The sequence below is a fragment of the Capsicum annuum genome, chromosome 5 (genome assembly GCF_002878395.1).
Source record: "Capsicum annuum cultivar UCD-10X-F1 chromosome 5, UCD10Xv1.1, whole genome shotgun sequence".
Lineage (NCBI taxonomy): Eukaryota > Viridiplantae > Streptophyta > Magnoliopsida > Solanales > Solanaceae > Capsicum > Capsicum annuum.
Genome location: NC_061115.1, coordinates 204,746,775 through 204,808,367, shown reverse-complemented (window position 1 = coordinate 204,808,367; position 61,593 = coordinate 204,746,775). Strand labels below are relative to the sequence as shown.

Sequence of the window (61,593 nt, the reverse complement as noted above, 5' to 3'; positions counted from 1 at the left end):
CAATAAAAGTCTACAAAGTTATAAACATACTATCTTACAGATCCAAGACCCTCATCTAATTTTCCAAGACATCAATAATCAAGGCTAAGATATCTTACTCATAATTAATCCCAACATTCATTTCCACACACAATACATATCATACATCATTTATGAAGAAAAGTGGACAGGGGCCTACCTCAAGGCCAAACCGCAAAATCACACTTTAAGCACCACATGCTCGTCTTCACTTCACAATTCCCAAAATGCCACCACACTATAAAAAACATAATCCATTCATTAATACAAGTCTAGCGATGCCCATATTGCACTATTGTGCTTCGGGTCCAAAAATGATACCAAAAACCCCAAGTGGATTTCACGTACGAAAATTGTATTTTTGAGGTCAACCCAATGCTCATACATCACCAAAGAATCATAACCCTCAATTAATGGGTGCAAACAAAACAAATTTCGAACTAAATTAAGCCCTGAGCTAAATTGGTATTTTGGGTCAAGAATTAAGAAATTCACCAATAAAGTGATGAAATCTTACCTTAATCCGGATAATAATCACGATAAAGATGTTTACCAAGCTCCCTAGACACCCACAAGACTCAATTTTGAATATTATACCAATTTAGGGTTTTAGGCTCTCAAAAATAAGAGAAATTTCTCAAATTCGCGGTCTTGGGGTCTATCGGCGAACAGATGCGGCATCCCCGTGACAGCAAAGTCAAAAACTTATTTTTGACCCTCAGAACTCATTCGAAACTCAAATAATATTATTCAATAGTAAAATTTGAGTGTAAACCACATTTCAAATTCATTAGAATCATCAAATCATTCATCCAAGATAGTTTCGGATTTTAAATTCACGTTAGGAACGCGATGGAGAAGTCGAATTTTAAATTCGAGGTTGTTTCGACCAAATATGGATCCCACACTCATATTTCAATTTTCAAACCTTTTTACCAATAGGTCGAAATGAGCTCGGGTGCATTGAAACCAGAACGAAAGGTCTACCTAGACTAAAATTTATATTTTTTATATGCTGGAACAATCAAAATTGGAGTACGAGATTATTTCATTGAAGTTTTTGCCCGATAACTGTTTGGAACCAACGAAGAGTTCAAAATAAGGAATTGCCTCTAAAAATCAAATGAAACTTCCTGATAACTGAACCGTCGGTCCCACCAAGTCATAAATGACTTGGAAATAATGCCAAAGATAAGCGAAAACATGAAAAATGATCGGAAGAGTCATTACAACTTCCCAGATAACCTTTACGAAGAGAGAACACTTCCAAGGAATTTTGCCACAGGTATTCCTTTTTCAACTAGCTCTCTCACTTCACTTCCAAACAGCCAAAACTCAACCTCAACCACCAACTGGGTCGTGACAGATATCGACCATGTACACCTATTCCCTTCAGACCCTACTTTTTGAGATTATACCGACTATGTTACAATAATAGTAGTTATTTTTTTGATGGGTGTTGTAAGTCAAATCTGACAAATAAAAGTAAACGAAGGAATTATAATTTGAGGGAAAAAATATTTTTATATTTATTTTATGTCTAATAACACTTGTTCAATTTGAAAAAAATCACAATAATTAATTTAATTGGGGTTTTTAATCTGTATTATTAAATATTGTTCATTCTTGAATATATTTTTCAAAATGATAAAATTAATAATATTCAAGGAGTGATACAGTAAAAATTATTTTTACTATTTATTGTTTTATATATGTATGTCAAGTTAATAGTGCACAAATATTATTGGATAAAATAAAATATTTTTTTAAAAAAAGAAAAAAATAGAAATCATAGTCGACTCGGTATAAGTATCTCGGCAAGAATGAATACTGTGCTCACTAATCACTAACAGAAAAGCATACTCTCTGATTCTCTCTAATGAATGCAGAACAACAGGTGGCGCCCGCCGCTCCAAATGCAGCTCACCCTCACACCTGCTACCACTATCGCCATCGTCCATTTGTTGCTTGTCACACCGTGTTTTGATATAGCCACTCACCGAGAAGAAACTGGGTACTGAAATTGATTCCTAATCATGACTTTATCTTCTATGTTAATCTAGGATTGGAAATCTCATCTATGTTTTCATCTAGGACAAGAAAATCCCATCTATGTTTTCATCTAGGACATGGAAATCTCATCTATGTTTTCATCCACAATAAGTAATCTTCATTATTTATGATTGTAGTATTTGAATATTCCCTCTTATTTCATTGATTTTGTATACAGCTACTGATGTTTCGTGATTGTTGATTTCTCTTACTTGAATATTCTCTCTTATTTCATAGATTTTGCATCAAGCTATTGATGTTTCATTGTTGTTGATTTTTTGTTATGCATAATACGGTTTTATTTTATTTCAATAACATTTTTACTTAGTTTAACCAGTTATTGCAATTTGGATTGGTCGGAATCGAGTTGTAAGTTCTACAAGCATTTTAATATTGAAAAGTTTTCAAGTTGCATGGCAGTACAAGAATCCGTGCAATCGTTCATAAGACAATACTAGCTATAAATAAATTATTGTACATCTCACAACATCACAAGTGTTTAGATCTTAGGTAGATTTTTATTGATGTTAGTTGAAAATTTTTAAATTGAGTCAATGTTACATAAGTTATAAAAATATCGATTAATTTGTAGAAACATTTTCAAATTGAATTAAGACTTCACTTGATTGATATGCCGACTAATTAGACTATCATTTTCCTACTTGTATAATACCTTGCATTACTTTTAACTAAAAAAAATATATCTAAATTATCAATATCATAGTAATTGTTATACTTTAGAAGACATTCAAAATTAAGATTGAGTCTTTTCAAATTTAACCATTTGATAATCTAATTAGTTTGAACTTGAAAGGTCTAAAAAGACATTTATGAGTTGAAGAAATTCTTGCAAAATCAATCCTAGGAACACGATCGGTTGGAATTGAAGTGAATCAAATTAAAAATAAGAAGTAGAAAGTAACTGCAAATTTACTTGCCTATAACTTTCAATCATAATGACATCAATAACATTTTTAATAAGTAATACTCTCATCGTTCTATTTTATGTATCACTTTTTGACAGGACACAAAATTTAAGAAATAAGTAAAGACTTTATAATGTTTAATAAATTATCTTTTTTAAAAGGGTAAAAAAAAGTAATTAATCTGTAAAATTAAATGAGATCAATAAGAGTAAAAGAGAAATTATGGCTTTAAACAGTTACTCGGTTCATTTCAAAATGGGTGACCTGTTTTGACTTTGCGTGAAGTTTAAGATTCTAAAGAAGAATTTTAAAATTTGTGGCCTAAAATTAAAGTTATGTTGAATGTACCAAAACTGCCACATGACTTCTCATTAGCTTGCCGCTTGGCTTTTTCTAGTGCTTCTACTTTTACTTTTATAAATACTAGTTTAACCGCATGTGTCTCGTACATGTAATGTTTGATTATTTAAAATTAAATATTTTTATTTATTTAATGAAGGGCAAAAGCTCCAAACTGTCGGAATTTATGTTGTTTGTCCTATATATATATATATATATATATATTATCACCAGAAGTTTCAATTGATTGAGGGATCATCATTTTTGCATTTGTCATATAATACCTCTTTTCCTTAGTGTTAGAGGCTAAGAGAGACTCATCAATTTGAACCATATTTGTGCTACTATTATTTTCCTTTTTTTATACTTAAAATTTTACCTTATTTTTAAAGTCAAATTTTTACAAAATCATTGATTACATTTTTGTTACGTACTTAAAACTTTTAAAAAATCGATATTTCTTAATTTTTTTTTATTCTAACATTTTTATATTTATTTCTAGATTTTTTAAATTTTTTTAAAACCAACTTAGTTGATTTAAAATTGTTGAAGTAATGGAAAAAATATTAGTTGTCATTAATTCTTATTGCTTCTAAAAAAGAAAGGTTTTACCATAAGTATATTTAATTGATTTTCAACTCTTAAATACAAAATATTAGGAAAATAGTGAAAAGATGATTTTTTCTAAATCAAAAACTTTTAATGAAGAAAAAAAATTCAGACAATATTTCTAAGGTCCTTCATGCTGTTAATATAGTGTGTATGTGTTTATATATATATATATATATATATATATATGTATGTATGTATTTATGTATGTATGTATATAATAAATGATTGTGTGTATGTATGTAATTGATAATGGTATTCGGACAGCTACCTTATCTACATTGTGATTGTGGGGGTGCTTATTTTAAGAAGATAGACGATATATGTTTATCCTATTTTATTTTTTTTGCATAATAAATACAATAGTCAATAAATTACGAAAGCTTTTATTATAACAACAGAGAATACACTTAGTCTGAGAGGTATCTAGGTGGAGGTCATCGGATTCACTACATTCATATTTCTCTTTCTAAATCATATATAGTAGTGTTGTATTTTTCTAAAAGAGTTAATACATAAAAATGATCCTAAACTTGACATCAAATTATAATTTTGACTTTAAACTTTGACAGTGCACAAATATAACCTTTAACTATTCAAAACTGCATAAATATGACTTCCAATCCTACGTGGTAAAATGCGTGTTCAACACGCAAAACTGGGCGCGTCCAGCTTAAAATCTAAGGGCATAATACATAAATATGACCTTAAACTTTGACAGTGCACAAATATAACCTTTAACTATTCAAAACCGCACAAATATGACCTTTAAATGACTCTTCACTATTATTTTTCATTATTTTCTGCTCAAAAATGAAAATGACATTTAATTTCTTTTGTCATTGCGGAAAAAGAGCAATATTGAAGATTTATTAATTAGGCGGGTCAGCCTCATACGAAAAAATTGAGCGGGTATGTATATATATTATAAAGCAGAGGACGAATTTAAGTTATATAATATATCTAAATATTATTTATTTAAATATTAAATTAAAGATGAAACTATACTAATAATAAAAAAAATTATAGTTTTAATAAAATGTTATTAAATTAATGTTATTAAAGATAGTAGTAGTATATTAAATTAACGTAGTCAAATTAACGTAATTAAAATGTTATTAAATTAATGTTATTAAAAAATTATTAAATTAACGAGGGACAGACCTACGTGGTTGTCATGGGGTTCACCCGTACCCCCTCAGTAAAAAAAATTACGTTGTATATATATAAGATAGAAAATGTATATTTATGTACGTATATTAATGTTGAACTACATGAAACAAGGCACTTGGATAACCCAATGGTGTTATTTGCTCTTCTTGGGCGCTTGCTTCAGCCTATTGTGCGGGTTCGATCCCTGCTAGTGGCTGTTTTTTTTTTAATTAAAAAAAAAAACTAAGTGCTGCTGCTATAGAAATAAATAAAATAATAACAATAATAATAATTTTTTTAAATTAAAAAAAAGTTAGGTGCTGCTACTATAGAAATATATAAAATAATAATAATAAAAATAACAACAACAACAACAACAACAACAACAACAATAATAATAATAATAATAATAATAAAAAAAAAAACGACGTCATTTTAACACAAAAAGTAAAACTTTGACAGTGCACAAATATGACCTTTAACTATTCAAAACTGTACAAATATGACATCTCTCCAAGTCAGCCCTTTTAATGATGTGGCACCGTGTGATTGGATTACCTTTCCACGTAGGCGTGAGTGAGACTTATGCATGGGGTTGCGAAATTGGAGGTCATATTTGTTCAGGTTTTGAATAGTTAAAGGTCCTATTTATGCACTATCAAAGTGTAAGTTAAAGTTATAATTTAGTGTCAAGTTTAGGGTTATTTTTATGTATTAACTCTTTCTAAAAATATTTAAATATATTTGTTTAAATGAATGTTCAAAACAGTGATTTGTTTCAAGTATAAGGGCGGATATAGTTTGGGAAACGCAAAATTTGATTTTTAAAATTTTTGGGTTTCATCTTTATTTTTAAGATTTATGGACGAAGGTGGGAGCGGTTTAGTGGGAGACAAAATGCGGAAAGTGAGGTGGAGATGGTTCGGACATGTGATGAGGAAGTACACCGCGGCTATGGATGGCTTCAAGCGAGGTAGAAGTAGGGAGAAGAAACTTTTGAGGGAGGTGATTAGACATGACATGGAGCAGTTATAAACTGAGGACATGACCCAACATATGGATGACACGAATTAGGGTAGAAGGTTAGTGGGTAGGAGTGTGTTCTTGCTAGTAGGAAGAAATGTGTCACGACCCAAAAATCGATAGGTCATGATGGCACTTGTCGTATTGAACCTTGACAAGTAATTAAGCCTCCCACCCAAACTGATATACATGAAAAAAAAATAGAAATGCCCCCAAGGTAAGACTTTTAGAACGAAGTCAAACTGCATATATATAATAAAAACGGAAAAAATAAAATCAGCATATGAAACCATAACTCCCAAATGCTGGTGTCAAAGGTATAAGAACTATTAATACTATCCAGGAGTCAAATACATCAGTAAAATAACCACAAAAGAATAATATATGTCTCCAAATACTAATAAATACATAACTAATACAGAAAGATAGAGGTGAACTCCGGACGTATGAATGTTTAACTGCTACCTTGAGTAATTTGAAGGCGCCCAAAATCAATCAGTCTGAGGCGCACCCAAACCCGAAGCTGCACTAAAAGGATGAAGTAAGAGTGAGTGCGGTCCACTTGTACTCGGTAGGTATCATAGGCCGACCGAGCAAAGTAGAAAATAAAGCATACAAAATACACATTAAGGGTATGTCACCTACAATAAAAAAACATCCCACAACGGTAGCCCACACCACTTGCTCTAACAATTCTAATATATCACATATATTACAACAACACGCCAGGATAGAACACACTTATATCACATATAAGTAGAACAGGGGAGAACATGTAGATGTAAGATTATCAAATACAAGTAAATGAAGGTAAGAGAAATATATAGATGACAAGTCAATATGACAATACAACACAACACAAACACAATAAAGTAAGGGCAATGTATATGATGATGATGATGCATGAGGTCGTTGCACAACCTCCTGGATCGTCGCATAATCTTCGTATACACCTACGAAGTAAAAGCTTTCCGACATAGGACACATGAGGGGTTCGTCAACCCGTATACAATCTGCATATCTCATATCTCCTTCCCGACACATCCCTCGAAAAAGGTTTTATAAGGTGTTACAATATCTCATACCCGGCACATCCCTCGAGGAGGGTTTTAAAAAGGTGTTGCCAGTGGTTATCAGATGTTGCCACGGTGGTACCAATGCTTCATGAATGAGTATGATATAAGGGTGTAATGCTCACAACCAATCACAATGAGTATTTTCACAACCAACCACATGATATATTTTCACGACTAACCACATGATATATTTTCACAACCAACTACAATGATATATTTTTACAACCATATGAACCAATATCCACTTATTATTTTAGTTTCATCCATGAATTTTCACATGTCTCATATGCCAATAAAGTATGAATATAATCACAATACACCAGTAGTATCATATTAAACATCTTAACAACACAATACAATTGTTCATATGTATTCAAGGCTATCAATATCACATAGGACTTCACATGGTCACACATATCACATAATAACTCTTTTTCGATAATTACATCACACATAGGCCCCCACACTGACACACCACATAAATAGATATTTTTCATGATTAGCTCTCACCCTTAATATTCATTTTGTACCATCATTTACTACTCAGCCCACTCTAAAAGATTTAAGTCATAATCTACCTCAAAAGCTGAAATCGGTCTGCTACATTTCGAACCCACGACCTTACTTTCCACGAATTATTCGTAACTCATCTAAAGCCATCAAATATAAAATCTACGAGTCAAAACAAAACCAATGACACCTATATTGACCACTTTTGGTTCGGGGTCAAAATGGACCCCCGAAATGAGTTTCAAACAAGAATGACAAAATTATAAATTTAATTCAAATATGTGTTTCCCATATTTTTAGGAACCTACGGCTAAAAACCTAAGTCAAATTGAGTAAAAATTAAGGTTTAAATCAAAGAAAAATTATTTTTAAGATTTACCGAGTAAAATCTTTGAAATTTGGGTTAAATCAAGAATCGGAGTTTTTTTGAAGGTTAAATTGATGAAAAACTAGTAATTATAAGATAAAAGTATTATTCATGTAAAAAGGACGGAAATTGAGGTTTAAAATCAAGCCCTAAGATTTTTGAAGTTTTGAGAAATTAATCAAGGAATTAGAGTAGAAAAAGATGAAATCTTACCTTAAATCCATAATAGAATCAAGAAATAGGTGTTAATCTACCTTCCGTAAGCTCCCACAAGTTCATTTTTAAGCTCCCAGACTATTTTAGAATTTAACTCTCAAGAATTACGATGAAAAATAAGCAAAATAGGCCAAAAGCTGCTATTTATTATTGCAGATTTTTCTGCACAGCTATTGCTAAAAAGTTGAATTTTTTAAAAGTCAATACGAACGTCGATGGGGTGTCAGGGATTCATTCGGAGTTCGATAGACGCAAATAAACTATGTAACAACACTAAATTCGATACTCCAGACTCAATGGCGATATCAGATTTTTTTAAAAAAATATTATTTCACAAAGTTGATCTCCGAAACTCGAAATCACAATTTTTCAAATCGAGGATTGAAATGATATTTAAAAGCCATAAAATTACACCAAACATGTTACCACTCTAAAATCAATATTTCAAATCTGCTGGCGAAAGATTTTCCATCCTAGGTCGTTTCGAACAAATGTGGGTCCCGCACCCATATTTTTTATTTTCTTACTTTTTGATCAATAGGTCGAAATGAGCTCGGGCGTACCGGGAACCGAACCAAAGGTCTATCTAGCCTGAAATCGATATTTCGAAGTTGCTGACACAGTCTGCTCAGTCATCCGTCGCACGGATCAAAAGATATCCACATAAGTTCAAAATAAGGCTCTCGAAGCCATCAAAAACCACAATATCGCATAAATGATATCAAAATGCATCAGGAACCATACCAATCACCCCCTACACCCCATAAATACCATAATGCAACCATAGGGAGGGATAAAACAGTCAAATCACAAATTTCATATATTTCATCAAATTTTTAGATCGTTACAAAATGCTTTGTTTGTAATTGTTCCTCCCGTCGTAGTGTTAAGCTTGTGAGTTGCAGTTTTTTATTTGTGGTATTTTAATGATATTTGTGGTTTTCAAATATATTGTATATAGTATTGCTTTGTGGGTGTCTTGTTTCTTTTATCATTTATTGATGTGTTATTCATTTTATTTGTTATTTTTATGTTTTTTATATTGTTATTTGTCTTGAGCTGGAGGTCTATCTATGAGATAGTGATATGAATTGTGTATATTTTACCTTCCGTAACTCTATTTTGTAGGAATGTAATAAATATGTTGTTGTTATGAAGTACCGATTAAATATTGAATTTATTACTTTGAATTTTTGAATATTCAAAATTCCACTAAATTCCGTATCCAACTACAACAACAACAACAACAAATTCAGTGTATTCCCACCTAGTGGGGTCTGGGGGGTAAGATGTACGCAGTCCATACCTTTACCTCTGATGAAGTAGAAAGGCTGTTTCCGCTAGACCCCCGGCTCAAGGCACGAGATACCACACAAATACATAGTAAAACACAGAAGCAGATTAAAATGTAGGAAAAGAAAGACTAAAATGTAGGAAAATTTGGTTTGATATTACAACTGATAAAAACAAGGAGCAAGACAATAGGAAAAGTTTGTTTGCGTTTAATCTGTATCCAACTAAAATCTAGGGATTATTATTTGAAAGTTGCTGTATGTGTTAATATTTAGTTTCCGTGAAATGATAACTGCTTAATAAGGCTATTGTTAATTGTGAAAACTGATTATTATTGTTAACGGCATAAATACCAAAAGATTATTATCGTTGTGCACCACGAACAAACAAGACTAGCTTGTTTTTTTACCCATTTCTTGAGGGTTATGATTTCTTGACCTCAAGACTCCCACAATAAATTCTTTCACGTGTTTTCATTGCGGAAGTTCTGTAACGTGAACGATAAATATGAACAATCACAACTCTTATGGCGTTTGCAACTTGGTATTCCGCTACACATCAGAGTATTGCACAACTTTTTATTAGAGATAATTAAACAACAGTATACATGATAAATTTGCTCTATGTTTCCACTTCAAAAAATGGATCAAATTGCAGGAATTAATTTTAAGCCAAAACCCTCGCAAATTGTGATCCCGACAGTTTTTAAAACCCCTATAATACGAATCGTCACTATCAATTTGCAACACTTTTTTTTCGATCCCCATAATTAATTTGCGAGAATTATTTTGCGACGGTCGAGACCTCCATTACTCTAAACTTAATTCTTTTTATAATCAATTTTTATTTAAAAATTGCGGCAGTTTAAAACCTCTACAATTTTATTTTTTAAAAAATTTTAGTTGGACCCATCAATTTTCAATAACAAATTATAAACTCTAATTTTAGCTCAAATTTAATTATTCCTTTAGGCATAATCCACAATCCAATATTTATTTAATTCATATATCATTGACACAACATGACTAATTAAATATTGTAATTCATAATCATCTCAAAAATACATTGAACATTAAACTTCAAAATTAAATTTTCAACATTAACATTTTCAAACTCTAAATTTTCAATATTAACTAGTATCTTCGAATTCCAAAATCAAATTTAAACACAAAACCTTCAATATTCTAAGATTCGCCCCAACCACACAATTACATCATCATAAATGAATTTTCAAGACAATTTGCAACGAAATTAATGACTGTCATTAGGATCACTATCATCACGTGGTCTTCTTGCATCCATGGACGAAATGAGTCCACTAGCCCATCACTTGGCTACATAAAATGCAAAGTATAAAAATCAATCAGATAAACTTTCAATCCTTATTATATTTATATCTATGTACAACTAAAAAACATTATGATAAATATAAATAGATCAATCACAAGTTCACATTTTCAAGTCACTACACTTAATAATTTTCAAATAACTTAATAATTTTCAAATAACTTATTCACTAACACACATTTAAAGTCACTACACTCAAACCATTTTCAAATAACTAATTGACATTTCAAGTCACTGTACTTAACCATTTTGAAGTAACTACACTTAACCATTTTCAAGTCACTAGTACACATTTCAAGTCACTACACTTAACCATTTTTAAATAACTAGTAGACATTTCAAGTCACAACACTTAACCATTTTCAAATAACTAATTCACATTGCAAGTCACTACACTTAACCATTTTCAAATAACTAATTCACTTTGCAAGTCACTACACTTAACTATTTTCAAATAATTAATTCACATTTCAAGTCACTATGCTTAACCATTTTTAAGTAACTACTTCACATTTCAAATAACTATACTTAATCATTTTCAAGTCACTACACTTAATCATTCATTTCAAGTCACTATACTTAACCACTTTCAAGTACCTAATTCACATTTAAAGTAACTACACTTAACTATTTTCAAGTCACTAGCTCACTATTTCAAGTAACTACACATAACTGTTTTCAAGTCACAAGTTTGCAATTTCAAGTAACTATACTTAATCATTTTAAAGTCTGTACACTTAATAATTTTCAAATAACTTATTCACATTTCAAGTCACTACACTCAAACCATGTTCAAATAGCTAATTAACATTTAAAGTCACTACACTCAAACCATGTTCAAATAGCTAATTAACATTTCAAATCACTATACTTAACCATTTTCAAAACACTACACTTAACCATTTTCAACTCTGTAATTCACATTTCAAGTGACTAAACCTAACCATGTTCAAGTCATGAATCCACATTTCAAGTGTCAACACCAAATCAATTTCAAGTCATGAATTCACATTTTCAAGTGATTACACTTTACTAATTTTAAAACACAAGTTCACCTTTCAAGTCGCTAATCCACTTCTCAAGTGACTACACTTGATCATTTTAAAGTCACTAGTACACATTTCAAAACACTATACTTGACCATTTTCAACTCTCTAATTCACATTTCAAGTGACTAAACTTAATCATTGTTATGGCTACTTGACCCCAGATTTAAGACTCAAAAACTGGACAAGAGCAACTCCAAGCAAAGAAGATTGAAGTTCTTTTATCTAGCATGGTATATGTCCAAAGACTGCATCTTTACAACATATACATGATAATCAGTTGAACCTTTGATTAATCAACTTCTTTTTTCTTTCTTTATTGACTGACCTCCTCCTTTCTTGCTCCATGTTACTTCCAAAGTTGTAGAAGTACTCAATTTCCTTTAATACCCTTAAATATTAAATTTTATTAACATAATTCTGCCAATATCTTTGAACCTGCAATTTTCTTAACAAAATTCTTCCGTACAAGAAACAAATCGAAAATTGCTTAGACTGTTGAACTGCACTAAAACATACACATCACCCAGGCAATTGACACATGCAATCCCATGTTTTGGAAACTGATAACCCAAGTACTATGTAAAAGGGATAATCATCATCACACGATGAAGTCCATTCAACTCTAACACACATTTGTTACAAATTTGGAAATACCTGAGTATGAGATCGTTTCAAAGTGTAAGACATACCACTAGCTTACGGCATGCTAATTCTCTATAATTGGCAATTATGATCTAAATTAACAGAAAACCTGCTCGTCCCCCTTGTTTAAGTTAGAAATTACAGAAAATTAACCAACAATTTTTCATGAAATCAAAATCCGAATCTCCCAACGGGAAAAAAGTACACAACTTTAGGAATAATCAGATCCCAAACAATCCATAGCTAAATTTTACTACCAACAAGTTTTTTGCTTACTTATAAAACAAAACAGTACCAATTAAATTTAATTAATTTAAAAAATTGCCAAACGAACTAACCAAGGTGAAATTGATATCCACATTGAAGCTTAGCCCAGGATCAATCCCCATTATTGGTTACATCTTTAAGACAAATCGAACACGAAACCACCGATGCCTTATCTTCTCCACCAACACCATCTCCTTCTCCATCGCCATCATCCGTAAGATACACATCGCGGTGGTAGTTGAACAGCTGTTCACGATGGTGGTCCCGTCGGTGACAAACGGCAGCGATATTTGATTGTCCGCTATCGGCGGTCAGTTTATGTGTGTGTGGGGGGGGGGGGGGGGGGTGGGGGAAGGGTCGAAAAAGGGGGGGGTGTAGAGAGAGTGTAGTGAAGGATCGACCGATTCTTTTGCCAAAAGTAAGGGATTAGGATTTTCTTCTTGGTTTAAAAGGAAAGAGGGATAGAGTTTCATCCAGCCGTTAGATTAATTGATCAATGATTGAGATCTAAAGATTAAAAATTTGGTCTAAATTTGAATGAAAATTGAAATTGAGTCCAATTAAATATAGTTTGACCTAGAATTATAATAAATTGGATTAAAATAGGCTAAAATTATTATAAATTGACAAAATCAGGTTAGGAAATAAATAGATTAAAAAAATTAACTATACTTGATATCAAAATAATACGTAAAAAATATTAATGTTAAAAATTATTAAATTTTAATAAAATAGCAGTCTTAAAAGAGTATCGAGAGGTCAAAATTGGATATCAATGATCAAAATGAGCACACACTGTACAATTATTGTTGTCCAGTGTTAAGAGTTCACTTAAGAGCTTTATACGTATAAACTGCTACTTCATGAACTTAATACCAAGGGTAGTATGAGAAAATATAAAAAATACCTTACAAATATATCAAGGCTACTATTTAAATATAATAATAAATTCCTAGTAATGATAAATTAAAAAATATTATAAAATTATTATTCTTGCTAATAAATTACGTATGTCACATAGAAAATATTATATAAAAATTATAAATAAATTGAGCATAATAATAATAATCAATCAATCAATCAAGGTGACATCTTTTGATTGTTTTCTCTATGAGATTTCGAGAAAATAAATACAAACAACTAATCTGATTTAGTCTCACAAATTGGGATCTGTAGAGGGTACAGTGTACGCATACCTTACTGTTAAGGTAATAGGTTGTTTTCAATAGACCCACGGTTAAAAAAAAATAGTCTGGACCTGTCCAATTTCAAGAAAAAAAATAGTGAAAATTGATTTAATATTGATCGTTGATCAAATATGATGAACGGTTGAGACTAGAACTGAGGAGATGAGTTAAATTGAAATTAGAAATTGGGTTTATAAAGATTGAAATGGGATTTTGATTGAGTCAAATTAAACTCAATTGACACAAATTGAGTATAAAATGGCTAGAGTTTAAATAAATTAGAAAAATTGAATTGAATTAGGTTGATATTTAATAAATATAGTAACTATATAAAATAATATTAAAAATAAATAAAATTATTATTTTTAAATTAATTATAAATAAATTATGTAAATAAAATTAATGATGTCAATCACATAATAATGTCTATGCATTTCGTATACTACAAACAATTTTTGATTAATTAATTTTTGAACACGATATTATATATATAGTAATACAACGTATTAATCTGATGAATTATTGGTTAATTAGCTTCATTATTATAACTTCAATAGTGTATTAATACCTCGATCATACGATATGTTAACGTATTATTCAAAATATTTGGATATATAGATTCACTACATGAGAGATACGTATATATACATACAATCATACACACACACATATATATATTTGATTGACCAATGTATTCAATATATAATTGAATACATTTAATTTTTTTAAATATAAAAATTATTTATCTAATAGTAAATTGAAAATATCAAATATCGACGAACAACGTCATATTTATAACGTTAATTTTTATTTATTTTTAACAAAAGCGACACTGTCCGTCACTTTTTATAAAAATACATAAAAATAAAAATAATTAAAAATTACAACGGATAGCGTCGCTTTTCTAAATTAATATTTTAAAAATTAAAAATTATAGGGATGTTGTCCGTCGATTTTAATAAAAATAAAAATTAAATTTAAAATAGACGGACAACGTCACTTTTTAAAAAATTATTAGTATTATTTTTAAATAAATAACGACGCTATCCGTCGCATTTATTAAAAAAATATAAATTATTTGTCAATTAGTTGGCACAATAATCCGCAAAAAAGCAACGAATATTAAGACGTTGGCCGTCGATTTAAATAAAAAATAAATAAAAATTAAAATTAAACTAAAAAAAGCATCAGACAGCGTCGCTTTTGTCGTTGCTTTTTAAAAGCGACACAATTCGTCGCATTTTTATGCGTCGATTTTTGGCTTTTTTTTAGTAGTGGTTCTGGGGAAAAATAGCGAGGCATATTTTGGGGGCAAAAAATATTAAATATTTTTTTAAGTAAAAAGGAGCCAAGTTTAGGTGCTTTTTTTTTCAAAGGATAGAAGGGGTTTATAATCCCGCAAATATATTCGATGATTATCAGGGTTAAAAACCCTCGCAAATTTATAAATTTTAGCTGCTAAATTTTTAACCTTTGCAATTTATATAATTTTACGGGGGTTAAAATAACCTCGCAAAAAATATCCGCAATTAAACACGTTTTTTATAGTGTTAATGATTGTAATAGAATAGGTGGTCCAAGGTCAAAATTTTAAAAATGCTGGTGTTAAGTTTATTTAATAAATTCTTATTATATTTTATTTGATATGTATTTTCATGGTCTATTCCAATATAAGGTCGTCAATTATATTTTGATAATTATTTTTCCCCCTTTTTCCAATCGAAATTTTAAAGTATGAATCGGTATATATAAATTATTGTAGGTCACACACCTTCACAAATGTGTAGATTTTAGTAAGTTTTTATTGATATTAATTTTTGAAAACTTTTTTCAATTTAGCCAATTGTTACATAAGCTATTAAATTGTAAAAGTAGTAAATATTTTAAAATTCAATCAAGACCCCACTTAATTAAATGTAAACGCCTAATTTCTTTTGATCAAACAAAGATTTTGCGCCGTTTAGGTGTTTATATATTTCTTTCAAATCTAAATTAAATATTTTGATTTTATCCTATTTTTAATAAATTTATTATAAAAGATTTGGAAACTATAATAACTGATTTTGTGTGATCGCATCGTTATTTTTTTTTTTTGCTTATTATTTAATAATCATATTCTTATCCTTTATCATTTTTTTTAGTAAGTTTTCTGCTCCATATTATACTCTTTTTTTTATAGGTTTATCATTCAAATTGTTGATTTGTGACATTATATAACAATGAAAACGATAGAGTATTACACTATATAACACAATATGATACATTATGAAATAATATGTAAGAATTTCTAAGGATAAAAAAGCTTTGTGAATAAAAGTTCATTCCAAGTATCTTGAAGGCCAGGCAAACACCAATGAACACAATCAGCATAGCTAAATGGATTTGCTAGTTGCTCTTGTGTTAATTTAGTCCATTGCTTCTTGTAAATTGTTGTATGTGCATCTTTTCTATAACTTGATAGTTGTGTAATGTTGAGAAATGTAATTGGCTCTTTTGATTTTCCAAATTCTTTTGCAATAACTTGCATTATACTTTTTTGACTATCTGATCCCCAGTAATTTGGATCCTCTATCATTTTTGTTTCATTGTAACAATTCTTGTTTGATTCACCTCCCCATTCTATGCTCCTGAAAAAAAAAAAAGAAGAAATTGAATCTCCTATTTTATTTTCCAATGGAAAATGCAATGGCTACAACAACAACAAACCCAGTGTATTCCCACTTAGTGGGGTTTGGGGGGGTAAGATGTACGCAGTCCATACCTCTACCTCTGATGAAGTAGAAAGGCTGTTTCCGAAAGACCCCCGGCTCAAGGCACAAGATATCACACAAACACATAGTACAGCACAGAAGCAGATGACATAACATAAATACGGCACCCATAAAGAATATAAAACAGCGGATAGCAGAGGAAAGCACACAGATTCGTAATAAGCATGGAACACTGAATACGGAATCATAACGGGAATAAAAATAAAAAAAATAAAAAAAACCCCACCAAGTAATTCCCTACACTAGCGACCCAATCTGGCCCTACTCTTCTGCCGTAATTCGCGTCTTCCAGACCTTCCTATCTAGGGTCATGTCCTCGGTGAGCTGTAACTGTTCCATGTCCCGCCTAATCACCTCACCCCAGTACTTCTTCGGCCTACCCCTACCCCGCCTAAAACCATCCAACGCTAGCCTCTCACACCTACGGACCGGGGCATCCATGCCCCTCCTCTTCACGTGTCCGAACCATCTCAATCGTGCTTCCCGCATATATGTGTATATATCATTTTCGATGTGTTCTTATAGGGAGGGGAAACAGAAAAGGTATGCCTTTTAATTTGTTGTAATTTGTTTGTCTTAGTTTGAATCAATACTAAACATAAGAAAATGAAGAAATTTTTTGAACTATGTGATTTTAAATATAATCCAATGATTGTTTTTTTTTCTTTATATTATGCAAAACAGACAAAACAGGATTGGATTTCCCTTCATAAGTACGGAGGGTTATAAAAATATATCTTTTGTTAAAAAAAGGCTAAAAAAAAAGGAAAGATGGATAAATTGAAACGGTGGGAGTAATTATTTTACTCACTTTTGATGCGTAGGTGACATGCTAGTGAAGAAAACTCTGGTTTTCTTTGGATCCATATTCCTTTTAATCCATCTCAACATACTCTTCATTGCCATGCCATATGCCTCCTCTGTGGATACCTCCACTATATCTTTCTCTTCATCATCAAAAGACCCTTGCCTGCATAAAATTTCATTTTATATACTTTCCAAACAAGTAAAAAAATAGCGCTAAATTCAGAATTCAAATATTGTAAATTCTACATTAAAAGAGTGTGTCTTGAGATTACATTCGACTCTAAGGAGGTTCACCCAAACTCCTTTTGTCAGATCATTACAATGCATATAAGGTCAAACTTATTTTTGATGTATATATCCAATCATAACCTCCCTATAACCACCTCTCTAGACCTATTATTGATAACCTTAGAGATCCCTTTTCTGTAAAGATTGTTATTATTATAAAAAAAGAAGATAGTTGTTATAGAGGAGTAATTTTACAAAAAAAAAAACAAAACAAAAAATACTATTATAAATGTGGTTGTTGTTATAGGTACAAAACTGTTATAGAGAAATCTAAACGTGTATATTTGATGTTAAATCCCCTCAACTTCTTTAATTGTTTATTTATTTATATTTTTATGATTTATAGGGAAAATTCTGACTCAACCATTCATCGTTATAATAACTACTATAATAAGTAGCAAAGAGGCAAGGAAATTACAAAATATGAAAACGGGGTCCCCTCATCCACCAAAGGTAAGTGTTGAACACAATTATATCAGCCCCTTTCCAATAATTCCCATGTATGTTTATTGAACCTTTTCGAACAACTCTTTCTTCAATCCTATGTTTTACTGCATCATCAGAATTTGATTCCAGCAGAAATGGTGCCCAATAAAACTCAATTGTTGCATTATAATCCTGGAAAAAACAAACAGGTAAACAACATAAATTTCATTATAAGAGCTAATTACTACGTACTTCTCCCATATATTTCAATATTACATAATATTCCATTAAAACTTGAGGCTAAAACATTGTGTAGTCGCGATACATGGTTAGTCGCGGATACATTGTAGACAAATAACCCTCCAAATACATGTTAAGGTGTCCAGATATATGTTTAAGGTGTCCGAATACATGGTTTGGTTTCAAACACATGCATGTATCCTCATGTATCTGAGGAGTTACTACGTATATCAGCATGTATCTAAGGGTTACAACATGTATCCGCATATTTAGGGTTATCGTGGGATATTATGTAATTAATTTAAAGCAGTGAGAGAACAGGTAAATATGATAAGAATGTTTTGGAATTTATGTAATTTATCCTATTAATCTAAAGATAAACCAAGTTATCTTTGTAAACATAAAATCAATGTACTAATTAAAAAAAAGGCTAGAAATGATCACCTTAATCGTGAAAATGTCGAAATTACCATCAGTTTTCATGAATTTAGCATTCTCAGGAATGAGTCTATGGACAAGACAAACCATAGAAACATATTGTCCTCTGTTTAAGGAATCGCCCACGAATAACATCTTTTTCCCTCGAAGCGTTTCCAGCATTAGTGTTGCATTGAAACTGCAATGTTACGTTAGCACAGGCGTTACGATAATATTTAACCTCAAAAGCTAGTTCATACGTTCAATATTTTAGTTGTTGTTATTACATGGGGTGATTGAAGCTTTCTTATGACAGAAAAATACACACTAATTTACTCCTTATTCTAAGTTTAAAAATTTCATTTTTTGAGAATGTATTAGTGGAATGAAACATTGGGGTATAAAATCTACTAATCAAAAGATTAAATATGTTAGTCGAATATCACAAGTAATAAAATTGATCATAGAACTCAAATTAGCTTCAAAATTATGCGCTCAGAATCTAATATACCTGTTCAAATTTTGTACGTTTTCTCATAGTTCTGTTAAACATGCATGCAGTTCAAAGTTACATTGATCGTTGGACTAATGGATTTATAATATAATTCGCTATTTAGAGTTCGTTTGGCTTATTTTCACTGACAATATAAAATAATTTTACCTCGGAAGAGAGCAACCATGAGGTTGCCATCTCCAATGTTGATAGTCTTTGTCTGGCCTGCCATGTTCTTGACAAGTCAATTGTGGTTGTATGTAAGGACATTCTGATTCTTCATATAAAGGCCTTTGCTCATCCCAAACCCATCTCCCATTGAATACATCACATCCTTCCTTTCTCTCTCCTATGGCAAATGGTAACTTCTTGTTCTTTTCTACCAATATGAATTCAAAAAAAAATATCGTTAATCAGTGGTGAAATCGTGAATATCGTGTAAGGTGTTCAAGATTTAATGTAATATTAGTATCTACAAGAAGGAAAAGCTTTAACTTATATAAGCAATATTATTTTCTATAATACACAATAATTTGGCCGGCCCCATGACTTTGGTCACACTTCACGAGTTCGAACTTTTCTACATACAAAAGTGGGTGATTTACAAGAATAGCCGTGGAGTGGATGGCCTAGAACTTTTATCCTCGCTTGCTTTATGAGCAAAATTTCAAGTTTAACAAGTTTTGACTTTTGATCATGAATGTTCGCCGTAAGCGGGGAACCAAAAGTACGGCAACCACTTCCAAGGTCATTGGGTATAATTTCCTGTACAAAAAGTCTGGTATTTAACTAGATAAATGTAGAGGGGTAGGGAGCCTATTATCCAAAAGAAAAAACATTCTCAATCCAAAAAAAAAAATCATCCTCAAATTAAACATATCATAATTTTTTGACGAAGAGTGTTCAACTGACTAGCCTTCAATCTGCATAGCTACGTCATTGCAGTCATACTCATGATATTGATCCCACTGACTCTAGATTCTAGATCCGACTCTGCCGCAATAAAGGATAATAATTTTGAAGTTTGGTGTGAGAGAATTTTATTTTTCGTTTTGATTGAGTTGTTATTTTCTCATGTTTGCAGCAAACAAACCACAATGTACAATAATCAAATTAAAAAAAAAGTAGTTTGTCTGGACAATCACAAATGACAAAATCTTCCACAGAAAAATGCAAATTCATGAGAAGTACTCACTGATATTTCTTGAGATAGAATTTTGTTGTTGGCTGGAAATTCTGGGATCAAGCTGACCAAAAATGCAATTGAATTCTTCACTATACAGAATAATGACAAGAATAATGAAAGGTAATAATATTAAGAGAAAATAAGAAAGATGATTGTTTCTGAGAAGTGAAGAGAAAAAATGAGAAGAAGATGAAGGTGGTTTCATTTTTTTAGTTGTGTTATTTTCTTGGTTAGGTAGGGAAAGCCATCTTCTCAAAGTTTATGTTGGCTTGAATATAAATACAGGTATTTATGATTTTTTCTTTGTAATCCCCTCTCTAATTTCCTCTATCCCTATTTTCTTTTTTAAAATAAGTTGTTACTTGTCTTATTGTTGTTGTTACATTAGGTTTGAATAATTAGGAGTAATATATAAACTTGTCATTGCCCCAAAAGAGTCGTTATATTTGTATGCAAGAAACCTAGTGGTTGTGGTTAAACCAAATTGGTAGATGCAATTTAACGCTTTGACTATATGTATGTGTTTCTTCTAAACAAAGCAACAACAATAGCTTTCCTGATTTTGATTATGGCTTAATAGATGATTGTCAAAAGGCAATGATCGATCAACTTAGCTTCATAACGAAATAGGGGTGGACATTTCAGTAAGTGGCCAATTAAAAGTTCAAAGAGAATCAATTTCTAAGGTCATTGGGTGTAATTTCCTATTAAAAAATGTCTGATATTTAACTAGAGAAGAGTAAAGGATGAGGGGGCTATTCTCGAAAAGAAAAAACATTCTCACACACACACAAAATCATTCTCAAAATAACACATATATATAGTAGGAGTACAATTTTCTGGTAAAGAGTGTTTAACTCATGATCACCCTTCATTCTACATGAGTCCGGAGCTAAAAGAGATAGTTTTTTAAGCTTAGGAGTTAAAATAAACCGTCTTTTTTTAATACAAAAAAAATGAACTGTTTGTTCAAAATGAGTAAACTGCCACTAACACCGTTGGCAAACATTTGTTGGGGGAAAAATATTAATTGGGTTTACCCAAAAATAAACAAACCACATTTTCATATCTCTTTTTAATAATTTGCTCATTTGTGAGGAAACTAGTTTTATTTGTGCAAAATATGATTCTTTCACTGAGAGATTCGATTGCTAATTGATTAAGCATCACACTGTTAATATTCCTGAAAAGATTCTTATTTATGTGAATGTTTTGTCACTTCAATTTTTTTTAGAAATGATACGATTTTTTCACTAATATGTATTATTATTCATCCTATTTTTTAGAAATTTAATATCCTTTTAGGCTAGAACAAATATGCATGTTGTTGGAGTACGTAGATGTATCTCAAATTGCAACAAAATTACATATTTGAAAATATGTTGTGATTATTCAAAAATGGTGTATGTTAAAAAAAGTATATATCTGTACAGAAGTTATCAATCAATTAGACCAATAATTCAATCCCAAGCTAAAATGAATATAATCAATTAGACCAAAAAATGAGAAGGATAGTAGAAATTCTTTTTACTATTGCATTGATATTGTTTGTCAAAAGGAGTTCTTTCACAGAATTTTGGTGTAGATCTTTTCCTTTCCCAATCAATAGAAAATTGGGAAAGGGTCAAATTTGTCCCTCTTTTGAAAAATTAACTAAATATTATTAGTCATATTTTGAAATTAAATTTACATTTATTGTCATACTTTGTGGTTAAATTTATAACACGTATTTATTAATGAAAAGATTGTACCATTTCTAAAAAATTAAAGTGACAAAACGTTCACAATAAAAGTAGTTTGCTCACAATTGAACAAATCATTACAGAAAGATTTATGAAAATATGGTTTGTCCATATTTGGGCAAACTTAATATTTTCTTTTCCTCAACAAACGTTTGTAGATGGTGTTAGTTATAGTTTGTCCATTTTTGGACAACTGTCCGTGTATTACATAAAGAAAAGATATCATTTGTTTTGATTCCTAGACCTAAAAAATTATCCCTTTTAGCTCCGGACACCAATCTACATAGCTATGTCATTATAGTCATACTCGTATTGAACCCACTGAACTCTTGATCATAGATCCATTTGTACCTTAATAAGCGAAATAATTTGAACTGAAGTTTAGCATGAGAGGTTTTTATTTTTTGTTTTGATTGTGTTGATGCTTCCAATAGCATAGGAGATTGGAGTACCACAGACAAGCATAACATCATTTGAACATAAAGTCTCAGGGTTTCTTTGATCCTACTCGGTCCTCTTTTCTATTTTCTTCCTTACAGTTTGTTATGTTCTCGTGTTTGGAGCAAACAAACAAAAGAAAATAAATAAACCCCACTCCACCCCCAAAAAAGAGTGCAATTTAATTAGAATTACTCACTAATATTTCTTCAGATGGAATTTTGTTGTTGGCTGGAAACTCTGGGATCAAGCCGGCTAAAAATATAATTGAATTTTTCAAATAATAATAATAATAATAAAAATTGAACTTTGTTATTTTTCCTTTTGTTTGGTAGTGAAAGTCATCTACTTAGTATTCATGTGGGCTATAATATAAATACAAGTAAATTATAAGTCAGGTATAGAAAGAGTTGAAGTAGATTAATTAATTCTATTTCCAGATAATTGAATAATTAGTTGTTTTGAAATTATTTGTTTGTAATCTAGTTATCATTGTTTCTTTTCGGCATGGGTTTCTCCACTATTGTATTTGTTTTATATACTTGCTTTTTGTTATGCTTTATTTGAGCCAATGATTTATACGAAGGTATGAATAAGATTGCGTGCATACCCTTCCCTAGACCTGCTTATGAGATTTCACCGAATATACTTACCATTTTGTAATCTAAATCCTTTAACCCAGTAAAAATGAATTTTTAAAACCCTTTTTTGACATGACATCCTATCACGACCTGAACGAGGGTTTGGCCGTGACTGGTATCTCAAGTCCACTATCGACCGGAGACCACCCCCATCGCCTAACCCGATGAGTGCAAAAATGTAACGCCCTGAGAGTAAATCCTGGGCGTCAACGGAGCTTACGATCCCGTGGGATCATAAGTTAACCCATGAGCTGGTACCTGCTATGAGCACTGAGTAAAACTGATAAACAACATATGCGATAATTATCTAAAAATGCCATAATGTTTTAGTATTTGAAAACAATACTAAATCATAGTTGTAAACGTCTGAAAATGTACTGGTAATATTGATAAAACAACTGATAATAACAACATAAAACTGACCAACTGTTTGTACTAGTCTGAAAGCCTCTAAACTAACTTACTGTGGAGTTGATGGGACAAGCCCCTAACTAACTCCAACTGACTAAATAATTGAACTACTGACATAACTGAATATAAGATAACTCGTCCTCGAAGGATGAGGACTCACCCTTGCTACTGCTGCTGCTGATGCACTGAAATGTCCAAGTACGGTCGGAAATTCGAGCGTCTGGACCTATGATGTAAGACATCATAGCATAAGAAATGGGTATGTGATCAGTACTTTGAATGTACTGGTATGATAAATGAGGCCAGACTAATATGCATGGGTTCATGTGCATATAATGGTAACTAGCTGAATAACATAACGTAATTGTATAAGAGTGTATACAAAACTAAAAATACTGAACATGCAAGACCAAGCGTATATCTGTAATACCCCACGACTTTCCTAGTTTAAATTCGTCCCTAGAACGTTAAGGGATAGCTTCCCAAAATGAATTCTAATTATTTGGTGTGGAATTCCTTAGATTTGGACTTTCCATTGTGTAGGTAATTGAATTAGCTTTCCAGGATATAAGATTTGCCTAAATCCAATAACTGGGTAAGAAGTTATGATTATTTTAAGTTCCTGTCTCAAAACACTATCATTCGGACCCTAAGTGCGTCACGGAGAAGTGTAAATTTCCAATTGTCCCATTCCAGTGGCCCTCCACGATATTGGCGCGATGCGGAGAGGGTGAATTTCCCGTTTGTCAATTTCTAGAGGTCCAGCGCGATAATGGCGTGTCGCACTAAGGTTCCAGGTTCCATCCATGGTGGCAACGCGATACCACCGCATCGCGCCACCATGCATATTCCTAGTTGGCAATTTTCAGTGGCTTGGCGCAATAGTGGCGCGTCGCGCCAAGGCCAAAAGTCGAGATTTTTGGGTCATTTTCCAGTTCTGATTTAGAGTTTAATAGGGGCATTTTGGTCAATTTTCAGGGCCCCAATCCGTCCAAAACACCTCATTAATCTTATACTAAGGCACTTTATGCTTATTTCACCACTTTTCTCTCCAAAGCAAATCCTATTTCATCAAACTTCCTCCCTAAGAAATTCCAAATTTCCTCCATTAATTCTCCAAGAATTTTCAAAATTGAGAATCCCCAATTCAAGAACTCCAAGAAGTCATCTCCAAAACATCAATAGAGATCCAAGATTCAAGTTCTAGAATCTAGATCATCAAATTAAGGTATGTGGGGTTTGAACAAGGATAATTCTTTTATCTTTGTGCCCAAAACTTTATTTTAATTACAAAGTTACTGCAGTTTATGAAATTTTCCATGAAATTACAGTTAGGGTTTATACCTATTATCATTGTTTGCAAGATTATGAGATTTTTCATGATTTAGAAGTTGAACTGCATGACTATATTCATATTTCTATGCATTATGCAGTAAGTTCCAGATTTTATAATGAATTATAAGTGTTTACATTATCAAGCATGAATTTTTAGATGTTTTAACATGAGATTAATGCATGAGTCACTATGCCCTAATTAAGATTTGCTATTTTGAAATTATTTGTGCCATGAGCACTCTCAGATAAGATTATTCTCAGATTTTGATAAGGATTTGACCTTTTGGTTCTAAGCTAAGATAAAGAATCCACTTTGTTCATACAACTTGAGATTTAAAGAAAGAAAAGCATAACTGGTTCTCTTGTAAACCCTTGTGCTATTTTTGAAGTGGATTTCTTAAGATTTTGAGCATAAGAATGGCAGTAGTATTTAGCAGCGACATGGGTAAGTTACTATGGTTTCATACCCTAGAACTACGTGCAAACGTAGGATTCAAATTATTCCCACTTCTACATAGTGACTCAGATTGTGATCACCTTAGATAGAAGTTCTATTCCGATGGCAAGGGTAGAACAACCCTACCTAACGGGGGCCAGACGTAGGACTCCATGGATGCTCACATGGTCTATATCAGTTAGAAGAACCTCCCAATAAGATGTCCCTTACTCTTAAAACAGTTTATTTGCTTAAAGTCTTAAGATGAAAACATATGTTTTAAAATCTATGGTTTTAAGATTCTTTAAGTCTTGAGATGAAGTATTTCCCTCACAAATTGATAAGATAATGTAGCACCTCTCAGAAAGAACAAATTTTAGAACAGAATCTTATGGCTCACAGGATTTATACTACATGCTCCATTATTTATGATTTAAGATCTTCAGATTTCAAATTACTCCAACCTGTGTGAGTCATTTACATTTAGCATGCATGTTTTTATAAACTGTGATGATATTTTTTACTTATTGCATGCACCCCCATATACTCAGTACATCCTCAAAGTACTGGTCCACATATATGTCTATGTGCTACATTATCTCATAATGTAGGTTCAGGTGCTCAGTCTCAGTAGCGTGAGTGATTTCCAATCATCTCATCTACATCCCTGCAGTCGGTGAGTCTTCATAGTTTGGGGACTTAGTTAATCATACTTTCAATTTATTAGTAGATGTTCCGTTATTTATTTCAGACAGTTTGAGTCTGCTGGGGGCCTGTCGCAATGACTCTTTAGATTCAGATAGTAGAGACTTTTTGGACTACTAGATTCAGTTTTAGACATTTGATTCAAAATTCAGATTTTTCAGTGTTATTTTACCAAGACTTTTAGTATGATTTAGATAAGATTTTCCACATTATTATGATTTCATATTCATATTTCCCTTATGTTGAGATCCAGACTTAGTAGAAAACAACAAGTGTTAACTCAAGACCACTTGTAGTTTGAAGCATCGTGTGGCATCCCAAAAACTAGATTATGAGGCATTACAAACTTGGTATCGGAGCCATGTTTAGAGAGTCTTAGGGAGTCAGACAAGCCGCGTTACATAGAGTCTTGATCATCGGTGTGAAGCGCGCCACATCTATGAGAAAGAGGCTATGGAGTGTTTTCAGAAATCATCTCTTCTTTCATAATTTATCGTGAATTTAGTGTCTCTATATTCTCTTAACTTATGCTTTAATATGACAGTAAATGAATCCTCATCGATCTAATGCCCACAGAAATGATAACCAGCCACCTCAGCCCGCAGATTTTTTGAACGAGAACGTGTCACTTGCAAAGTTTTCAGCTGCCTTTCAGGTTCTAGCCCAAGCTGTGACAGATAATATTTAGGGCAACCATCAGGCTACAGTCCCACCTCAGCAGGATGGGGACATAGCCACAGACAGAATTTGAGATTTTACGAGGATAAATCTGCCAAAATTCTTTGGGTCGAAGACAGGTGAGGATCCACAATTGTATCTAGATGAGGTAAAGAAGATCACTCAAATTATGCATATTTCTGAAGAAGAGAGTGTGGAATTGGTATCCTATAGGCTGAAAGATGTTGTATATAATTGGGTGGTGATATGGAATAAGAGTAGAAGGAAGAATGCAGCTCCCATGACTTAGTAGATATTTCAGGATGCGTTCTTAGACAAGTTCTTCCCACTTGAGATGAGGGAAGCTAAGATAGAAGAATTCATAAACCTGAGGCAAGGCTCAATGATAGTGAAAGTGCGTTGCCTTAAGTTCAACCAGTTGTCTAAGCATGCCCCTGAATAGATGGCTGACCCTAGGTCAAGTATGAGTAAGTTTATGACTGGTGTGTCCGGGTTTCTAGTTAAGGAGTGTAGGACTGCTATGCTTATTAAAGATATGGATCTTCCTAGATTAATGATGCACGCTCAGTAGATTGAGGCAAAAAAGGGAAAGGAAAGAGAGAGCAAATAAGAGGCTAGAACAGGATAGTTTGATCATGGTTAAAATAGGTCTGGAGGAGAAAATCGTTTGCAGTTTCAGAATTATTCATCTATTCCTGGACCTTCTTTAGCCAGTTCTCCTACACCCAGAAATAGGCAAGAACAGTAGGGTAAGTCTTCTATGTTCAGGTCTCAAAATAGAGTGAGTAATAGACCTAATCATCCCCTATGTGCTAAGTGTGGTAAGAATCATGGAGGTGAATATTTGTGGGATCAGAACGGTTTTTATGGTTGTGGCCAGCCGGGTCACGAAATCAAAGAGTGCCCGTATGCTAGACGGGGGTATAGAGATGTTTGTCCCTAGACTTAGGCAAATAGTGCACCAAATCCTCTAGGTCACCCAGCTCCTCCCTAGGGCACATCGTCTAGTACCGGGGTGGTCAGTGCCAGAATCGATTTTATGCTTTTTTATCCCATCAGGAGCAGGAGGATTTACCTTATGTTGTGGCTGGTATGCTTCACGTCTTTCATTTTGATGTTTATGTGTTGTTACACCCTGGGTTGAGTTTATCTTATGTGACCCAATTAGTTGCAGTAAATTTTGAGATAATTTCTAAAAAGATCCTTGAGCCTTTCTTGGTTTCTACACCAGTAGGAGAGTCAGGTATTGCTAAGAAAATCTACAAGAAATATCCTATCACTATTCTTTATAAAGTCATGTTAGCAGACCTGATAGAGTTAGACATGGTTGATTTTGATCTTATCCTTGGTATAGATTGGCTCCATTATTGTTATGCATCTATAGATTGTTGCACCCATGTGGTGAAGTTTTAGTTCCCAGATGGCCAGTCTTTGAGTGGTCAGGTAATTCAGTGTCTCCCAAGAGTCATTTCATATCTTACCTTAAGGCCAGCAAGTTGATATCTAAAGGTTGAATTTACCACCTAGTTCGAGTCAAGGACACAAATCCTGAGACTCTAACACCTCAGTTCGTCTAAGTGGTCAATGAATTTCTTGATGTTTTTCAGATGATCTTCCTGGGGTACCTCTCAATAGAGAGATAGAATTTGGTATTGACCTTCTCCCAGATACTCAACTTATTTCTATCCCCCCTTATCGTATGGCTCCCATAGAGCTTAAGGAGTTGAAGGAGCAACTCAAAGATCTTCTAGATAAAGATTTCATAAGGCCTAGTATTTCTCCATGGGGTGCTCCCATCTTATTCGTGCGAAAGAAAGATAGGTCTTTGCATATGTGCATAGACTATCGTTAGTTGAATAAGGTCATAGTCAAGAACAAGTATCCCTTTCTTAGAATTGATGACTTATTTGATCAACTCCAAGGTGCAAGTTATTTCTCAAAGATAGACCTTAGATCTGGCTATCATCATCTTAAAGTAAGGAAATGTGATATTCCAAAGATAACTTTTAAAACCCGTTATGGTTATTTTGAGTTTCTAGTCATGTCTTTCGGGTTAACCAATGCTCCAGCAGCTTTCATAAACCTTATGAATCGAGTGTTCAAGCAGTATCTAGACATATTTGTCATAATATTCATAGATGATATCCTTGTGTATTGCTGTAGTGAGGATGACCATATAGATCATCTTAGAATTTTCTTGCAAACTCTTAGAGATCATCGATTATTCGCTAAATTTAGCAAGTGTGAATTTTGGATAAGGTCAATATCCTTTCTTGATCATATTATTTCCGCCAATGGCACTATAGTCGATCCCCAAAAGATAGAAGCCATAAGTAATTGGCCTAGATCTATCTCACCATCAGACATTAGAAGTTTCTTGGGTCTAGTTGGTTACTACCGCCATTTTTTTGAAGGTTTCTCATCTATTGCATCCCCGATGTCTAGATTGACCTAAAATAAAGTCAAGTTTCTATGGTTAGATTTCTGCGAGAAGAGTTTTCAGGAGTTGAAGACTTAACTCACATCAGCCCTAGTTCTAGTATTACCTGATGGTACAGACAATTTTGTGGTGTATTGTGATACCTCTAGAGTTGGTTTGGGTTGTGTGTTCATACAGGGAGGTAAGGTTATAGCCTATGCCTCTAGATAGTTAAAGCCTTATAAAAATAATTACCCAACCATGATCTTGAACTAGCTATTGTTGTGTTTACTTTAAAAATTTGGAGACATTAGCTGTATGCTGTGCATGTTGATGTGTTCACGAACCATAAAAACTTGCAGTATGTATTTACTCAGAGGGATTTGAATCTCTATTAGAGAAGGTGGTTGGAGTTGTTGAAGGATTATGACATAAGTGTGTTGTATTATCCAGGCAAGGCCAATGTAATGGAAGACACCCTTAGTAGTTTGTCTATGGGCAGTGTTGCTCATATGGATAATGATAAGAAGGAGTTAGCTTGAGAAGATCATCTTTTAGCTAGATTGGGTGTTAGGTTGGTTGATTCAGTTGAAGGAAATGTTTGGGTTTAGAGTATTTTTGAATCTTCCCTAGTCTCGGAGGTAAAAGAGAAGCTAGATATGGATTCTAGTTTGGTCAAACTGAAGGAGTCGGTTAAAGACCAAAAAGTAGAGGTTTTCTCTCAAGGGGGAGATGGCGTGTTGAGATATCAGAATAAATTATGTATGCCTTACGTTGATGATTTGAGAGAGCAGATCATGGCGGAAACACATGGTTTGTGTTATTCTATTCATCCAGGTGCTACCAAGATGTACTGCGACTTATGGGAAATCTATTGGCGGAATGGTATGAAAAGAGATATAACAGGTTTCATAGCTAAATGTGCAATTTGTCAATAGGTTAAGGTGGAGCACCAAAGACTTGGTAGTACGTTACAAGAGTTTGGTATCCCCACTTAGAAGTGGGAAGAGGTGAATATGGTTTTTGTGACTGGTTTACCCCAATCGCGATGTCATCATGATTCGATTTGGGTTATTATAGACCGATTGACTAAGTTAGCGTATTTATTGCTAGTTTACATGTCCTATACAACTGAGGATTTTGCTAAGTTGTATATCCAAGAGTTAGTCAGATTGCATGGGGTTTCCTTGTCTATCATCTCAGATAGGGGTACTCAGTTTACTTCCCAGTTTTGTAGAGCTTTTCAGAAGGGTCTTGGTACCCAAGTCCATCTTAGTTCAGCTTTCCACCCTCATACTGATGGTCAAGAAGCTTAGACTGATGGTCAAGCAGAGAGGACCATCCAAACTCTAGAAGATACATTGAGGGCATGTGCTTTTGATTTCAAGGGTAGTTGGGATGAGCAATTGCCATTGATTGAGTTTGCCTATAATAACAGTTATTATTCTAGCATTCAGATGGCCCTATTTGAGGCTCTTTATAGGAGGAGATGTAGATCACCCATAGGTTTGTTTGAAGCAGGTGAGGTCACTTTTCTTGGGCATGATGAAGTATTTAAAACTATGAAGAAAGTTAAATTGATTAGAGAAAGATTAAAAACAGCCCTGAGTCACTAGAATCCTATACAGATGTGAGAAGAATGGACCTCGAGTTTGAGGTTAGCGATTTAGTGTATCTGAAGATTTCACCCATGAAAGGGGTAAAGAGATTTGGTAAGAAGGGAAAGCTTAGTCCCCGAAATATTGGCCCTTTTAATATTCTGAGTCGTGTGGGGAGAGTATCTTATGAGCTTGAATTGCCTGCCGTTCATACTGTATTCCACGTCTCTATGCTTAAGAAGAGTATTGATGACTCTACTATCGTGGTTCCCTCAGAAATCTCAAATATTTAGAACAGTCTTTTATATGAAGAAATTCCAGTTGAGATTTTAGATCATCAGAACCGTAGACTAAGGAACAAAAAAGTTCCCTCGGTCAAAGTTCTTTGGCGGAATCAGTCTGTTGAGGGTGACACTTGGGAAGCAGAAGCAGATATACGAGCTAAGTAACCTCACTTTTTCTCTGCAAACTTAGATGTAGATGAAGGTAATACTCTTCCTTGATACAGTTCTTTTCTACTCATATATTCAACTATATACTTATCCTCTTGTAAGTTCATGCACTCATAGATTACTTAGAATCTCAGAATGATTTAGATTCAGACTTGCATTTTATTTTAGTTGTGCATGCTATTTTATATTCTCAGATCCCTCAGAAATTTCAGCTTAACTAGCCACATTCGAGGATGAATGTTCCCAAGGGGGAGATATTGTAATACCCCGCAAATTTCCTAGCTTAAATTCATCCCTAGAATGAAAAAGGATAGCTTCCTAAAACAAATTCTAATTATTTGGTGTGGAAATCATTAGATTTGGACTTTCCATTGTGTAGGTAATAGAATTAGCTTTCTAGCGATATAAGATTTGCCTAAATTCGATAACAGGGTAAGAAGTTATGGGTATTTTAAGTAACTGTTGCAAAACACCATCATTCGGACCCTTAGCGCATCGCGAAGAAGTGTAAATTTCCAATTGTCCCATTTCAGTGGCCCTCCGCGATATTGGCGCATCACGGAGAGGGTCAATTTCCCATTTATCAATTTCCAGAGGTCCAACGCGATAATGGCGCGTCGCGCCAAGGTTCCAGGTCCCATCCATGGTGGTAACGCGATACCACCGCGTCGCGCCACCATGCATATTCCCAGTTGGCAATTTCCAGTGGCTTGGCACGATAGTGGCACGTCGAGCTAAGGCCAAAAGTCAGGATTTTTTTGTTATTTTCTAGTTCCGATTTAGAGTTTAATAGGGGCATTTTGGTTAATTCTCAGGGCCCCAATCCATCCAAAACACCTCATTAATCATATACTAAGGCACTTTATGCTTATTTCATCACTTTTCTCTCTAAAGCAAACCCTAGTTCATCAAACTTCCTCCCTAAGAAATTCAAAATTTCCCCTATTAATTCTCCAAGTCTCTTTAAGATTGAGAATCCCCAACTCAAGAACTCCAAGAAGTCATCTCTAAAACATCAATAGAGATCCAAGATTCAAGTTCTAGCGTTTAGATCATCAAATTAAGGTATATGAGGTTTGAATAATGATAATTCTTTCATCCTTGTGCCCAAAAATTTATTTTAATTACAAAGTTACCGCAATTTATGAGATTTCCCATGAAATTGAAGTTAGGGTTTATAACCATTATCATTGTTTGCGAGATTATGAGATTTCCCATGATTTAGAAGTTGAATTGCCTGACTATATTCATATTTCTATGCATTATGCAGTAATTTCTAGATTTTATGATGAAGTATAAGTGCTACATTATCAAGCATGAATTTTTAGATGTTTTAACATGATATTAATGCATGGGTCATTACACCCTAATTAAGATTTGCTATTTTGAGATTATTTGTGCCATGAGCACCCGCAGATAAGATTATTCTCAGATTTTGATAAGGATTTGACCTTTTGGTCCTAATCTAAGATAAAGAATCCACTTTGTTCATATGACTTGAGATTTAAAGAAAGAAAAGCATAACTCGTTCTCTTGTAAACCCTTGTGCTATTTCTGAAGTAGATTTCTTAAGATTTTGAGCATAAGAATGGGAGTAGTATTTAGCAGCGAGATGGGTAAGTTACTACGGTTTCATACCCCAGAACTACATGCCAACATAGAATTTAGATTATTTCCACTTCTACATGGATGACTCAGATTATGATAACCTTAGATAGAAGTTCTATTCCGATGGCAAGGGTAGAACAACCCTACCTAACGAGGGCCAAACGTGGGACTCCATGGATGCTCACATGTTGTATGTCGGTTAGAAAAACCTCCTAATAAGATGTCCCCTACTCTTAAAATAGTTTATTTGCTTAAACTGTTAAGATAAAAGTATATGTTTTGAAAGTTATGGTTTTAAGATTCTTTAAGTCTTGAGATAAAGTATTTCCCTCACAAATTGATAAGATAATGCAGTAGCTCTCAGAAAGAATAGATTTTAGAACTGAATGTTATGGATCATAGGATTATACTACATGTTCTATTAATTATGATTTAAGATCTTCAGATTTCAAATTACTCAATCCTGTGTGATTTATTTACATTTAGCATGCATGATTTTATAAACTGTGATGATATTGTTTACTTATTGCATGCACCCCCATATACTCAGTACATCCTCAAATTACTGATCCACATATATGTCTATGTTCTACATTGTCTCATAATGTTGGTTCAGGTGCTCAGTCTCAGCAGTGTGAGTGATTCCCGAACATCTCATCTACATTCCTGTAGTTGGTGAATCCTCATAGTTCGGGGACTTAGTTATTCATACTTTCAGTTTATTAGTAGATGTTCTTTTATTCATTTCAGACAGTTTGAGTCAGCTGGGAGCCTGTCCTAGTGACTCTCTAGATTCAGATAGTAGAGGCTTGTTGGACTACTAGATTTAGTTTTAGACATTTAATTCAGAATTCAGATTTTTTAGTGTTGTTTTACCAAGACTTCTAGTATGTTTCAGATAATATTTTTTGCATTATTATGATTTCATATTCATATTTCCCCTATGTTGAGATCCAGACTTAGTAGAAAGCAACTAGGGTTAGCTCAGGACTACTTGTAGTTTGGAGCACCGTATGGCATCCCGAAAACTAGATTTTGAGGCATTACAATATTGTATATCTGGAATAATTTAAAACTGTAGTACTGAGATCTGTAACTAAATAATTGTAAGTTTATACTAAAACTGAAGTGTTGAAATTTTGATAACCGAATAACTAATAACTGTAAGTCATGATCATGTAAAGCTGAACTGAGTTCTATACTGAATACTAAATATTGAAACTGAGACTATGGGAGGTATCATCTAACCGACATACCCCAAATAAGGTAAATGGGGTCCAACTTGTAACCCAGTTGGAAGGGTGTTAGTACCGTGCCGCGGTTACTAACACTGGCTGTGAGTCACCCTAACTAGAAGTAAGACATTTTGTCAACCCTCATTGGCAAGAAAACTTATACGAGATGTATCAACCTTTATCTGGAAGGAAGATATCTCAACCTATGTTGGCTATGTAGTTTTGTAACTCAGGGATTGCTACTAAGAGTCAAACCCTGTATTGGCAGAAATGCCCCCATCCCTCAGTTTGGTCGATGCTGAATCCTACTTCCAACTGAAAGACACTGATTATTGAGTTAAATTGAGCTTAACTGAGCCAACAACTAATATGATACTAATCACTTGACTAGGTTGACTGGACTGAACTCGCATCGACCATGTTAACTGACCGAGTATTTATGCTAATGATACGACTAGGACCCTTCTAAAACTACTAAAAATTAAGTAAACAACTAAATTTTGGGTATTACAATCTCCAGGACTTGATATCATTGACAATAGAACCATACCACAACTTTAAACACATAACAATAGAACACAATGCCAAAATTCATTCACTTAGACATTTTGTCAAACACTTGGGAGACATAATCTTATACATGAGAATGAACAACATGTTAATGAATCATTACTTCAACAGTCAATTCACAGTTCAAGGGTTTGACATGAGATCTTTATCAACCAACATACCTTTTTGTTTACTTTACATGAAACTTCCATTTTCTTAACTCGAAACTCAAACAAAAAAACATACATGGACAAAAATTCAATATAAATTATGTGAAACTCATAACTTGAATATAAAAATTGTTCTTGGACTCCAAGGGCGGAAGGGACCCAAGGATGAATATCTAACATAACTTGGTTTCTAAATTTATGAGAATTATTGGTGAATTCTTGAGACTTGGACTTGGATTTGATGAACCTAGGGTTTTTTTCTTGATAGGTTTTGTGAAGAATGAATGTGTTTTGCCCTTTCCAATGCTTAATTTTGTGTTTTTGATTGATTTAGAATGGGGAAATGACCCAACTACCCCTTTGGACTCAGGATTAATTGCACAAAATGTGCCCAGTGATGCTACAGATGACACATCACATTGATGGTGTCGATGCGATGGCCAACACAATTGTAACACCCCAAAAATGGGTCTCGAGACATCACACGGTGCTCAAGACTATGAGTAGCCTCAAGCTAACCCTATAAGCCTTCTACTAAATCTAAAGCTTATAATAGAGAATTATAGACATATAATCAAAGCTAAAATATGAAATTCAATATAAGCTAAGCTGAAAATATCTGAATATAATATCTGAAAAATACTGAACTCAAGAGTCTTATCTATCAATACTAAAAATCTGAATCAAAGCTAGCAGTCTGATAAGCCTCTACTACTAATAACTAGAGAGCCACTGGGACAAAACTCCAGCTAACTCGAACTATCTGAAAATACTGAATCATCTATACTAATAAGCTAAAAAACTGAATGACTAAGTCCACGAACTATGAGGACTCACCAACTGTTGGGATGTAGATAGAGATGCTCGAAATTACTTAAGTTGCTGAAACTGAGCACCTGAATCTACATTATGAGATAATGTAGCACATAGACGTATATGTGGATTAATACTTCTGGATTGTACTGAGTATATGAGGGTAAATTGCATAAGTAAAATAATATCTCAACATTATTATAATTTGCAAAAGAATGCATGCTAAATGTAGATGACTCACATAAGCTGAAATATCTGAAAATTGAAAATCATAATCATGAATAGCAAAACATGTTGCATAGATCTAGTGATCCATAACATTTAGTTTCTAAAAATTGTACTTGTATTCTATCTTTAAATCATGTTGTGTAAGTGTAGAAAGGACTCACTTTTATATCTGTAATCTAAAATCTCATAGCTAATGTCACATGTAAAGCAATATCTGAATAAATCTGTGAGCCTTTACACTTAGTTTTCTAAAAGCTGTTATGTAAGTCTTTCCTATTAAGGAGGTTCTTCTAACCTAACTACACTATATGAGCTATCATAATATCCAACGTCTAGTTCCCTTATGGGAAAACCTCATGTTGGGGAGAGGTGTCATACTCTGGCCAAGAAGTATAATCTAATCTAAGTAATCACATCTTTGTCTATCATCCATATAGAAATGGAAATAATCTGATAATCTGAACCTACGTTGGCTCGTAGTTCTAGGGTATGAGAACATACCCAACTCAGTGCTAAATACTACTCCTTTTAATCTATATGCTCAATCTGTTGGAAATCCATTTTTTAAAACTAATATAATGGTTTATAATGAAACCAATTGTATATCTGTCAGTTTAATTGGTAACTGAAACTGTAAAGTGAATTCCATATCTAAACTGAGATCAAAAGAGCAAATTTTTATCAAAAATCTAGAAATAATCTAGTCATAGGGTGCTTATAGCACTATCAATCTTGAAATAACAATATTGAACTATGGATTAATAAACCATACATCAAATTCATGTCAAAATATAATAATATTCATGCTTGATAATGAAGATATTGATAATTCAACTCAAAACAAAGAAATTACTGCAATACTCATGAAAATACAAAAATAAACATGAAATTCATCATTTAAATCACTTCAAATCCCATAATATTTCAATTAGGAATATTGGATATGAACGCTAATTTGAAATTCATGGGTAATCATACAAAATTAAGTAAATTTGTAATTAAAACTAGTTTTGGGCACAAGGATGAAAGGATTATCCTTGTTCATAAACCACACATACCTTAATTGATGCAATTACTAAGAAAGCTTGAACTTGAATCCCTATTTGTGATCTTGAGGATGAATTCTTGAATCTCTTAAATTGAAAACCTTGAATTTTTAGTTTCCTTGGAGAAAGAATGGTGGAAATTTAATTTCTTGGAGACTAAGTTTTGAGTTCTAGGGTTTTCTTGGAGAGTAATTTGATGAAAAGTAAGCATAAAATGCTTAGAATAGGTTTAATTTTGTGTTATTCATGACTTGGGGGCTTGGGAATTGACTAAATTATCTTTTTAAAATTTAACTCAGAAACCGAAAAATCCCAATTTGGCCACCACCGCGATGCGCCACTATCGCGGTGGCTCACTGGAAAAGGGATGAGCCTAGTTTTGCCAATCAATGTGACGCGGGGCTATCACGTTGGGCTACTAGAAAAGGGACGATCCCCATTTTGTCCATCACCGCGACGCGGTGAAATTGCGTCGCCTTACTGGAAAAAGGACAAATAGAAACTGAGCTTTCTCCGCGACGCGACGTATTTGCAGTACTCCACTGAAATTTGAAAATTACAAAATTGTCCTTCACCGTGAAGCGGTGCCTATCAAAATGCCATGCTATTTTACTAAAAATGCCTTAACTTCTCAACCGAGTATCAAATTAAGGAAAAATTGGTATTGTTGGAAAGTTGGTTCAATTATCTACACAATGGTGGATCTAGATATGGAAAATTCTACATGTATCAAGAGTAATACACTTTTAAAGTGAACCCTTGACACACTAAATGATAGACTGAGCTAGGAAAAAGTATGGGGTATTATAGTGATGCGTCCTGATCGTGTTAGATCACTTTTTTGGTCATCCAAAGATGTCTCAAATAATGTTTGAAAATTCTGAAATCTACCCGAGATGACCTATAGATAACCCTGATCATGAATCAATTTAAAAATTGACATTCTAAGGTCGGGAAGGTCGGAATAAAAATTCATTAAAGTTAAGGGGATAAAATGAGATTAAGTCTCTAATACTTAGCTAAATTTTCCTAGTCTTGGACCCCTTTAGCATGCAATATAAGCATGAAACGAGTTAAGATTCCTACAGGGTCTTACAATATCTCCCTAAGAATATTCTTACTCGATTGAGACTGATTAAACTGAAGATACTGAGGAGCTTAGGTTACATGCTGAAAATGTATGACTAAAACATGACTACATAACTGAGTCTAACACGGTGACTGGCCGAATTGATTCGTGAATGCATGTATGACTTAATAATGATATACAACTGAAACTGAGTATGGAAAAGACAGATTCTAAGGAAAATTGTTACCTTAAGTTGAGAATACTGAATAATCTTAGATCATTTACTGAACATGCATGAATGGGAACATGAGATCATGACTAAGTTTGAAACATGATACATGAACTGGATATCATGAACAAAACTGATTTCTTGAACATATGTAGTAACATGAGAATGGTTATAAGGCTGAGATAGGAATGAGAGAGTTAATTTATGAGTAACCATTACCTCCAGCTGGATTTGGTTACATGAAGAAAAGATGAGAGATTTAGTACATGTTAAGATCGAGGGTATTACATATCCTCTTTGGGATAGTTTGTCTCCCGACTAATACTGACTTGGTTGAATTACTAAGGAAAGACTGAGATGATGCATGAGACAATTATGAAATGAATCATGACTGAATATCTGAAATCTAAAACCGATGCATGATGTGTGAACTGAACTGGATTCGCAATCCACATGGATGCGAACAAACTATCTCTTAGAGGGGCCATATTTATGAAACTTCGAATAGTAAGACTAGACCGGAAGACGGAAAACTTTACGAACTTGTCTGTCTGACTGCTAGACTGATTTACTAGCTTTACAGCTTAACTCTTACTGAAAGCTTCTACTCAACTGGAGCATTTCTTCCACGCTCATTCTAAGAAATTCTAATAACATTAGAAAGCAGAGATATTGGGCATGATATGAACAAAAAATTTGTATAAGGAATCTCAACATGTTTATAATTCTGGTATATGTAACATAGGCTAGGAAACATAAGATAAGGTAGAATAACTATGCCTTAAATAATGCAACTGCCATTTTCGAGCTTAGAAATACTCCTCGATATTCCCTCAACTATACGCTCTGCTTCAATACTGGACTATACTTGAGGCTACTGAAGATACTCACATGAGCACTGATAACTCTACCTACTGAAGTCTGAGCTGGACTAAATTCCCCACTATGTACAAGCCCACTCGAATCTATAAAATGTACACATAACATTGTAAAACTAGTCTGAGTCATGAATTCAACACACTCTGCATTTTCATAACTTTCCATCTCTTAAATAATCCTGATTACCCCTTCAACAAATAAATACAACCTCTTACTAGACATTCACTAACGCGTAATGCCTTTATCCATTTACACATCGACATGAAATTCAAGCCTATCTTCATAACTACAGCCTCGAGTAAATTAAGCATGCAATAATCTTTCCTTAACATGAAACACTTACTCTCTCCTATCTAAGCAATTGCTCATCGCTATATCACTTCATAAGAAGAGGTAACTGAAAGGCTATAACATGAGGACCTGAAGCATGAATGAACACTATACAAAACTTGACACTTAATTGATGCTCGAGGAATAGAATAGCAATATTATGGATTCATCAAGAGACCTAAACTGAGGATATACATGATATAATTTAAATTTTGGTGATCATTAAGAGTGTAGCATGAGTTATGGGAACTGAGCATACTATAAAACATGAATACATGAGTCATGAGCTGCATGACCTAAGTTTGGAGTTTCTGAATTTGTGGAACATGATTCGGACCGCTGGGTGAACTGGAACTCCTTATACTAGGAACTGGAAGCGTACATGATTCTATAGAAAGTGCATAAATATTAGCTATGATCATAGGGCTAACATGTAAGGCATGAGTAGATATCGTGATAGCTGAAATACAAAACTTTGTACTGAGATAAGAATGGGTTGGGCATCTTCCTCCCCTACTGATATTGTATAATGCACTGGCACAATTACTAGAATCTGAGAGCTTGACTTGGTTACTTGTTCTATCATCTCCCTCTTAACTTAAAGCCGTCATTCTAAGTCTGGGAACCACTTAATCAACATCTCTAAATTGAACTACCACCACTTTACTCTAGAATCTGGGGTATAATAATACACATAATTGGTAAACTCACCCTAAATGACTATGCCCGATAATGTAAAACTTGATGCTAGTACTTTCTTCTGAGATACAACTCTTAGCTTTTTGTGGTCCTAACGATCCTCATATAACAACCTTAACACTGACTAACTTAGAATTCCCAACTCTTTTTTCTACAAGCTTATTCTTAAAATATTCAAACTTAGATTCTAGCACTTAACATAGATATACCCAAATCTTTAATAACCACACTACTTTCATCATAACCTACAATATCACATCTCTAAACTTATATTTTCCCCACACTATAAGAATTACCACTATACCAATATCTACAACACATATAATTTTGAATTACCAAACTTAAATTCTTGGATACACTGTTTCAAGCCTACTGATTCACCTTTCATACAACTATCCCCATGAATACAAAATCCATTGAATTTAGATAAAACTATCCCCACTCTACTACTGCTAAACTCCTGGGTTCATACTTCTAACCCTAAGTCATATGCTATCATAGGATTCTGAGAAGGGATTTGATGGCACATCTTACTTTGGGTTTAGTGCACGATTTTTATGAACATGACTGAAATATTTCAAAATTCAAAACTGAAAAGCACTTAATGGAACACTCTTGAGCCTGTGTGCAATCCCATAACTATTTATGGGGACTGTCTGAGAAAGTTCTATCTGTAGGACTTTGAGCTTCATTGCTTCTATTACCTTAAAAGTAAGGTAGAGTTGACAAGAGTGGAGCATGATGAGAATCTACATAAGTTTCTTAGAGAAACTTTCTATAGCATGATCTGAGATATGAAAGAAGGGAAACTATTCCTAATACATAGCCTCTTGTCCATAAGTGTGGCACTTTTTGCACATATGCACAAAACTCTACTTGACGCAACTTCTAGACTCTATAGGACACTTTAAAACCTTAGGCTTTGATACCAAGTTTGTAACTCTCTGAGAGTACACCCTAGGTGTCGCACGGTGTTTACAGTCCTGTGGGACCATATGCTAACCCATGAGCTAGTACCTACTATGAGCACTGAGTAAAACTGATAAACAACATATGTGGAAATTATCTGAAAATTCCATATGTTTTTAGTATCTAAAATCAATACTGAATCATGGTTTTAAATATTTGAAAATGTAATGGCAATACTGATAAAAAAATTGATAATAACAACTGAAAACTGATTAACTGTGTGTACTAATCTGAAAGCCTATAAACTAACTAACTGTGGAGTCGATGGGACAAGCCCCCAACTTACTCCATCTGAATAAATAACTAACTACTAACATAATTAAATGTAAGCTAAATCATACTCGAAGGATGAGGACTCACCCCTACTACTGTTGCTGATGAACTGAAATATCTAAGTACGGTCGGGAATTCGAGCGTCTAGACCTATAATATAAGACACCATATCACAAGAAATAGGTATACGATCTGTACTTTGAATGTAATAGTATGCTAAATAAGGTCAGGATAATATGCATGGGTTCATGTGTATGTAATGATAACTGGATGAATAACATAAGGTAACTGTATAAGAGTACATGCGAAACTAAAGATACTGAACATGCAAGACTAAGTGTATATCATATATCTAGAATAGTCTGAAACTATAGTACTGAGATTTGTAACTGAATAATTGATAACTATAAGTTTAGATAGAAACTAAAGTACTAAATTTTTTATAAATGAATAACTGATAACTGTAATCATGGTCGTGTAGAACTAAACTAAGTTCTGTATTGAATACTGAATACTGAAACTGAGACTATGAGAGGTATCATCTAACCTACATGCCCAAATAAGTTAATTGGGGTCCAACCTATGACCCCATTTGGAAGAGTGTTAGTACCGTGCCACGGCGACTAGCACTGGCTGTGAGTCACGTTAACTGGAAGAAAGATATTTTGTGAACCCTCACTGTCAGGAAAACTAATACGAGATATGTCAACCCTTATCTGGTAGGAAGATATCTTAACCTATGCTGGCTACGTTGTTCTGTAACTCAGGGATTGCTACTAAGGGTCAAACCTTATACTGGAAGGAATGCTCCCATCCCTCGGTTCACTCGGTGCTGAATCTTGCTCCCAACTGGAAGACACTGATTACTGAGTTAAAATGAGCTTAACTGAGCTAACAACTGAATATGATACTGATCACTTGACTGGGCTAAACTGGACTGAACTTGCACTGACAATGTTAATTAATCGAGTATTTCTGCTAATGATACGACTGGGACCCTTTTGAAACTATTGAAAACTAAGTAAACAGTTAAATTTGGGGTATTACAATCCCCAGGATTTGATATCATTGACAATAGGATCATACCACAACTTTAAATGCATAACAATAGAACACAATGCGAAAATTCATTCACTTAGACATTTTGTCAAACACTTGGGAGGCATAATCTTGTACATGGGAATGATCAATATGTTAATGTATCATAACTTCAACATTCAATTCATATTCCAAGGGTTTGACATGAGATCTACATCAACCAATATACCCTTTTGTTTACTTTACATGAAACTTCCATTTTCTTAACTTAAAACTCAAACAACAATACATACATGGACAAAATTCAATATAAATCATGTGAAACTCATCACTTAAATTTAAAATCGATTCTTGGACTCCAAGGGCAGAAGGGACCCAAGGATGATCATCTAACATACCTTTATTTCTGAATTCATGAGAATTATTGGTGAATTCTTGAGACTTGGACTTGGGTTTGATGAACCTAGGGTTTTGTTAATAATGAATGTGTTTTGCCCTTTTCAATGCTTAATTTCGTGTTTTTGACTGATTTAGCATGGGAGAAATAACCCAACTACCCCACTGAACTCAAGATTAATAACATAAAATGTGCCCAACGATGTTGCAGATGATACGTCTCGTTGATGGTGTCGACATAATTGTCAACGTACTGCGTCGATGGTGATGATGTGATGGCCAATGCAATGCATCCTGATCACATTAGCTCACTATTTTGGTCATCCAAACATGTCTCAAACGATGTCTAAAAATTCTAAAACTCATCCGAGATGAGCTATAGATAACTCTGACCATTAATCAATTTAGAAATCGACATTCTAAGATTGGAAAGGTTGGAATAAAAATTCATCAATGTTAAGGGGACAAAATGAGACTAAGTCTCTAACATTTAGCTAGATTTTCCTACTCTTGGACTCCTTTAGTATACAATATAAGACTCAAATGAGTTAAGATTCCTACGGGGTCTTACAAAAAATAACCATAAAGATGATGTGGAAGCCAATCAAGATAATAAAAAAAAAGAATAGATAAATCTATGAAAACTTAAAGTCAAAACAATGACCAACCAACCCATACATGTCCATAATAGCCTCTAAAATCAGAACACCAAATAGGTCGAGACATGTCCCCAACCATGACTAAAAGAATTCAAAGGTACTAAATCAATAGTGAAAGAAAAATAAAATGATAAGGCCATTCTAAGGATGGAGGTTCACCACTTCACAGCTACTCGACGAATGTGTTAGTTCACCTAATGCTGCACTGGGGTAAAATAAATGTCTTTGGACCCTACATTATGAAACTATATAACATCCTAGGACGGTCAGTGGGATAAGCACTGGCATGTAACTCAGAAAATGTGATATAATAATGCCCTATTCAAAATCAGTCAAAACCACATACACATATTCATATATACATATATATAAGATATCGGGATAAGGAACAAGATTTGAGAATGAGATTTAAAATCATTATCCTGGACTGTGTCTCTCTATCCGTCCTAAGGGCACCCACAAGCTATATGGGTTAAGATTCCCATTTTGAAAGGGCCTCAGTGCGTGTTAACCATACGAACCAGAGAAATCTGAGAAAGGGCCAAAGCCACAAGCTTCAACCATTCTAAACATATATTTATAATGTGTGAACTATGCACACGGTCATAAAAACCCCTACACTGGAAAAGTGGTTTCCAGTATCGATTCTCGCAAGACCTCCATATTCCATGATGAGCTACACAACTCCCTTTAAGCCCAAATTAAAATCATTTACACACATTTCCATCAATTAACCAAGTATTCTTTTAATTAGGCATTTACCGATGGTATCATTATACCAAATAAATTTAATCTTGCAAGCCAATTTCATTATGCGATTCCAAAATCAATTAGCCAAATTGACTCCATAGTTTCCAATTTAAAATTAATTCATGGACGCCAAGGCCTTTCAAAATCAATTTATGTTCCATTAATCATTTATGCAATGCAAGGTTTCAAAGCGAAGTAGATTATGTATATATCCATGTTTCAAATCAATTTCACAAGTTGGATTGAGGTTAAAGTCAATTTTAAACGTTTAAACTATAAAATTTGGGGAAAGCTATGTTGCTCATTTTAATTTTTATACCCACGCATTTATTTGGTTAAAAATCATAAGAATAAAGTATAAACAACCAATTCAAAATCATGGAAACTTAATTCATGCAACAACCATTCTAAATTCCTCAACCCATATTCAAAACCCAACAATTAAACCAAATGCACAATAATTAAACCCATGCTTTTGTATAAAATTAATTTAGGAAAGAGATACATGTCTGAAATACACAAGAATTTGAAGTTTGGAGACCGGATGATGAATGCACATGAAACCCTTGTATGTTCTCAAATTTTGTGTTTGAGAGTGAAATAGAGGAAGTTGATCTTCGAAAATTGAAGGAAAAGGGTACCTTTTATGTTTTTTAAGTCATGGAAAAAGTGAAAAGACCAAAAGTCCCTCACCCTTATGTAAAAAAAATAAAACTAAATGAATTTTAACCCTCAGCGTGGTACGACCTTATCATGGAGATTATCTTTGTGCCATGTCATTATCGTGGATGATAACCTCCATGACACGGTGGTATTGTGGACCCTCACTGCCACGGGGTTCCAAAATGACCCCTAACACCTTTCAAAAATTTCAAAACTTTCTCTAAACACTCTTTTACCATCCCTAAATATAATTCAAGTCAAAATAGATATTACGAATCCGGGAGGGTCAAACATAAAATGATCAAAATTTTAAGGGTCTTACACATCCTATGTGGCATAAACCGCGTAAGTGCGTGTGTTACAAACACCAAAGGCGCATCCCACCCTATGAAACAGGGACCTAACTATCAAATTAGGGAATATATTATCCCTTCTTCCTTATTTTCTTCCAACACCATTGTTGGAGCAATTTGAGCCTTTTCCTTCTTTCTTTTTGATCTTCTCTCTCTAAATTTCCTGTCCTTAATTTGTTTTGGCTGCAGTTATACTCCTATTTTTTTGTGCATTTTCAGCCTATTTTTTCTCTAATTTTTTGCATATTTTGTCTAACACCATGACAATTTAGATTTGTTATTGTGAAATTTATGTTGAACTTAAGATGTCAAGGATACCAACTAATCCTGAAAGAATATTTTGGGATTGTCAAAAACATACAGCTGGTAATGGTTATTGATTCTTTCGATGGGCTGATACAAATGAACAATATTACATAAAAAATCCATCAAAAAATTCAAAGGAAGGAAGTAAAGGTAGACACAAAAGGCAACAAAGATAAAAAAAGGTTGGGAAGAAATGGAAGGCATGATAGACATGAGAGATAAAGCACTTGCATTGATATCAATGTTATCATCATTGTTATAGTTTGGTTTTTATCTGTTGTATTAAGATGGATTGATATTTGTAGTTGCAACGTGCAATGATAATGAAATTTAAATTTAATGACAAACACTATTTTGCCTACACACAAATCTTCAACATAGACACAATTCTTAACAATAGTTGAGATAAAAAAATTTAACAATAATTATTCATAAACACTTGTCATAACAAAACCATTAATAACAAATGCACCAAAATTTTATTAAATACTTGTCTTAACAACGCTTGGAATTAATTGAATTAAAAAACTAGCAATTAAGCTATACAAAGAGAATTCTACTACTATGTGCCTTGAGTACTCGATATGGGTTTATTCTTGTTGGCTTGAGTGGTTGTTGTGTCTTGAGTAGTTGTTGTGTCTTGAGTGATTGTAGAAGATATTGATCTTCTGTAACTCTCGTCATGTACCTTCCTTTGAGTTGCTACAGCTCGACCTTTCCACCTTAGTCCTTTTGGTCTGTAACCCAAATCAATATTGGTTGGAACTGAACTAATCAATGTTGGACCGTGTAACACTCTATCAGTATTTTCACACTGAAAAAAATAAATCCAGTTAAAGATGCTCTAATTAATACTAGTTAAATGTGTTTAGACGATAGCAGACTAACCCTCTCCACTACAATGCCATTAGTCCAAACAAGACACCAAAATAAATTGTTTTTGCCTTATTTTGTTTTGGTCTTTTATATGTAAGATTTGCACCACCTTTCAAAGCTGTAATAGTATTCCTCTTTTGGACACCAACGCTAATAGTAAACTATTGAGTTGTAAGTTAAGTAGTATTCTTAGATACTGCAGAAGTGGTTGCAAGCATCACAGCAGCTGCAGGCCTCAAATCAGTTATTGAGGCAGTTCCTGGCCTCACACCAGCTGATGTAGCATTTGCATGCCTTTTTTCAGTTGTTGTTGCACTATAAGGCCTTCTTTTGGTTGATGTAGAACTTACACGCCTTTCAACACCTACTAAAGCATTCACAGGTCTCTTAGTAGAAGATGAAGTACTAGTGGTAGGTTGCACACTTGGTTGACTGCCACTTGCAGATACTGTAGAAGTTCCAGAGCTACGAGTGATACTTTTTTCTACAAAAAATATGTTAAGGTAAAAAAACACAACCAAAAGGAGTAAAATTCATCAGTAAGAGATATTAAAGAACAACTTACAAAAGTTGGACATCCTTTTTTGTTGTGTCCAATAGTCTTACTCACAGAACATGTTATTTTTTTTAGCTTTTCCAAACTTCTTGTTAACAGGATCATCGCTATCTTTCTTTTTATTTTTAATTGGTCTTCCTAGCATGGTAGTAATATCAGGTGGCTCAGTTGTTGATCTTGTGCTTCTTGGCCACATCTTTATGCTTGTCATAGGTTGAATATACTTATTGTATGCTTTCAGGTATATTTTGCTTCTTATACTAGTGATCAATAATTGACTTCACGTCTCATTCTTTATAATGCATTACAGTAATTACATGTGCAGAAGGAATTTTTTTAGTTGCCATGACCTATAAGTACATACCTTTCTCGTCACATTGACTATATATGAATACGATGGATCAGTAATCTCAAAGCCAATATCACTATTAAACCTCTCTTCACAGTTGGCTACATACTCACTATTCTTTGCTAGAACTTCCATAGTCATTGATAATACATCACTGATCCATCTTTCTAAAAACCCTCTTATTTGATTCATCATTTCCATGACTTTGACTCTTATTTCTTCCAATTTAGTGATAATTAATTTGAACCTAGCACCCAAAATTCAAATATTGAAAGTCTCACACATGTTGTCTCAACCCTATCACACCTGCTATATTCTCTAAAAAAAAAGCCTTACATCATGCCTCTTTGTTGTACTTGAGCAAATCTTCCACAATTTCATTACCTAACTTACTCATTTCATCAAGTTTTAGTTGTAAATACACTTCAGATGATGCCCTTGTAACTTTCCAAAATTTTTTTCACTTTTCTTCTCCTCTCCAATCCTTCTTCCAGTTAGCCTATATATGTACACACCATCTATGCTCAGTATTTGGCAATATATCAATAGACCTTATCAAATCATATGAAATAGTATTTAAACATTAATTACTACAATTTTTTTTAAAATATAACTAAAAAATATGATACATCATACCTTCTGCATATCAGACATCACTGTCAATCCTTCACCTCCATTTTCTGTAAGCTCTAAATCATGTTTAATGTACCAAAGAAATCAAGATCATGTGTCCTTGGTTTTTTTATCAACTACTACCCATGCTACAGGGTACATTTGATTATTCCTATCTTTGGAAATGCAAGATAAAAGGATACCTTTACATACATCCTTGAGAAATGCACCATTTAAACCAATTATTCTTCTACACCGCTCTTTCCTCCACTTTTTAAGAACTCAAGATAAATTTAAATGCCCATAAACACCTCTTTTCCTATAGTTATATTCTTGGATGTCCTAAAAAATACAGTGGCACCAGAATTGGTGGTCATCAACTCTTCAGCATAACATACAATCTAGAAAACTCTTCCATGAAATCACCTAAATGTGGATTCATAACTCTAATTTTTTTCCTTTTTGTAGGTTATTTTATTAATATACAACTCATAATACTTTCTAATAAGAGATTAAATTCAATTCAATTTTATCGAAGGCTCACTCATAATTCTATACTTGTACTGCTTACTAATCTACCAAGAGTTACACAACTTATTTCTTGTCCTTTTATAACACTTGTGGACACGAAAGTAAGTCTTCACACTAAAATTTTCTGTGTTATCAAGACTTCAAAGAATAAACCAAGGACAAACCTTATCCTTACACTTTGTTGTTACTCTTTCCTTCTTATTAGGTTTGTATTCTGTAGTACCTCTCTAAACTTAACACAATTTAAAAAGACCATATAAAACTGAAATAATACCTTCTTTGCAGATTTATCAAAGTATATCTCGATAGATGAACTTCTCGGTGGTGGATCTACCACTTCATCATGATCAAGAAGATTTTATTCCTCTTCACTAATGTTATTATCAAGATCTATACTATAAAAATAAGTTTCATCCCCATCCATTTTACCTTCATATCTTTCCCTCTTATTATTATAAATTTCCTTAAAACCAGCATCTATACCTACAGGTCCACATAGTATCTTATCTAGATTCACTCTATCAACCTTTTGTTTAACTTATTTTTCAATGTTAGACTGTCTAGCTTGAAACAAATCTTCATCCAAATCAGTCAAATTATCAATGTTTTCATTAATGTCATAAAATGTCACGCCCCTTTTTTACCAAAAGAAATATTAATTTTTAAGTTCGAAAAGAATTTTATAATTAAAATAACTAAAAGAAAAAATGTTTCAAAAAAAGATTTTTCAAAAAAGAATTTTCAATTAAACTTTAGAGTCACCACTTGGCATTATTTGGTGTACCAAGTCACCTTTTTAAATTCCTATTTAAAAAACAGTTGACTCTTAAAACTGATCTACGAACAAAGATTTTGGTTAGAAATTTTGTTAATCGAGGGGAAGGTGTTAGGCACCCCTCAGTCCCATGGTTCAATCATGATCTCTTTCTTGAGTTATATCGATTAATATGATAGTATTAGATGTTAAACTCACAATAAGAACACATACGCAAACAAACAAACAAAGTTCCAAGAAAATAATATTCAATCCAATTAAAACAGTTCCAACATGAAAAAGTACTGAAATGAAAATCTAAACTAATTTAAACTACCTTAAACTATGCTCTACTCGATTCCTCGAGCCTTGATCACGAACATCTTTCACATACCCAATACTTCGGGGTATTTTTCAGTGAATAAGTATAATTTATCTTGGGGCATCCCCTGGTAAAACAAATACATGTGAGTAAATACGATAAACTGCAACAAGCAAATCAAAATAATCATACGAAAATCTACGAATCCTAAAATTTCCTACCCAACCTATTGTTTGCCCATTAAATTCGGCCTAAATATGCTACTATCAAATAAGAGCGATCCAAATCAGTAGTAAATAATAACTTGAAGTGAACTAATTAAAGTTATGAACTGGTGGGTTTTTAATTCCCATCCTGAATAAGTGATTTTAATTTTCAAATGAGATATTGTTTCATCACATAATCCATAACCAGTGGAATCAAGCAACGAATCAAAACAAATAACTATTCACAACCAATAAGATCAACCAACACACAATATTTAATCCTATGTACCGAATATCATAAATAATGAAGTAAAAAGAGGGAAAGAGTGGAATTGGACCTCAATTTGAAGATTCCGCAATTAATACTCAAATGAAAAGACTGAATCCATACCCAAAACCTCGAGTCGAACCTCAAATATATACAAAACCAGCTTTGGTATACACCCTTTCCTATTTTTGCCAAATCAAACCAAAAATTATGACATAAAGATGACCTAGCTTCACCAAAATTTATATAGAATAGTTGTTTTAGGGTGGGTTTAGCTGGGGTTATTTCCTTTTGTTTGTTCAGAGCTTTGACATGCTCAGGCGGTGAAAGAAAGAGAGGTGGGCAACATTTTCCTGTGATAGATGGTTTTGATCATTAGTTTATGTAGTTTCTGGTGGGATTTTACTGGGGTCAATGGAAAACAGGTCTGTTTTGGGGTGGTTTTTAGTCGGATTTTGGGGGATAGTGGTCTAATTTTTTGATAGAGCAATGATTGTGGAAAAATACTTTGTCAAAAAGAGCTAAACGAAGCTGTTGCTGCTCTTTTCCTGTTCACTTCTCTCTCTTATATCTTTTTTCTCTCTTATTTTTCTCTCTGTATTCTTGCCTCTCTTTCTCTCTCATTTTCTCTCCCTTTTCACTAATTTTTCTCTTGATTCCCTCTCTTAATTTTCTGTGCACGACCCTTTGTCTTATGTATGTGTATCATATGTATTAGTGTGTAGAACGTGTGTTGTTGTTTGTATAAGAGGGGTAAAAAATGTAAATTCATGGATTGAGGGGATACATGGGATATAGGGGTGAGGTAAGGTGGTGAGGAGTTCGAAATTTGTTATGGATTTGATATTATCATATAAAGGTAAAATAAATGTGTGAAATGGGATTTTACACGTGGCAAGGGTGGGTTGTTTAGGTAGTGAAGGTAAGGCATTTTATTTTTGTTTTCTTGTGGAGGAATTACCGAATAGGGTGAGGATGGATGGTAATGGTGCGGGAAATGGGTAAATTTGAATTTTGGGAGGGTTAAAATTGCGTATATATATCATGACCCTCTTTGACTATAAAAACTTTACCTTATTCTCCAGGCAGGCTCCTAACTTACAATTTCTTTACCTTGTTCTCCAAGCAGGATCCTAACCTGCTATTTCTTTATCCTATTCATCAGGTGGGCTACTGACTTACAATTTCTTCGCCCTATTCTCTCGGCAGGTTCCTGATTTGCAATTTCCTCACCCTATTCTCTAGGCAAACTCCTAACTTGCAATTTCTTCACCCTATTCTCTAGGGAGGCTCCTGACCTGCTATTTCTTTACCCTATTCTCTAGGAGAGCTCCTGACTTGCTATTTCTTTACCCTATTTTCCAGGCGGGCTTTTGACTTGAAATTTTCTCACTCTATTCTCCAGGCAGGCTCCTGAATTGCTATTCTTCACCATATTACCCAGTTGGGCTCCTAACTTGTAATTTTCTCACCGTATTCTCCAAGTGGGCTCTTGACTCTCTATTTCTTCATTCTATTCTCTAGGTGGGCTCCTGACCTGATATTTCTTCACCCTATTCTACAGACGAACTTCTAAGTTGCTATTTATTTACCCTATTCTCCATACACGCTCGTAACTTATAATTTTTTTTACCTTATTCTCTAGGTGAGCTTCTGACTTGCAATTTTCTCACCTTGTTCTCTAGTTGGGCTCCTGACTTTCTATTTCTTCACCCTATTCTCCAGACGGATTGCTATTTATTCACCATGTTCTCTAGGAGGGTTCCTGACTTGCCTATTTCTTCACCATATTCTCTAGGCAGATCCTGAAATCAAAGTCAAAACTGGAAAGAAATTTATCCCAAACAAAGATTATGATAAAGAAAGATTTCATTTTTTGAAAAATTCAGTCCCATTTTTTAGGAGGTTTCTCAGAATTAAGTAAAGTTCCATTATATACTAGGGTCCTGAATGGAATAAAAAGTTTGATTTTTAGGAGGGCTCTGAATAGAAACTAAAGTCTTATTTTCCATGAGGGTCCTGAAAGGAAAAAAAACTCATAGATTTGCTTATCTAAAGGTACGTAAACTCAGTAGACCGAGTTTTGACTTATTTAAAAAACACTTGCAAGTTAAAAACTTAGTGGTGGCTTGCATCACTTGGCTTTCTAGGCACCTGCTCCAACGCTTGTTCTCTTCATCTTTATTTCAAACTGCTGGTATTTTCCCCTATCTTGTCACATCATTGACCCAAACTAAAATGAAAGAAAGTGACTTTGATTCAAAACCCAGATTTCTGTTTTACTATGTCTCCGAAATAAACCCTTTGGACCTTGATATTCTCATAAATCCACAACCTGTCTGTTGAAAAACTTCATTCATGTCTTGCTTCAACTAATGATCATGTTTCTCTTATGTGTTGGTCCTTTTTTTTTTTACTTCATGCAATTGAGGAAATTGATAGAAAGTTTTGAAATCCTTTCTCACTTGTTTTGACACTGATTTGACTCAAAGATGTGAAAAAATAATGATAATTTTATTATTTTGATAAATGAAATAAGAAAACAAAAATACAAATATGTAAATGGAAGAAAAATTCAATGAATGTCCATAGTTCAAAAATGGAGGAAAGTAAAACTTATTTGAATACGATAACCAATTCGAATGATTATGACATGCATTTTGGATTAAGCTACCTGATGTTTCCATCCAAACTTTCACCAGTTATTGCTGAGTTAGTGATCATGAAACTGAGTTGCTTCTTCAAACCCATCAGACTCATATACCTCATTTGACTAGTGGTGCCCTAAAGGGTTTTTGCCAATAAGCCTCTCTCATTTCATTTCTCTCAACTTACAATCACCTTATGGTGCCCGTGATGATTTTCACCAATAAGACTCTCTCATTTTTCATTTTACTCGATTCACTATCGCTTTATGATGCTCGTGAGGGTTTTCACCTATAATAATTTCTCATTTTTATTTCTCTGAGCTTACCGTCATCTTACGTTGCCTGTGAGGGTTTTCACCAATAAGACTCTCTTATTTTAGTTATCTCATATTTTCTTATGATGATGAAGAAAAGAAGTGCCAAAGTATATCATATATCCATCTTATGTTTAGTCTTAACATTCTCAAAGATTGATCTGAAAGTCTTTCTTTGATTGTAACATGGCTTTGGATGGGGTTAGAAAGAAAGAATGACATGAGACTCAAATGACACTTGAAAGGGGTGGAACTTAGAACTTTTGGAATCGACTCGAACAACAAAGATTAGCTATTGCCCCAATCTCTTTTGACTGGGCAATTTTAAATTATTTATTTGGTTGGGACGAACCCCAGAATAGGGTTGTCTACATATCTTATCATAGCAAGAATCAGGTCAAACGTAATTCAGGCAACTTACTCTTTGTCTTGGTTTTGCTTTTTTAATTTTCCTTTTCTTTTCCTTTTCTTTTCATAATTGATTTTTTTTTTATTCTATTTTTCTTGACACTTTTATTTGTTCTGACTCTATTTTGATTCCAAAAGAGGGATACGAATGAAAAATAAACCAAAGCTCAAAAGGGTAAACAAAGAATGACACAATATTGGGATAGCGGAATATAATACCTTCATCATATCAACCTTTTAAAAATGCAAGTACTAAACATTCGATAGAAGTAATACATAATATTTTTTAACTGTATCGGCGTTGATAGACATTTCTGTTATTTTTCCTTCTACATTATTCAAATATAAAGCTCCATTGGGCAATACTTTATTCACACTGAATGACCCTTGCCACTTTTGAGAAAACTTTCCTTTAGCTTCAATCTGATGAGGGGGAATACACTTTAATACTAGTTGAACAACTTTGAAACTCTTGAGATGTACCTTTTTGTTATACTCTCAGGCCATTCTCTTTTGATTCAATTGCATATGACATACTGATGTCAACCTTTTTTCATCAATAAAACTCAATTGCTCCAACCGGGTTTTGACCTACTGGTCATCATCAATTTTTTCTTCTACAATGACTTGAAGAGATAGACTTTCAACTTCTATAGGTATGACTATTTTTATACCATACATCAGTAGATATGGAGTTGCCCCTATTGAAGTACGAACAGTTGTACGATAACCTAACAATGCATAAGGCAACTTCTCATGCCATTGTCTAGACCCTTGTACCATTTTTTGCAGTATCTTCTTGATATTATTTTTGGCAGCTTCTATGGCGCCATTTGCCTTCAGACAACATGGACTGGAAATTCAATGTGAAATCTTAAATAGTTGGCATACCTCTCACATCAAATGGCTATTGAGATTGGCAACATTATTTGTAATGATCACCTTTGGATTGCCAAATCTACAACTGATGTTAGCATGGAAAAAATCTACTATCACTTTCTTTATTACTGAGTTGAAGGTTGCCCATTCTACCTACTTTGTACAATAATCAATAGCCATGAAAAAAAATCTATACCTATTTGATGCTTTCGATTCAATCAGTCCAATCACATTCATTTCCCAAACTGCAATAGGCCATAGAGCCAATATTGTATTTAACTCAGTAGAAGGAGAATGTACCAAACCACCGTGTACCTAACATTAATGACATTTTTGAACAAAATGAATAGAACCCTTTTCCATAGTAGGCCAATAGTAATCCGCTCGAAGTATCTTCTTTGATAAGACATAACCATTTATATATGGTCCACATATTCCAAAATGTATTTTCACCACAATTGTCAATGCTTCTTTAGCATCTACACACCTCAAGAGTCCTAAATCAGAAGTTTTCTTGCACAAAATTTCTTCACTTAAGAAGAAATGACCATCCAAACACCTAATAGTTCTTTTTTTTTTATCATGGGTGGCATGTGTTGGGTATTCTCCCGATTGAATATATCGCTTGATGTCAAGGAACCAAATCATGACTCTGTATATGCACTGGATATATGTAAGCCTTATCTAGATGTTGGAGCATCAATGACAAAGTGGCTAAAACATCAATAATCTCATTGTGAATTCTTGGAATATGCCTAAACCGACATGAACCGCCGAAATAAATCTTGCAAGCATTCTTGATATGGTATGAGCTTTAAATCACGCATCTCTTAATCAACTTGAATCTAATGGATAAGAAAGTATAAATCCCCCAACACTAATAACTCTTGAACTCCTATGTCAACAGCTAATCTCAGCCCTAAAACACAAGCTTCATATTCTTCCATATTATTGATACAATAAATTTAAAGTTGCACCATTATCTGGAAATGTTACCTCAATTCAGAGATAAAAACTGCACCTATCCGGACTCTTTTTATGTTCACATCTCTATCAAAGAACAACTTCCAACCTGGATCAGCATCTATAGTTACTTCATCCATACAAAACACTTCTTTATCAAGAAAATATGTTCACAAAGGTTCATACTCTTCATCTCTAGGATTCTTAGCAAGGTTATCTACCAAAGCTTGGGATTTTATGGCGGTTTGAGTCACATATATAGTGTAGAACTTGGTAAGCTTGCCACTTTGTAAGCTGACCTGTTGGCATAGGCTTTTGAAAGATATACTTTAATGGATCCATGTTGGAGATAAGGTAAGTAGTATAGGAGAAAATATAATGCTTCAACTTTTGTGCTAACTAAGTTATTTCACAACATGTCCTTTCGATAAGAGTGTATTTGGCTTCATATGTTGTGAACTTCTTGCGAAGATAATAGTTAGCTTACTCCTTTTTTACCCGTGACATCATGTTGACTCAATACGCAACCGAAGGAATTTTTCATAATCGATAAGTACAAAATCAAAGTCCTACCAAGATCAGATGAAACCAACACAAGTGGATGTGACAAATACCTTTTAATTTTGTCGAATGCCTCCTAACATTCTTCAGTTTATTCAACCGCAACATTCTTCTTCAGAAAAAATGGGTTCAAAAGTGGAGAAATGAACCTACTGATATAGTTCAATCTTCCCAGAAAACTCATCATCTCTATTATATTCTTAGGTGGCGGCAAATCCTGAATAGCTTTGATCATTGAAGGATCCAATTCAATACCTCGATGACTAATTACAAACCTCAATGACTTTTCATACGGGACTCCAAATACATATTTTTCTTGATTGAGTTTGAGATTATACTTATGAAGCCTATCGAAGAACTTTCTTAGATCTTTAACATGGTCAGTCTGATTCTTTGACTTATAATCACATCATCTACATAGACTTCAATTTTCTTATGCATCATATCATGAAACATAGTGGCCATTTCCCTCATGTATGTTTCTCCAGCATTCTTCAAATTGAATGACAACACTCGATAACAGTAAGTCCCTCATGGCGTATGAAAAAACATCTTTTTTGCATCATAATCATCCATAATAATTTGGTGGTACCTAACATAATAATACACAAAAGATGCAACCTCATGTTTAGTATAATTATCTAACAAAATGTGGATGTTGGGTAGTGGAAAATCATCCTTCGGGCTTTCTTTGTTCAAATCATAAAAATCGACACATACCCAAATTTTGCTTTCTATATTTGGGACAAGAACAACATTGGAAAGCCAGGTAGGGTAACGAACGACTCAGATGACTTTGGCTTTAAGTTACTACATGATTTCCTCTTTAATTTTCATGCTTATATTAGTTTTAAATTTTCTCAACTTCTATTTGATAGGAGGGATTTCAGGTACACTCGACAACTTACGAGCCACTACCTCAGTGCTTAAATCAGGCATATCATCATAAGACCATGCAAAAACTTCTTTATAATCAATTAAAGCATGGATCATCCTTTCTTTAAATTGTGGCAAAGCATGTACACTTTTTTTAGTTTCCGTAACATCTCCTTGATCTCCAAGATTAATTGGTTCAATTTTATTCAAATTCCTTAATCTCCAAGAATAATTGGTTCAATTTCATTAAAATTAGGACTTGTCTTGTCTTTAAGTTGTTTCAGATCTTTGCTTATTTCTTTCAACGCCTCTTCTTCATCGTATTCAACCTCTTGCTTCATTATATTTTAATTTGATTAGATTTTAAGATAGTCTAAATATTATGCATGCATGTCATATCACTAGAATAAACATAAAGAGAACTGTATAAAGAAAATACAAACAAAATATATTAGATACAAAAAAAAAAGGGACATTGCATTTCGTTAAAAGGAAAGACAGAAGGGCTTAGACATAAACGAAAATGGAAATATAAATAAGATAGATCCTGAATTACAAACCTAAAATAACTTGGATAAATAAAAATAAAACAAAACAAACTATCAAAACCTTTTTCTGATAGGGAGAGGAGTGACTTTCCAATTGCTGAGCTAAACATGGGGACCTATGAACTGCACCTATTCTTTACCGGTACCTTCGCCCGCTTTAACCATATTATCTTCAACGAACAGGTATTGGAAATTATCAGCTAACTCATCTTCCACCTCCTTTATGTGCTTGATGACATCGTTTTTGACAAAAGACTTACTGAGTAGTGGCACTGCAAAGACACTCCTAAACCCATTCCTGACTCAAAACCATATTTCAACATTTCATTAACCACCATGACTGAAGTAGGAAATAATTGTGGCCCTGCATAACATGTCCTTCAAATATATGATCAACAAACACCACATCGAAAGATTGATACACCAACATATCCTTTGTATTATTTATTTCAAGAAAGGTCATGACAGAATCTTTATAGATGGACAAATTCCTTCATAAAACAATCATTTCTTGTTTATCATGTTCAAACTTAATCATCTGACAAAATATAAATGCTACTGGCCCAGCCCTATGAACCCATTGTATTACCAATAATAAATAGCAGAAGGCTTCAATATTCAGTACTTGAAATACTATGACAAATTCAATAGGCCCTATAGTCAACAGTAACACTATTTCACCAATGGAATTTATGTTTGCTTCGTCAAAAGCCCTAACACATACATTATTAGGTTGGATCCTTTCGGTATGATGTTCAACTTTTGCAAGATTGAAAGAGGACAAATATTAGCACCAGAACCTCTTTAATCATGAGCCGAGTGACATAGTAACATTCATACTTCATAGTAGTAAAGGCCCAATTATGCATTGTCCCTTCTACGGGCAATTCATTATCAAAAAAACTAATCTTGTTTATCTCAAAGATCTTTCCAATAATTTTCTCCAACTGATTCACCATAATTTCTCTAGGGACATAAGCTTCATTCAACATCTTTAGTATAGCATTACGATGTTCATCAGAATGCAACATTAAAGATAGAAGGGAGATTTAAGCTGGAGTCTTTCTTAACTGGTCTATAATTGAGTAATCTATAAATTTTATCTTTTTTAAGAATTCTTTGGCTTCTTCCTCGGTGACAGGATTTTTGAGAGACAATTGGCCATTTATTGGTTTTACCTTCCTCAGTATTTCTGGAACAAAACACCTTCCTAAACGAGTTAAATCTCCTATTTTATTTATTTTATCCTCAATTTTCTTTAGTTGATACGTCATCACAGTCTGCTTGTACTTTCAAGGTACCTTTTTAGTATCAACCAACAAGAGTTATGTCACTAACTTAATGATAATAGGCATTGCAAGTACCCTTTCATAGTCAAGATAGGCATAGTAATATTGAGGATGATTATACGTAGCTTCGGCATAGACTTGATCTTGAGATTAAGGGTAATGACGAGGTGGTCTTTTTGGATGTGTACGTGGCCTAGCTACAACACCATCTACATCTTATTTCTTCTTGTTTCCTCCACTGCCAACTCCCTCATGTCATCTTTTACATGTGTTCACTGCAGAGGTCGTCACTTTCGTAATATGAACGCTATATATGAACAATCAAAATAATTCAACTTATCCATTTAATTATAATAATATGTTCAGTCTATGCTTGGAATGTGTATAAGAGAATAATGATTGTTCAATAAAATAGGTGGTCTAAAATTAAAATTTAGAAAAGAGGCGTTAATTTTATTTAATAAAATCTTAATATATTTTATTTGATATCTTTTCTCATTCTCTACTCAAATACAAGGTCATTAATTATATTTTGATAAATATTTTTCCAGTTGGCATTATAAGATATGAATAGGTATATATAAATTATTGTAGGTCACACGACATCACAAATATTTAAATCTTACCAAGCTTTTATTGATATTAATTTTTGAAAACTTGTTTCAGTTTACTCAGTTGTTACATAAGCTATTAAAATTATCGAAAAGTAGTAGAAATATTTTAAAATTTAATTAAGACCACCACAATTAGAGTATTAATTTTTACTTGTATAATACCTCGCATTACATTTTATAACTAAAAAATACATCCAAATTATTAATATTATAGTGATCATTACACTTTAGAAGTCATTTAAAGTTAAGATAATGTCTTTTTAACCTTAATCTTTTGATGATTTAATTTGTTTGAACTTGAAATTTCAAAAATAACATTCAGGGAATTGAAGAAAATCTTTCAAAATTAATGTTAGAAATATGATTAATTGAAATTGAAGTGAATTGCATAAAAATAAGAAGAAGAAAGTGGGGGCTTTGAGCTGTAGGCGACAAAAGGGTTTTAAAATGAGGTGTAAGTAACACAAGTCTTAATTATTGAATGGAGGTGACAATTATTTTATTATGGATTAAGAAAGTTGGGGAAGTTTGAAAATAACCCGCAAGTTTTTAATTTATATTTTGATCCAAATGTTAGTTTATATAACAGGAAATAGAGGGAGAAAAAGGCACGTTTCTCTCTCTTCACGATTATTGTTGTTCATTGTTGTTGTTGCTTTATTCATCATCTTTTGCTTCATTATCATCATCTTCTACTTTATTATCATCTCCATCTTCTTCTTGTCGACCATTGTCATTGTTGTTGTTGTTGTTACTGCTACTGCAGCTATCTGACCAATTTCTTAGGTCAAATTTTGTTTCCTTCATCACTTTCCACTTTAGTATTACTTCATAGGTGACTTTGGTAAGTAAAATTATGATTTTTATTCGAATTTGTCATTTGGGTACATAGTTACTGCTATTTTTCCAACAATGGATAGTACCCGATCATGAATCCAACATAAGTGCCCACAATTTAAAAAGATCACTCATCTGGTGCATTAGATGAGTAATCTATTGGAAAAGAAGATTTATCTATTGCAACAAAATAGTTATTTATTGCATCAGACTGATTATCTGTTGCATCAGACTGATTATCTGTTACATCAGACTACTTATCTGTTGCAACAGATGATTAATCTGTTTGAAACAACACAAATTAGCCCCTGCCACAAACCCAACAGATAACCAATATGTTTGAACTCTTGCTATGGAAACTGAATTTAAAATTATTTCTTACGTCCAATCATCGACACGTTTGTTAAGAATATAATAGACAAAGTAAAAATTAAATACTCCCTCTATCTCAAATTATCCGTCCCAAATTTCTTAATTTGATTTCTCATTTTACTTTTCTTTTTTCATTAATCAAGAAGAGATAAAAAAAATTCATGTTTTACCCTTTGCATTAATCACTTTTTCTTCAAATTAAAATATAAACATCATTTAATAGGGGCATTACGGAAAACTAGTCATGTTATTAATTATTTTTCTTAATCAATGTGCCATCTCAATTTGAGATGGGTGATTTGAGACGGAGGGAGTATGAATTAAAATGCCAAAGTTGTGCAACAGACTAATTATCTGTTGCATCAGACTACGTATATGTTGCAACATATGAGTAATCTGTTTGGAACAACACAAATCAGCCCTTGCCACAAACCCAACAGATAAATCTTGCTATTGCTACTGGATTCAAAATTATTTCTTACGTCAAATCGTCGACATGTTTGTTGAGAAGATAATAGACTGAATGAAAATTAAATATGAATTAAAACGTCAAAGTTGATCAAACATAATTTTTTTATAAAACTAAAACAAATAAAAATACATATACATAAACGAGACTCAAAAAAAAAATATCTAATTATTATTATTAGCATTACTATTATTATTATTATTATTATTATTATTATTAATAATAATAATAATAATAATATCAGCCGGCCAATCTTCCATAGGTAGCAGCAAGGCCCTCCTCAGCCGTCAAATCTCACTGAGCATCCTTGATCTAACTGCTCTCAGTTCCTATTACATGTCATGAACTTGCATCCGAAGTTCATTCACGGCGTCTTTTAGAAAATCCATGTCCCACACTGGATCAACCATATCTAGAACATATATGAATTGACAAAAAACGTAAAAATAAAAAGTAAAGAAAAGAATATCAGAATGTAATACAACGTATAGTACAAGTTGGCAAGAAAAAAACTTACCTGAGT

At 33.3% G+C, this 61,593-nt stretch overlaps 1 protein-coding gene and 1 long non-coding RNA gene across 2 annotated transcripts; both read right to left on the bottom strand.

The window, feature by feature from the left end:
• Positions 1–10,677: 10,677 nt before the first annotated feature.
• On the bottom strand, positions 10,678–13,309 carry LOC124898988. Its single transcript, XR_007056128.1, has 2 exons — positions 12,958–13,309; positions 10,678–10,915 (listed from the first exon to the last, which is right to left on the bottom strand). It is a non-coding gene; the product is annotated as an uncharacterized LOC124898988 (long non-coding RNA).
• A 2,954-nt stretch (positions 13,310–16,263) lies between these two features.
• On the bottom strand, positions 16,264–21,079 carry LOC107871126 (protein trichome birefringence-like 33). The gene is made up of 6 exons (XM_047413336.1): positions 20,711–21,079; positions 19,684–19,894; positions 19,050–19,221; positions 18,358–18,557; positions 17,656–17,814; positions 16,264–16,700 (listed from the first exon to the last, which is right to left on the bottom strand). The coding sequence occupies exons 1-6, from the start codon at positions 20,904–20,906 to the stop codon at positions 16,361–16,363; spliced, it is 1,278 nt and encodes a 425-aa protein (XP_047269292.1). The 5' UTR covers positions 20,907–21,079; the 3' UTR covers positions 16,264–16,360.
• Positions 21,080–61,593: the final 40,514 nt, after the last annotated feature.

What these genes read in the sequence shown, in the direction of transcription:
- LOC107871126 (XM_047413336.1), bottom strand. Translation starts at nt 20,906, where the DNA reads ATGAAACCACCTTCATCTTCTTCTCATTTTTTCTCTTCACTTCTCAGA. An exon ending in CATGGTTGCTCTCTTCCGAG is followed by an intron (nt 19,222 to 19,683) that starts GTAAAATTATTT and finishes GTAACATTGCAG; the next exon opens with TTTCAATGCAACACTAATGC. An exon ending in ATGTCACCTACGCATCAAAA is followed by an intron (nt 16,701 to 17,655) that starts GTGAGTAAAATA and finishes TTTTTTTTTCAG; the next exon opens with GAGCATAGAATGGGGAGGTG.